Source organism: Lonchura striata, chromosome 3, assembly GCF_050655825.1.
Source record: "Lonchura striata isolate lonStrDom1 chromosome 3, ASM5065582v1, whole genome shotgun sequence".
Lineage (NCBI taxonomy): Eukaryota > Metazoa > Chordata > Aves > Passeriformes > Estrildidae > Lonchura > Lonchura striata.
The window spans coordinates 13,171,338-13,243,426 of NC_140705.1; the positions used below are offsets into that span (position 1 = coordinate 13,171,338).

The 72,089-nt window shown below is 37.4% G+C and overlaps 1 protein-coding gene and 1 long non-coding RNA gene across 4 annotated transcripts; one reads left to right on the forward strand and one right to left on the reverse strand.

Annotated features, from left to right (window-relative positions):
* Positions 1-7,474: 7,474 nt before the first annotated feature.
* On the reverse strand, positions 7,475-9,412 carry LRATD1 (LRAT domain containing 1). Of its 2 annotated transcripts, none has more exons than XM_021525381.4 (2): positions 9,288-9,412; positions 7,475-8,689 (listed from the first exon to the last, which is right to left on the reverse strand). In XM_021525381.4, exon 2 carries the CDS (start codon positions 8,650-8,652, stop codon positions 7,798-7,800), a length of 855 nt encoding a protein of 284 aa, XP_021381056.1. In that variant the 5' UTR covers positions 8,653-8,689; positions 9,288-9,412; the 3' UTR covers positions 7,475-7,797. The 2 variants fall into 2 exon arrangements, with proteins under 2 accessions (XP_021381056.1, XP_021381057.1); XM_021525382.4 differs by lacking the exon at positions 9,288-9,412 and adding an exon at positions 8,870-9,070.
* Positions 8,483-34,062, forward strand: LOC116183438 (uncharacterized). Of its 2 annotated transcripts, XR_014953581.1 has the most exons (4): positions 8,483-8,622; positions 19,714-23,114; positions 25,089-25,359; positions 25,458-34,062. It is a non-coding gene; the product is annotated as an uncharacterized LOC116183438 (long non-coding RNA). The 2 variants fall into 2 exon arrangements; XR_014953580.1 differs by having other exon boundaries at positions 19,714-25,359.
* The last annotated feature ends 38,027 nt before the right edge of the window (positions 34,063-72,089 follow it).

Consider the following 72,089-nt stretch of genomic DNA (forward strand, 5'->3'; position numbering starts at 1 on the left):
GGGTCTAGCACCTGACACTCTTTTATATTGCCATAATTAAAATGAGTCGACGGGTCAATTAAAGCGAACTTTTCACTATTAATGACCTTTGATTACCCCTAACTGAAGAATCAATGGTATGAAGTCAGAGCAGGCTGGAAATACTAATCCAGAAAGCCTGCCAGGTAGGCTGACATATCATGTAATGAGGTCTGAGTCCAAAGTTAAAGTAGGCTCTGTCATATTAACAGTTGTATCATATAGTCTCTGATAAACATAAATAGGTCCTTGCATTCATCTAAGGTACTTCTGTCAGTGATGGCATACCTTAACATGCAATTTAAATTTCTTTAAAGAAGCTGCTGCTGATGCTTTGTCCAATGTTTTAATGACCAGCAATGTTATGGTGGTCCATTATCTGTTAGACTGGAATGAGCTATCATAGTAATACATTTACTTATTTACTTCATTAAAGTGTTTTTATTAAAGGGCTTTGGCTCGATAAAGGAGTAAATTCTCTTACTTCCCACAGCCTTAGGAAATGACAGAAATCTCTGGACAAGGATTTGGTTCCAATAGTCAATGATTTCTTGTCATGAGTTTGTACATGGAAAAGGGCCTCATACCATCCACACGTGGTTTGATGAAAATAAAAAATTTTGGATAGGTAAAATCCTATCATCCTCTATCCATTAAGTAAAGTTTGTAAAACAAGTTGGTGTAAGCCTAACTGCAGTCCAAATAACTCTGGTGAAAAATTACTAATTAATTCAATGGAGAGTGTCCAATCTGTATTAAGTGCTTTTCAAAGTCACACCTTTTAGCCTTTGAAATAAACTTTATCAATTCAAAGAAAGATGAAAAAAATCAAGAAATATCAATGCCAGCCTCTTCTTTACTTTAGAACAACTACACAACAGCAGTTGAGTATGTCTGAACAACACTACTAATTTCAGTGATATGATTCCAAATTATTGAACTGAGTGGAAGCATATTCATATTATGAAAAAAACCCCTTGTGGCACTATCCATTTAAAGATGCCAAAGAGAAAGATAGATGGATTCTTCATTGGATCATTCTTTTATTTATAAATACACAAGTAAGTAGCAGCATAGTTTATTCTAAAAGGGTACTTCATTATTGCCAAGTGTAGTGATTCTTGATATTTTTCCTCCAGTAAGTAGCAATATGTCAAACCCCACATATTTAACTCACTTCTCTTGATGTCAGATCATGGCATACTCTAAAGAACAAATATTTGAACAGTGCTAAAATCCTGTCAGCAAAGTCTTGGGTACCCATCTGTTACATAGATAATATACATACTGAAATGACTGACATTTGTTACCAATACTAACAAAATAGTCAAGACTTGTCATGTGTATATATGCATAACACACAGTATGCAAATCTGTATGTATATACAAATACATCTATTAGCTATGTGTCAATATGCATATAAATTTCTGCCTAAATATTTACAGTCAATTAGTATATTTTTCAGTCTTAGTTTTTATATTGCTTTCAGCTGACTGAAAGGGCATATGGAAACAATAGGAACATATGGAAGAAAAGATCTGTTTTAAGACCAGATTGTGGTATGTTTACTTATATTGAATAACATACAACGAATATTCCTTCTGTGGCATAAAATATTCTGTTGTGAAGAAGTGTCACAATACAGAAGATGGTATTTATTCACACTGCTAGATAATTTCCCTCTTATTCACCTGCAGTAGTGAAGGTGTCACATCGGAACTAAATTTGGAGTTGGATTGTTTCATTTATTTCCAAATTCTACTGCATGATAATTTTCCTGAATCACGGTTACTCTTATTTACATAAACTGGGAACAAGCTCTTACCTGTGCTGTATAGAGATTAACAAGAAGGCTTATTGAGGTTTCCCATTTATAAACATTATGCTGTTTAGTTTATCAGCTTAAAAATGGACTTTTCAAAATGGATTGCCAATGCCACACTGTATACAAATAGCATTTAAACTGTGAGAAATTATTTGCTTCTTAAGGCTAATGAGACACTGCATATTTTACTCACCCTATTTTGACTAGGCAGTAGCATGGATCTCCAAAGTGTGAATGGTTTAATGTGTGAGGGGTGCACAGCCACTCACCCCCTAGCACCTTGGAGAAGAGAAAGAATGGAATTTCAAGGTTAGCTCTCAGTATCCTCCTTGAACAGCCTGAAGTTTAACTGCAAATTCTTCCACTCTTTCCTGCTGTAGCCACAATGGTTCCAAATTCCACCTGAGTTCCTGTCAAAATAGCTGGAGATATTGGCTCTACAGCAATAAACTCCAGGTTTTTTATTTATGCCCAACACATCTACCCACACAGACACACGAGAAAAAGTCCAAGGGATGTTTGAGAAGCATTAACCCACTTTACCTAGGAAAATGACACTTTGCATAGATGATTGCTATATGTACAAGTAAGAAAATGTAATTAAGGCCCTTATGGTAGACATCACACACATGAGCCTTCCATTAAATTCCATAGGAGGAATTGTTGCTGAGGTCTTGATCCTGGCTAAGTCCTACTCCTTGATTTTACCCCAAAGTGAATGCCACACGAAGGAGAGAGATATTTTATTTTAGAAATCCTGATCTAGCAAACAGTTTTACATACATGCATTACCTGTGGAATCAGAAATGTCCTAAGGTTCCACAATTAGAATATGGAAAAAAACCCCAAATAACCATATTCTTAAACTGAATGGACTCTGCTAATGAAAGTTGTATCATTACTCTGGACATATCAACTTAAATACATTTCTGCTTGATGCAAGATATTTAAAATTAAGAAATGAAAGTGAGTATTGCTAGCTGCTCAATTATAAATCTTTTAACAAAAAAAAAAAATTAGCTTATTTCTCAAATGCAAATATGAATAAAATAACTGTTAACTTCAATGGATTTTCAATATTAAAAAATAGAACTTCACTGGGGATTCAGATTATTGAGACTGATAATAGTATTTTGCAAAAGAGAGAATTCTACAACCACTTTAGAAAATACAGCATTGGCAGTTTATATATGTATAGATTATATAATCTGGAAAAAATCTGTGGATATGCCCAGTAACAAGATTCTTAGTTCATTCCCTTTTTTCAGTCTAACATCTACACTACTCTCTTTTTGATTTACTAGCAGTTCAGTAAAGTATCTGTTCCCAGTCAGTATGCATTAATTTTCTTGACAATAAACTTGTAAAAAACTCTGACAGCTCAAACTAATATTGAGTCAGAAGATCCATGAACATAGAGCAGCTTCACATATTAAATTTGAACTCATCGGACAGAAAAGTTAAATATTTCATAATAATAAGGCAAGCAAATAAATTCCATACTTGCCATGGAAACACTGACACTCAAACTAACAGCAGCACTTGATCACACTCTACTCATGTAATGTTATATTTTAGGCCTTAATTCTGCAGTGAAACTCCCTCAGCACGGCAGCCCAATCATACCTCCTTAGGTATTTCTGGATTACTTCTTTGGCACTGGGACTTCTATCTTTCTCCTGGGTTAAAAAGCAGGAAGCAGAGTGTTTTCACACCATAAGCAGCAGCACACAGAATGTTTTAGCCACATCCAAGTATAATTATGGGCAGGATACTGTCCATACATACTCAAGTAGAAATCTTTCACAGATAATAACTATATCTTGCAATTAGCAGTAGCTTCCACAGACCTCTGCAGCAGCAGACAGAGGGTGGGGAGCTTGGCAAGCTGAGGCACCTGATCCCACAAGATGCTCTGTACGAGGCAGCATTGCATCAACTCCAGCAAACACAGCTGGAGTTACAGATGTTCAATACATCACATAAACAGGTCTATAAACTCTGGCAGTTTTGCACATTACTTACCTGAATATGAAAGACACTTACTCGAAATGAGGCAAGAGAACTAAGAATGTACACATTCTAGCACAGACCAAGGACCACTTCTTGTCACACCCCAAAGGCTATGCCTTGTTGCACCCTGCTTTTAACATGAAATCCACTATACAGATCAATAGCATTCTGCCATAAAAAGCATGCTATGAGGGTTTTGGTTTAGGTTGGGTTTGGTTTTTTTTTTTTTTTTCCATTTTCTACAACCACACTTGAAAGGAGAAAAAGAATCCTAAGAAAATGAAAACAAAGTCCTCTGGAGACATAAGATTATGATGGAGACAAAATCTGACAGTAGCAAAACCTATTTCGCTACCCATCCTTAGAGTCCTCTCCCAGTATGCACAGCCAATAAGCAGTAAACATTCTGGTCATGACAGGAAAACATTTCACAAAGGCTCTCTATGTTTCTAGAAGACATGAATTGAATTTTTTAATAAAATACTAAGTCTCAAAGCAATTCAAAGATTGCATTTCAAAAAGAGAATCATATCTAAGCAAAAAGAAATTCTATAGAACTGTTACTCAAATAGCTAACAGAAAGCCTGAAATGTGACATGGAAGAAAGACTGCAAAATATCTTGACATTACTGTCATATTACAAGTCAGAACTTCAAGAGCAATGAATGAGATGTAAATATTTACCCTAGGTAGCTAGACCAAAGAATGCAAACAGATTCCAGTGATAAAATACAATTTTTCAATATCTTTAGTGCTGGAAATGGAAATGTTAACTCTGCCAGGCCCATTGACCCTGAATGATGAATACAATCAATTACATTTTTACCTGTCAGTAATTCACATCATTGCCTTTCTTGCAGCTGACTGCTCTCTGTCTTCCAATTCTTGTTTCAAGGCACTAAACAACTTTTTATATCCACTTTTCATTCTATCTTTTTAACAGATTCCCTACTGCCATCTCCAGCTAACACTGCTTGTTTCAGAACTTGCCTGTTTTCTTCCTGTATTTTCTGTGTTGCCTGTGCCCATGATCTCCCATCTCAGAAAGGTGGCTCTTCTGGTCTCTGAAGTGTCATCTTAAATCTCAATCTCCCTCAAGCTCCACAAATTTTAACCACGTCCTAACAATCTGATGCAAAGTTCACTGGTCAGAAAGAGCCATTAACTTCAATGGGCTATGAATCAGGACCAGATTGCTGCCAGTAGCTCTGGACTGAAATCTAGCTAAAGAAAAATAACAAAAGAAACTGTATTGGTGCCCTTGTTGCTAATTACAGATGACTGCTGAACACAGTCATGTCAACACTATAGCCTTGGTTAATACTAGCTCTATTTCCAGTATATTTTCTCCAGTCCTTATGCAAAAGACTAAGGCCTTACATTGATGTACCTTTATTTCTACAAATTAAGAGTGATGCCAAAGGTCTCTGACAGAGCTTGAATAAATTAGCATACACTAGCTCCTATAATTTCTTTTATAAACTACAAAATACCATTCGACATCTAGCTGGGTAAGACAAGGAAAGTCATAATGTTTATGAACTGGGTTATTAAATAACTGCAAAAAAAATATCCACAGTTAAATAGGGTTTAGAGTGAAAGAATATTCAGAAAGCACAGTGAAAAGTTTAAATTTAGTATGTTTTGAATTCTCACTAGTGAGGGCATAAAATTCCGTTCTTTCAAGGAACCTCTGTCTAATCTCATTAATCTACCATCAATTTGAAGAAAATGCATTGCAGAAATCAAAAATAACCCTATAACCCTACTTTATTCTTCTTGCCTTCATTCATAAACATTCTGGTACTTATTCCCTCTTCATTTAATCCTCCCTGACTCTTGCAGCCTCAGGTTTCTAATGCATATTTTTTATAAGGGAAAAATCAAATTAATTGCTTTTGCCCACCTTTCCTTTTCCTATCAGTTTTTAATGTTTTGTAAGTGCCTTGTTGTAAAGCCAATGCCTTTCTGTAATCCCACAGTGCTCCCACCAAGTGGTACAGGGAAATCAGTTCTAACAGACAATTTAGGCAACCTAATGTACAACAATAAGATACATAAACGCTAGGTAGAAGATTCCGTTCATGTTATGGGGAAAGTTATCATCAGACAGCCACTATTGCCTACATAAAACTAAAATATTACACATTTATTAAAAAGTATGATGTGGTTTGAGGCTATTTCAACAGTATTTGACAGAAATTACAATTCACATTTTTACCCTATATTGTACTAAGCAAGGTATTTTAGGAAAAGTGATGAAAGTAACACTGCCTATTACCACATAATTTTGCCACATGTTAGCAAGGATGAGGCCAATTATGTGACCTTCAATGAAGAGGTGCAGTTTTGGGTGTACAGGTTTTTGACTGCTTTTTCTTAAAGATACTTATGCTAACACTTTTATTATAATGAAGTACACTCCACCCTCACATCTTCAGCTATAGCAGGCAAATGCTTTGTAGAAATGAAATTACTGTTGCAACAAGGTTGCTTATGACATTGTTTAATACAAAAAAAAAATAGTTGGGACACAGTACACTGATAGGGGGTGGAGTGTACCATATATATACAAAAGAGAGCTATTCTATCATCTGACATTGATGTGGGAAGAGAGAACAAAATCAAATGCATTTTCTTTCCAGCACTGAAACATGCAAAGAGAAAATTACAAGTTGTATGCAGCTCAGAATAATAAAAAGAAATTCCCCAGTATACTTGTTTGGATTTTTTAAAAATATATTTAATTCTCTGATCTTTCACTTAAAAACTTAGAATTAAGCAATGAGTGAACAGGATCTGAAACACAGACAAGGCATTGCTTACATCACATTAAAAGGCATCTTTTAAATGCTGCTGTGGCTTTCTAAATTTACACTGAACAGAATTTTTAGTTGCTGGGAATTTGAAATACAAGATGAACTTGTCCACATCTATTTCTTTAAGTGGAATTGTAAATATGCAATAAATTGCTGTTCCAAAGAGGCAACATGCAGAATTCAAAATTGTTTCTTGCAAGATTCTGTTGACCTGTCTATGAAGAGATATTGCAGCAGTGGTACAAAATCCATAGCTCAAGCATGAAATCCTAGTGTCTGGATATCTGACTATACTGTTCTCCAAAATACACCACTTCTTTAGAACCATTTAATTTAGTTTTAGGAAAACAGTTGCTCACCAACTTTTTTTTTTTTTTTTTACAAACAAAAAAAAATGGCAGGGAGGGTAGGAGGAGGGAAGAGGTGGAAAGAGCTCATGCATTATGATGATATTTAGCAGAAAGCTGCAAACAGAAAGCAAAGGCAAATATTTTAAATGTGATAGATTTCAAGCAGAAATGTGAAAGTATTTTTTCCTAGTAAATAGCTTGGCAGAGTTGGTTGGGACAAAATTTGGGTTGCAGCTAGAGGCTGAAGCAGCAGCGTGGAGAAACAAAACAAACAGGCATTTACCCAACACCCCCTTTCTCTCCCAGTTAGCGAAGTATGACTGATGCTTTTGGTTGGCCACAAGGCAAATATTAGCTAGAATCTCATTTAGCTACATCAACATCCACAGTCCCAGATGCTTAAAACTTATCATGGATTAAAGCCATGAAATAAAAATTTAAAAAGAAATTTCAATTTGAAATTTTATTGGCATGTTGCTAGAATGATCAACATCGATTGACAGGAGAGACTTTGTCCACATACTCTGAGAACAGCCTTCCTGCACCTCCCCCCTCTTTTCTTCCTCTCTCGCTCTTTCGGCATTAATGCTATTAAAAGCCAAACAAAATACTGGCTATGGGTGTAAAGAATGCTGGTTTTTTTTGGAATGTTGCCATGGATCCTGCTTCCAGTCGCGTCCCACGGAAGGAGGGTGCAGCCTCCTGACTCTACGGCAGGCTGGTCTCCCCGGGCAGGGCAGAAGGAAGATAACCACGTACTCCTGCTCCTCCCTATTCTTTCCCATCCACTATAGCCAGGTCCTTGATCACCCTCAGTTTGCCACTGGCATCGATCCTGCGCTTCTCGCGTATTAGATCCTCCAGGCTGTGGAACCTCACCGTATGCACCTTGTTCTCTGCCAAGTGGATTTTGAGATAGTACTGCTGCTGGTGCTGGGTGCCAGCAGCCGCCTGCAGCTCCCCCCCGGCTTTGAACTCCCGTTTCCCGAAGCGGCACCAGGCGGCGAAGCTCTCGGAGTTAGTCCAGCAGATCTCGTCGCTTTTTAAGCCCAGGTGCCCGCAGGCGTTCTGCACCACCAGCTCCGCCACCAGCGGGCGGAATCGGTACCAGCTATTCACCACCCGGCCCACGTTGCCCGCGGCCGCCTCGTACAAGCTGTCCTGGCGGATCTGCCCCTGGTGCAGGTGGATGATCTGCCCGCCGCCCACGTACACGGCCCAGTGCGGCGGCGGGTGCTCCGACGGCCCCAGGTAGAGCAGCTCCAGCAGGTCCCCCGGCTTGCAGAGGGCTGGCAGGGCTGACACCGAGTAGACGCTGAGGTCCCCAGCCTGGGGGCCGCTGCTGACCTTGGAGAAGATGCATTCCTGGCCGCGGAAAGCGGAGAACTGAGTCTCGTTCAGCACCAGCTGGTGGTGGAGGTGGTGGGTGGGCGTCTCCTGCCCAGGGCTGCCGGAGCCCTTCACGCCGTACTTGTCTGGCTGGCCTCGCTCGTCCAGGTCCTCCTCCTCATCCGAAAAGAAGTAAGCCACCCCGACGCGCAGCTCGTCCTTCTCGATCCCCGAGGGGTCCCCGGTCGGCAGCTCGCTATAATTCAGGTGGGTGATGCGATCCAGTTGATTTCCCATCAATGACAGGGCGAGGCGAGGGCAGAAATCGCCGGATCTAAAGGAGGGTGGGGTGGGAAGACACAGAGAAGAACAAGAGATGGGAAGGAGAGTGCACGCAGAGGGAAGGAAAGAAAGAACGAAAGGAAAAAAAAACAAATCAAGGCACATACAAAAGATTTCAGATATTCCGCCCTAAGCCCCCATCCCTCCCTAACTCCTTCCCTCTCCTTCGTACCAGGGAGAAACTCCCACTGCGGACCCTTCCCCCTACCCCTGGAGTGCAGGGCAGGGCAGAGCCTCGACTCAGGAGCGCCGGCTCCGAGCGCCGGGAGAGGAGCCTCCCCGCCGTCCGCCGCCTCCGCGCTGGGGGGACGGAGTTGTACCGGGAGTCTCCGCTCTGCGAGGGGAGAGGGCTCCGGGGGCTCGGGGAGGCTCCGGCCGGCGGGTCCCGATCCCTCCCTCCAGCGGTGCGCAGCCGAGCCGCGCCGGGCAGCGCTGCGTGCGGGGAGGCGGCTGGAGGAGCGCCCGGCCCCGGAGCTGCCAGCCCGGCCCGCCCAGTGCCCGCAGCCCGGCCGGGACCCCGCAAGGCACAGGCAAAAAAACAGGCGATCGGCATCCCCTGCCCGAAGGGTCCCTTCCGTCCCCTTCCGTACCCGTGGTCGCCCAGCGCCAGAACCCCCCCAAACTCCTTTAAAGTCGTCCTGTCCCCATGGGCGCCGCAGAGGAAGCGCCACCCGAGCCCGCCGCCGCCACCCGGCTGCTCCGCCCGCGCCGCTCTGGGCTGCCCGGCCCCTCCGGCGAGGATAAGTAGCGGCGGCGCCGCTCCCGAGCCCGCCCCGGCCGCGCTCATTGGCCGCGCCCGCCGGCGGCGGGGCCGAGCCGCGGCTCTGCCCGCCCGGGCTCCGCTGCCGCCGCCGAAACGCCGGGCCCGCACCCCTCGGCTGTTCCCACCGGCCCCCGGGCTGCTCCCGCTGAGCCCGCATCCCCGAGCTGCTCCCTCTGAGCCCCGACCTCCGGGCTGCTCCCGCCGAGCCCCGACCCCCGCGCTGCTCCCGCCGAGCCCCAACCCCCGCGCTGCTCCCACCGAGCCCGCATCCCTGAGCTGCTCCCGCCGAGCCCCGACCCCCGCGCTGCTCCGGCCGGCCCCGGGGCTGCCGCAGCGGGGCGTCCCTGGGAAAGGGGCTTGGAGGTCGTTCCCACCGCGTGAAGCCGCTGCCAAGCTACCCCTGCACCCGACAGTAGTAAAAAAGAAAGAAAATAAAAAAATAAATTCTATCAAACGAACCTGCCCAGGAAGGACGCAAGAGTTGCTCTGTCCATCAAAGTGGGTGCCGCTCACCTCACTTCAGGAACCTGAAGTTGTACCTGTGCGGTCTGAACTGGTATCCTGGGCTTCCTTTTGCTGAGGAGAGACAGGCATTTGCAGAAGGCTGTTCCTTTCACCTTTTGCACCTCCTATTTTAGGACGGCATGAAGTGCCTTAAGGAGATGCCTGTCCCTTGCCGTTGCCTAGATTATAAATTGGAATGCTTGATATTTGGCAGTAGGTAAGATGACCGTCTTTCCACATCTGGACAAAGTAGCAGTTGTGAGTTGTCCTCAGACGTAACTAGAAAACATGCTATGGCTTGTCTTAAATAAAAAAAATGAGACTGGCAGTAGCAGTCGTTTTCTTCAAAAAATGTATGAAATCTAAAAATCTGTCATCTGTAGTAGCTACTAACAATACATACTTTTACACCTAATTTTGCACATTATGGAAATGGAACTTGGAAATTATTTGTTCATTTGACCACTCTTCCCCCTGTGAGGCTGTGTCAATGGTGGGATTGTAACCTGGTCCTTTTGTTTTCTTAGTCCTTTTACATAACCATATGAATTTCTGAGCAGTGTGAATTTAAATATTTAAGACACATCATGAAAAACATCTAATGACATTCTTTGGTTCAGATGTGAGTCATATTAAAGTACCATTTTTAACTGGAAGTAAATCTACTCATTTCTTTGCAGTGAAAATGGTTTTGTCATCTAGCCATAAGTGTTTTTGCTTTCAATGTTTATGGATAATATCTCTCTTTGCTGCTGTCCTTTTCCCAGTTAGTCTTCAGGTTCAGTTAGCTGAGAACAATAATGCCATCACTTTATTCTCATTATAGAGAGACGTACATCCTTAAAAATAGTGAATTTCAGCTTTTTGAGGCTCAAGCTGTATACCTATGTTCATATGGATCAAATGCTGAATCTCTTAGATAAATGTGTTTACTTTGAATAATCCTTTACTTTTTCCATTTAAATATTGATATAGCTGTCTTTCTAGAATGGCATTTTTTTGTTCTCATTATTTTTTTTAATATATGCAAAGGCATCACATCATAAATGGAGGAGAGAAAAAAAGTTGTGTATGGTGAAATTCAAAGACTGACATCAGTTATTTTTTCATTGTGGCAGTTATACTAATCTATTTATAATTACAGACTTCCCATGTCTCATAAACTCAGGGGTTACAGCCTGAGACTCACAGGAATTAAGCTGATTTGTAGCAGTTAAGGATGCAACATTCATGGTCTGTAGAATCAAAAAGATAATTTGAAAAAAAAAGTTTAAAAATAAAGATTGTTTTCTAATATATGCTTTTTAAAGTGTCAGAGGACTAAACATAACAGGTGGACGTTATTTATCTCTAGAATGATGTAAATACTTTTCTAATGATTGTCAGAAATTATATGTACTTTTACAGCATGACCTTCACCAACTGCAACATTTTAAATTAAATTATGAGAACACTCTAATAGGTTTAGAGCTAAGGCTGTAAAACAGTGTTTAAATATTTTGAGTTTTTTAGTAACTGTTAATGTGCTTCATTTTTAAAGCCAGTCCAAGTTGAAAGCCATTTTCCGTAGACCTTGATCGACAGTTTTCTGTTTTCTAAACACTTCACATTTTTTCCGTTTAAAGTCTGCATCTTTTTAGGTTGCACTCGCACAATTCACACTTCCCACGTTTGCCAATCATCAAGGCTATGTGGAGTAATTTTTAGCTAGTTCTAAACAAACAAAACATTATTTCATCCTTTCCATGCAAAACAGTGGAGAACAGACAGCTTCAGCAACCTGCAGGTGCAGAAGGATTGAGTCTGGGTATAGGAAAGGCTCTGCCCTTCAAAATAGGAGGAGTATCTTCTGACAGATTTTAACCATTTTTGTGGCAATCCCCTGTGGTTTTGCAAGTCTGCTCAATGAGAGTATTCTGTCTCTTGTTGAAGCACTTACAATCCCTTACAATTCACCTCTCTTCATGACCTCTATTCAACACACTCCCAGCACCCATTTTTTTGTTTCATTTCTGTTCTCATCTCTGTACACTGTCTCATCAGAGCTTTGTGCTCTACCACTATCCCTCAGGAAGAAATTTTCCCTCAGTTTCTCTTCAGTCAGAGTTTTATGATAGTGTCAAGAAGTTGATTTACAAAAAACTCTAATCAACCAACAAACCCCAGACTTTTATATAACTGTGATTAAAAGGATACTGCTGGAGATCCCTCTTTTGTCTGAGCTAATTTGATTAATGAATTTATTATCTGCTTTAGATGTTTAACTTCTGAGTGCTTCTTTAGTGAAGCAGTGAGCGCAGGCTTGGCTGCTCTTAGATGGTGGCACTGGCAGTACAGCACCATTCTGTTCACACTTCATTGACCAGCTTCAGCCTCATTAACTGGGGTCATAATCTCTCCTTACACCAGGATGTGGGAATTTACAATATTACTAGAAATAAACCTTATAATATCATCATCTCTGGCTCTGACCTGGCCTACTCTGAGAGTGAATTTATATTTTTCCATTGCTATTTTTTCTTTTTGTGCCTTTTCCCATACTTGGCATTTTGTAACTGTTGCATTTATATTTAATTTAATACAGTGAAAACCCTTAAAATATGTGGCAAAATAGATAATCAGTAGCTCATTTTTTAAACCTTATTTTTTAAATGTTCTTTTCATCCTGCCCTGAGCTGAGCGTTGGAGCCTTGGACCCCTGTTGCTAAATGTGGAGCTGAAACCACTGTTGATTTTAATGAGTGGAGAACATTTGTGCAGAAAAATTTAGGAACGCATGTTTCAAAAAACAACCAGAGATAAAAAAATTGATGATAAGGGTGGAAACTTTCCTATCTGTTATGAACTTTAGATTGTAGAAATCTGTCCATTTCAATCTTGTTAACATTGAATCTCAGAGGCCCAGAAGCTCTTATCTATTTCAGGAACTCTACATTTGGTAGAAACTAAATACAGTTTCTACATCTAACTAGTCTGGGAGAGTGCTGAGGTTTTGGATAGGCTGAGGGAGCTGGGCCAGTCCTGCCTCGGGATTACTGAGGGAGACCTCATCAGTGTCTGTCAGTATCTGAAGGGAGAATGTCAAGAGGATGGACCAGGCTCTTCTTGGTGGTGCCAGGCAATAGGACAAGAGGCAAGGGCAGAAACTGGTGCACAGGAAGTTCTACCTGAACATGAGGAAGAAATTATTTACTGTGCAGGTGGGCAGACACTGGAACAGAGAGGCTGTGGAGTCTCCCTTACCTGAGATATTCAAGAACTGTCTGGACACAATCCTGTGCTTTGTGCTCTGGGATGACCCTGCTTGAGCCGGGTGGTTGGACCAGATGACCTGCTGTGGTCCTTTCCAGACTTTGGCTCTTCGGCCTTGGACAGCTTTTGCCATTTTTATGCAGTGATGGTGAAATATAAAATGTGAAAACTCAAGAAGATAGTTGTGGTCACACTTTTTCTTTTGCCTCTTTTCTGCTCTTCTGCTGGCTTCTGGTAACTTCACGATTCTTGCATTCACAGGGTCACTGGTAAGTAAAATTGTACAGGACAATTTTGGCCCTGAAATTTTGGCCCTGAGGTACAGCATAACCATATATTATTAATTGTCCATTTAAATGTTCTAAACTCCAAAACCAAATAACTGCATCCAAACTACCTCTTAGGAATTATTCCTAATCCATTTTAATCTCTAAAATATATGGAAAAATAGTATCTGACATTTGCCAAAGCTTTTCAAAAGGCCGTGCTACCAATTAATTGTATGAATAATACTAATTGTATGAATTACACAGGCTGGGCCTCTGTAGTCAACTGCTTGGACTCTACCCAGCTCCTTTTAACACCTATAAGGACTCCAGATCTAATTTCTGATCACGTGATACCACTAAAAAGATATTGCAGTAGGAAAGATTTTGGGGAGGAATGGGAAGAAATACCTTAAAGTGTTCATCTTTGGAAAGTTGTTATGTAGACAATCCCAAATGGGGTAGTCACTTTTAAGTTCTCAGAGAGCAGCAGGTCAGGGTGCTGGGCAGGAGCAGGGTTTGGAGAGCTGGAGTTGCACCCAGGTGCAGCCTCCCAGTGCCCTGGCAAGAGCAGAAGAGCAGGAGTGCTGGACTGGGGCCAAGCTGAGGGAGGTCAGGGAGGGCATGCAAGGCCATCCCAACTCAGCAGCCTGGTCCAAGCATGGGCCAGAGCTCTGATGCAGCTCCTAAGTCAGGGCTTGAGGCCCCATCCTAGCTCCTCAAAACTCTTTCTCATTAAGTTTACTTTTCTTCTGGACATCTTATCCAAGGTTCATCTTGTCAGACCTGATCTTAAACAGAAAATAGCAAACCCCGAGGAAGTGATGGAAGAGTTTGTAGATCTTGCACTCTGATCCCTGACAGTAGCATCATATTCATTCTTTAGAGTATGAAAGAAAAATAGCTGACGGACTAGATTTTCATTTAGATGTCTGTGTCTGTACACTAAATGGAAAATGAACTGAATTCATAGGGTTTTTTTTTTCAAGGGGGAGGATGTTATAGCTTAAATTACTACTATAAGCAAAGAAGCCTTCTTCATGATTATAGCAATATCCTTTATGAACTTTTGAAGAATTGGATATTGATGATCATGAAGTTAGATCAATTAACAGTGAATTTAATTTCTTGATCCTTCTATTTCCTGGATTATGTCTTCTTCAAGGTTATTTTGAGTGTTTCAGAATGTCACCATTTTCATATATAGACAGAAGAAAATAAACAAAAAACCACCAAAAACATCAAAACCCCTTAAGCAGACATGACCACAGTCAAATAAGGAGAATTCACTTACTCATAGTGAATAGCTCACTTATTCACTTAATCACCCCTTGACTGAATATTACACTTAGGCAAAGCTTTTTTTTTAAATTTTATTTTGTTTTTGTTTTTTTTTGTTTGTTTGTTTTTTGTTTGAAAATGTAGTCTTAAAGTTCATACTATTTCCATATTTTTTTTTGTGTGTTATGAAATAATATAAAATATAGTCTAGCCTTGTGATTGTAGACACAGAAGCAGTGGCTATGTGGTTGAAAGGTCTTGGTAAAGCAAGCTTGATCTTAAATTTGCTAGTTTAATCATATATAGCTCCAGGTAGATTCCATATAAGAGAATTTTTATTCTCTTGTTTTTATTTCATTTTTATTTAGCCCATTTTGTCTTGGGGTTTATTGGCTGGTTGTTTTGGGATTTTTTTTTCAGTAAAGACAGTTTCATATTATGTTTAATGATGAGTAATAGGATTCCAATTGATTGCAAACTTTCACCCCAGCTACTTACTTCCTCAACCTCTTTCATAGCTTATTCTGTGAGCTTGAACCCACAGCATTGCTATAACACATCTGCCAGAGGAAAACATCTTTTTTAAAGGTGTTGGCACTCCAGAGATGGTGCTCCGAAACTTAAACAGTCATGAATATTGTTCCCTTCTGAATAGAGGATTTTGACATGGCTTTAATAAAGGTGGTTACATTGTTCATTCTGTAAAATGAGAATAATAATAATGGCAGTCTACTAGGAAAATTTCCAGTTTCCTCTTGGTCGTGCTACAAATAAAACTAAAATAAAAATGGCATTGTAATGTTTGTACAGGGAAAAAATATATCCAGAAAGTAGTAAAACCTCAAAAAATAAGCTGCTAGAAAAAAAAATTCAAAAGGACTTGTAATTGTCTTCTAATGCAATCTTGTTAGGTGGGCTACTATCACATGGCAGATCAATGTTTTGATTTCTTTCTTCAATTAGTATTTTGCAACTGAAAACAGGGTTTCCTAAATCAGTTTTAAAGACTGGAAACCTTTTCAGAAATATCAGACCATAAGGAATAAAGTAGTGATTCTTCACAAAAATTACATTTTAAGTGTATGAATCTCCACTGATGTGTTAACTTTGTCCCTAAATGGCTTAAGAAGAAAGAGATAATAAATATTTCCAAGTGCATACTGGTTAGTTAATTATGATTATCTTATTATTAGCTTTTTCCAAAACTACTAAAAGAAAAAAGGCAAAATGTTTTCTTAAGTATGACATGACATTTTCTTGCATTTCCCCTTTAAAACTAGAGAGATTGTCCACTATACTTTAATTTCTTTTTTTTTTTTTTAATTGTAAAGCTGTACGCAAGCTAATATCTGCCTGCTTCTATTATAACAGGGTTACTTGCTTGACTTTTTCCATTTTCATATGTGCTTTGGGATCCTTTATTTAGTCATTGCTCTGTAACTGCATTCTATTATAATTTCACTCATTTTTAATAATACGTATGATATTTCTGCTGCCCTGAAGGACTCCCAGGAAAATTAAATGTTGAAATAAAATGAGCATCAAATGCTTATTTCTATTAGGCTAGTTAATATTTTATAAAATGCATTTTATCTGTGGGTCTTTCAATACCTGAAGTCAAAAATGACTTTCTAAATATTATAAACAGTAACAAATACCCTTTGACTGAATAGCAAAGCAGAAATTCAATCTGTGTGACACTTGCTATTCATAAACATTTTGAGCTTCACTCTCATGGTTTATGCTGCTAGCTGAACCCTTTTGACTGAGTTACAGAACTAGATTCAGTAAGGGAATCATACTTTGCTATATATGAAAACCTTTTGAAGGGAGCTTCTATTTTTCTTTTTCAAATACAGAGCCCAGTCCTGGAGACCTAAATCATTCAAGTTGCATATCAATTTCGGGGCCAGACCAGCATCATCCTGCCTCCAACAAGAAAAGGCTGTCAGAGATACAAGCACACAGTTTTCTTTGAATCCAGTGAGATTTCTGTCTGCATTCAAAGAAAGAATATAGCTGTAGATGCTTAGGAATGACAAATACATACAGTTAGAATTCAATTTACTAATGTATATAAGTACTGAATAAAGTCACTGAGATTGCATGGTGATGCCATTAAAAATAAGTTTCTGCTCAACAAAAATTGAGTAGCCCAAATTTGTAATTTTAATACTATTTCCAGTAGTAATTTCCAAGCAACATTTTCCCAGTCTCCAAAAATCTTGGTCCATTGGCTCGTGTCTATTCATGTATATAATTCTTTCACCTAAAAGTCTGTCTCAGCTAATTGGCTCACAGGTTAACCCTGTTATCTTCATACTGTTTTTGCTGATTGTGTGCATCCAAAACTATTGTTTACAGAAGCATTTTTTAGAGTTGTAGCATATTAAACTGTAACCAACTACTTTATGTATAATACATAAATGAGTGTAGACTACAGCTCATTTTACTTAGCTGTGTTGTTCCTTCAATAATAATGGAAGAAAAAAAGACATGAAAAATTTATGTTTATCCCTAAGTTTAGAAGATGCAGCATGATTTGAACATGATCTGGACAAATTGCACAAGATATGACAGTCTTAACTTAACTTCTTCCTTCCCCCTTTAAAAAAAGCAAAAATTAATTTGATTTCAGTAGAGAAAAAATATGGCTGAAAGAAAAGAATATCTGACTTGAGACAAGATTGGTTTTGTAGCAGTCTGTTTTACTCTTAGCTGTGGTAAAAAGTCTTTTAGTGACCCTGGTCACATCACTGAGTTTTAGGCTGGTGCCATCAATTATTATTTCAAGTACTAGAAGCACTTTTCTGTTTAAAACATGGGCATATTATTCATCTTAGGTGTCAGAATTCTGGGTTTAGTTCCTTATGTAGCCACAGTGGTTTAAAATGCTGTCATTCAGTTTATGTAGCCACAGTGGTTTAAAACTCTGTCATTCAGTTTAAGTGTGTACATATTAGTTAAGACACACTGCAGGCTATCTAGCTATTCTCCCGTTACCATGTTGTAACTGCCCTTGTTGAGAAAATATTCAAAGAAACATGAACAAAACATTTAACTTAGACTATACATGAAGGCAAAGGAACCTGGATTCCTATTTCTATTCCCATAGTTCAAAGACTATTTAATGGAAATAGCCTTAAGATAAGAATGTTCATTCAAAAATAGGTGCTTCGATCTTTCCTACAAAACAGAAAAAATAACTGTATCCTGTCATCACAGGCCTCCAGCCAGGTAGTAATTAGCATTGACTCCATGATTCACAGAAGGCTGATCAATCACTTTATTATCCTATACTTATTAAGGAACCCATTGTGTTTATAGACAGTTATGATACAGGTGAACCTAACTGGACCTCCAGTCCAAACACCATCACCATTGGCCAATTAAGAAACCATCCTTTGGTAAACAAATCTCCATAACACATTCCACATGTTCACAACAGGAGGTGCAGCAAGTGAATATAAGAATTGTTTATAATTCTTTTCTCTGATCTTCTCACAGCTTTTCCCAGGAGAATACCTGAGAAAGTTACGTGTTGCTCTCTGCGACCAGAGAGCTGCTGCCACAGTATCCTGCTTTTCTGGTGTCATGGTTTCAGATTTTAGTGCTCATTATGGATTGGGTGGCCAAATGCATCACAATTTGTGGCAGGCATGTTTTAAAACTTCGTAGTTTCACACTGTGCTCAGGCCCGAGGTGGATGGTTGGTGTTGCAGAGCACAGCACAGAGGAGGATCCCTGGGGATTTAGCAGGAGTTCACAGCAGGCTCCTGTTGATAGGTGCTGTGTTGCTTACATTCAGAAAACTTCAGGCATGGCTCTAATGAGAAGCACTAACCTCTTGTAAACTCAAATCTACAGTCTCTCCTGGGTTTAAGTACCTCCAAGTTTAGGCGGCAGCTGTTGCTTTGCTTTTCAGATTACAGTTTCTGCCTAAACATCTCCATTTTTTCCAAATCCTTATTTAGATGTTTAAATCCGTTATTGGCTCTATCCCTTAATCTCTGTTCTGCTTACCTTCTCCTATGTAAATGGAATATCCATGCTTCTTTTGCCTCACAGAAGGTATTCTGTGTTGCCTGATAGCAATAGGGGAGGTATAAGTGAAATACAACAAACATGGGATATGGGGGTACTGTCAGATGCGAGAAAACTTCTGTAATATAACCGCATACTCATTTAATTTCACTTTCCTGATTCTTAGACCATCATTGATGTTTTATATACAGTGCTATAAGAATGATATTATTTTGGATATCATCAAGTTTGTTGGGTAATAATCCACAATAGAAATGAAATTCTGTGTGTGAAAGTGTGGCCCATGCAGCCTCTGTGCTGTGTTGGCAGAGTATGAGGGGATTGCTAATGATAAAAGGCCTTTGAAGACTTTGATCCCTGGGATAAGCTTGTAGGGATTGTTGTTCTGTGGCCATTTCACGGGGAGATAATCACCTGAGGCTGAGATGGTAACACATGTCCAGAATACGGTGAAATTCACAATTATACAGCCCTGATATGGCCAGTGAGTCTTTTAGCTCAGTTAAAAAAAAAAAAAATACAAGACAATTCATAAGCTCTGAAGTTTTCCAAACTTTACCAGACATTAAACCTCTCCCCCACCCCCAAAAAAAAAAAAATAACCTATGAAACTGTAATTTTCTATTAAGTCAATGTTTTTGACCCGAAGAATGGGATTTTTTTAAACATGCATTTTTATTGGAAAAATGAGATAATTATATATGAAGCATAAGTAGAAAGTAAAATTTTCTTTTAAAATATGTTTTTTTTTCCTAATTAATTATAATGACTAAATGCTAATGTCAAAACAATATATTTAGAATCTGCAAAATTCTGAATATTTTTGAACTGAAAACTTTTGCTGAATTTAACTTGGACTTGAAAAAATGTTTTGTACGACTGAGTAATATATTTCTTTGTTCACAGATTATTTGCCAGAAGAAAAAAAAAGTATCTGTTTTAAAGAAAACATCCTGACAGCAGCATGTGAGCTGGGTTTACAACTGGAGTCATACTGGAGTCCACTATTGGACACAAGAATACTTTTCCAGACCAGAAGCAGAGATTTCTTTGCAACCCCACAGATACCTGTGCAGGGAAACTGGGCTTTGATACCTACCCACAGCAAATATGATTAAGACTTATTATGTGTCTAGTTGAGGATTAGAGATAAATGAAGTTAATAAAGAGGAAAGAGTCTGAAAAGATCCAACTGTAATAAGTTGAACTGAAAATGGTGTAAATCACAGATGTTCATCTCAGCTTTAACTGGGCCCCTGATTCTTAGTGCATAATTTATTAGACACATTATTTCTTTCTTGTCTTTTTCCCCCCTTCTGTTCACAAATAGCTTATGAGAAAATATCTACTTTATGAAATATATAATTGAGCAAAATTGTTTTGTTGAATAATTTTCATTAACAGATGTTGTGTCTTGTTTTCATATTCACTTTCTGGATTATTACTTGTGCTCATGAGCAAAGGCTTGAAAAAGTACTTATAGTATGGAAATGTTTCTGGCACATAATTCAAACTCCTAAGTCCTCTTTATAAGTGAAATAGTGAGAATTTTCATGGTACCAGGGTAACATCCCATCAGAACAAGATAGCTGGAAGAAACCAAATCGCATCCAAAGGAGAGATAAACCCCTACATTTTTTAAACAAAAATTTTTAACCCTTCATAAAAAAAAATATATAGAGAGAGCAATGCAATCCAGTGCTTAATGTACTTTATGGAACAGGCTAATTAATTTATTTCCATATAGTCCACTTTAGTATATTCATTATGTAATCTGCACCATTTGTGAGCAATATCTCTGTGAGTATTAGTCAATCACAGTCTTTCAAAGGTCTTTAGAATTACAGAGTCCATAATCTCCCAGAAAATCTATTTCAGCACTTCACTATTCTTACCATTATATTACTGCTTTCTAATATTCTAGTCCTAATTTTGAACATCATTGCAGTCTAAACACAACATTTCTTGTTCTATCTCTTAGGTCATGGAAAATAATTTATTTCTTCTCTCCTACTTGCAACCTTTTATATATTTGAAAAATTTCTGCTTTTCAGTTTTTTGTTTTTTTCCTAGGTTAAAGAATCATAATTCATTAATGTTTTTCTTTCTTTCCAGTTATATTTTCTAGAATCCCAGTTGTTCATCCTATTCCACTGAGCTCTCTTCAATTTTAAATCTTTCACAAACTGTGGTGTTCAAAATTGGAAAAAGAAACCCAGCTGAGGCTTGAACAGAGCAGAGTAGAACAGAAGAATTGTTTATAGGCTGTCTGGCTATTTCTAACTTTTATTATGGTCTATGCCTTTTTGCATCAGAGTGGCACTGTTAATTCACATTTAGATTGTCACCCAACTAAACCTTTTCCTATGAAACTGTTGCATTATCTGGTAATTCCCCACATTTCTGTTTCTGACCTTAAAATTTTGAAAATTATGAATCTTGTGAATTGCTGCAACTTATTCTCCTGGTGATTATGTTCAGAAATTCTTTCATCTTAGCAGAACTCTGTATCAGTAAGTCTCTTCTTGACAGAAACGTCCTTCTATAAAAACTGAAAGACCCTGAAGAGATCTTAAACTCTACAGAGGGAGATTAAATAAGATTTAAGTAATAGATGGTCCACTACAAAGGAAAAATTTACTTGCCATAGCTGATGTCGAGTAGTTAGAAGTCATTGAATCTTTCTCCAGGTAAAATCTATTTTTGGAAATGGAATGAAAAATGAGTTTTGAACATAAGAGTGGACTATGGAAATTATTAGTAATGTCTGTTCAGCTGTGTTTTTATTCCTAGACAATTCTGATTTCCTGAATTACACCATCTGGGGGGACTAAGATCTAGCTGAAGTTGTTTGGGTTTTTGGTGGTTTTTTTATTTGTTTGTCTTTGTGGTTTTTTTTTTGTTTGTTTGTTTTCTGTTCTAGACTCACAGAAGTGGTAGCTGGAAGGGGTATGTGGTGGTCCATATAAGGCACCTCCTGTTCTAAGTGAGGCTAATGCCTGGACTGGTGTCAGATGTGGCTTTTTCTAACCTTGTCTTAGAAAGGATGATGATTTCACCACTTTATAGACTGCTTCAGTGCTCTGCTATCTCTACAGCCACTTGCTATAGCTGCTTCTTATTAAATTGTCTATCATTCAAAATATTTGGTCAGATCATGTTTCCAGTGGCACTTCTTCAGGAGGTAGGCTGCTTTTGGGCTGTGGCTTAGCATCTTTTTTTTTCCAGACTAACACTTACATGTTTCTCCATTTAGTATGCCATATACTTAGGCTCCTGAATAGTTTTTTTTGCTTTCAGACAGACTCTCTAGTTTCCTGACACTCCTTTTGAGCTGTGGAGCCAAAAACTGGACATGTCACTCCAGGCACAGCCTTGTCAATGCCGTGTTGAGTGACACGTTAAGTACTGGCCTCACTTGTAGTGTAGCCCAATATGTGCTTTGCCTTATTCATGTTGGTGATGCAATTCTACTCATATTCAGCTTGATAATTACTGTAGCCCCCGTGTTCTTTTGGTCAGGTGCCACTCAGCCAGCTCTGCTTCATGAGGTCATTCTACCCCACATGCAGAATATAAACCTTCTCCCTCCTGAGTTTCACAAACCTTCTGTCGACCCAGTCTTCACTTTTCTCAAGTCCCTAGAGCTGAATCACATCATGTGTCAGTTTTTCAGCAAATTTTCTGAGGGAACATTCTGCTTCATCATCCAGGAGGAAATATTGGACTGCTTTCCAGTCCTACAGTATTTGTTTCATTACCAACTGTTACACCTCAAGGCATTGAATATTGCCTTGGAATACAGTGCTGCAGCCACTTTTCAGCCCAGTTAAAAGACTGTTTATCCCACCACAGTTTCTTAGCCACAAGAATGTGGGGAAAGCATTGTCAAAAGCCTTAGTGGAGTAAAAGTTACAGGAACTGTTACCATTTACCTTCCCAGTCCATCATTTTGTCATAGAAGGCAACCATGTTGGCCAGGTAGGATTTGCCCTTGTAAATTTGTGCTGGTCTTGGTTGCCTCTTGTCTTTTGCACACTCATAAAAGAATGATATGCATCCTCCATCCAACCAAGGATTGCACTTGGTGTGTCCAGCTGATGGTTCCCAATATTGTCCTTCTTACCTTTTTTAAAGGCATGATCTGTTATTGCTGTGGTTTTTTAATAGTTAGGAAACGGCTTTATAATTACAATGGCTGTTCTTCCACTGTTTAGGGCTGTTTTCAGTCTCTGCAGATTGAATAATCTCGTTCTACTAAATAATCCTTCTGTCTGGGAGCAGAGGACTGGGAGCAGGCTTTTCTGGTAAGACTGAGAAAAACCCAGAGTATTTCAGTTTTACTTGTCATTCATTACAAGGTTATCATCCCTGTCCATCCCCATCCATTTATTTGCTTGCCGAATTAATTTTTCTCCATTACTTTTATGAAAATTGATACCATAGGTTCATCAAGAGATTGAATGCTGCACTACTTCTTACATTAGTAATCATACAGCTTCTCCTTACCCATAGTGGTCATGTTATCACCAAGAACTGACCCTGTTGTTGTGTTGCTCTGTGGGAGAGAACTATTGTCAGAGAGCTTTATGATACTCAGTACCTCAGAAATAAAGAAATGAGTTGGTATTTCATATTGGTTTACTATGTTTAGTGGATACTTTTTACAGGGATGTCTTTGAGCTTCTTTTTGCCAGTAGAATATTCATTGACCACAGAGGAGGTTCTGATTCTTTGCCTTCTTTGGTGCTGGTTAACATCACCTTAGTGCAGCCTTTTCCTCTGAACCATGAGCAAACCACAGCAAATGTGCCAAGTTGTGATGTGCAGGAACCACAAGGGTTAAATTGTGTTCATTCATTCATTTGGGATGACTCCTATTAAAGGAGTCTCTCTGAGGCCCAGAACGTGTAGTTCTATGCACAGCACTGAGAATGGTGTTCAGACAAACAAATTCTAGCAACCTTTTGTCCAGAGTATGCAGAAATGGGGTTATAGTTTCCTATTCATGTTTAGAACTTGTCAAATATCATTTTAATTTTTAAAAGATGGTAAAAAATCACCCTGAGTGCAATTGTGATGTCTGGGCTTCAAAGCATGGTTTGTCTTTATAAAATCAGGTATTTAACACTTTTTAATGTCAATTTTCCCCTAATTCAATTCTCCCAAATGGTTGAGTTGTTTGATTGAATATTGCCCACCAAAGAAACAGCCTCAGGCTGGCATCTGTCATAGAAAATTTGATCCCAATTCATTAATATTTTGCAAAATTATAAGCTATGAAAACAGGAATTTGTAATTTGAAGTGTCAGGGAGCCTCAATAGTACATTATGTTACTACCTTCCTGCACAAGTTACTGGTATGTGATTGGGCATTTATTAAAGATCTTGAACTATTATTTTTCATAAATGTATGTAATAATTTGGCTCAAAGATGCTCTGAATTTGTGTTGTTCTTTGTTACACACCTGGGAACAAAAGATTTGTAATAAAAGTGAAATGGCAGTCAGAATTCAGAATGCCCATGCTTTTGTGTTTTGATGTCTCAGCTTTCACGCTATTTTTATGTTGTTTCTTTCATCTTTAATTTTATCAAGAGATTCATATTAGATGCATTATTAATCCCTGTAACACTGCCTTCCCTTCTTCTGCACAGTGTGAGATATTTCTGGCTCCAACAGAAATAATAATGTGTGAGATTATTTTCTACATTTAATATGCGAAAAAAATAAACAATGTAGATTTTCTAAAATCTCCATGCACTGTAATTTTCTTCCAAAGATTTCACTGATGCATTAGGACTGAGAAGCATAAGCAATCACCTAAAGCTTTTAAGCAATGATTTTGGTTGTGTACTTTATAACCTGAGAATTCTCAGCATGCAGCACATTATAACACATACTGCACTGGAAAATAAACAGAAAAGTGAAGTATGGTAACTGGACTTTCTGTAAGGGTTTGACATAGATTAAATGAAACACAATTCCAATATGCTGACCAACTGCAATAGAAGCAATTAAATCTCTCACTGATGATGTTAATGGGACCAATTATAGAATGTGTTTTAAAACATGACTGGTACAGTTATGATGGCTGCAACAGAAAGGGAGAGGCAGGGGAAGGAGAGTAAGGGATTATGAATATCTAATGGAAAAACTGATAATTTTGGAACTGGGTTTTTTTGGCTATGGGGTAAAGGGAAGGCTGATTGCAAATACTCTTCCACTTTGTTATTAAAAGGTGCATCATATTCTTTTGATTGTTTTATTTATTCTGTAAAGGATATCACAGCTGCACAAACTGGTCAAAGAAAAAGAAGCAGCATGCGTGGTGAAAGTCATAGTATATCTATGTAACTACAGCAAAAAGGAAACTCATAGACCTTCTACAGTGTTGATCAACAGCAAAATCAACTGATGGTCATCGAAATCCCATTCCAGCCAGGAAGCAAGAAGAGTAATCCCCTTAAACAGAAAATTATTACTGAAGGAGTACTGTGGACCCAACCCAAAATGTAATACACTAGCAAAGGAGAATACATTTCAGTGTGAGGTAATGTAGCACCTTTTTCTTCTATTTGAAACAACAAGAATTGCATGAGTTAATATTTTCTGAAATTTAAGTGATTTGAAATCTCTCATTTATAACAGTGCTGCAGGTCTTCTTCCACCAGCCTTTCCCAGACAGAGATGTGGTATTGCTCCTGTGATGTTGCTCCCAGATGCAGAGATAAAGGCAATTCAGCAGCTGCTCCTCCGTGAGTCAGCTGAAGGTACTGGGAGGTATGGTGGAGTCCCAGTGAACATCCCCCTTTCACACAACCCAGTTTGGATCTGGAAAAGAATTGGCACATCCTCAAAGACTCTGGCTACACCAAAAATAACAGCCCCTCTACAGTTCTGTATCAATTTTTCTGGTTCTCAACTTTCAGTTCAGGTCTCTCTGCTCTTGGTGCTCATAGCTAGAAATGAGAAGGGCCCATGTTAGCAATATAGTCCTGCTCTTAGAGTACTGCATGCCCTAAGGTCTGCCCTCCAAAGAAGACTGGTGCTTCAAAGCACAGCACAGAACTCTAAAGTGTGCTCCATGTTCCAAAAATATAATTAAAACCAACTTAAGTTGTACTTTTAGTGAACATGTACTAAGCCAGAAAAATTGCTTTTTTCTTTAACAATGCTAAGGTATACAGAAATTAAAGCGTCCACTATATTTCATTTGTTGTATACATGTAATATATTGCCAGAGATATGTGACTTTGTATTTCTAGAAAAAGTGCCAACATGATTTAAAAGTGGTAATTCTTCCACAGTTTGGTTAGAAACAGGCTAATAGGGGTTTAAACTGGGGAGAATGAGTGTTAATTCTTTTCAAATAACATTGTTTAAGCAGCACAGTTAGTTTCAAATAACGCATAGGTAATCATTGAAGTATGTAAACAATTTTTTTTTTCAGTTACCAGTTATCAGAACTTCAGTTTAAATTAAAAAAAAAACCAAAAAACAGAGGAATTATGACAATTTATAATAAGGCAGTTGTACTGAGACTGGCTAAGACTGAGTTAATTTTCTTCATAGATGCTTATATGGCACTGTTTTAGATTTGTTACCAAAACAAAACTGACAATGCACTAATTTCCCAGCAGTGTTTTCACAGCATCAGGGCTCTCTTTGTTTCTCAATGTGCCCTTCTTCAGAGAATAGACTAGGGGATGCACAACAGGATAGAAGGGGAGATAACCTCAACCATCCAAAGAGATACTTCTTGCTGTATAACATCATGCTCAGCAATAAAAGGGAAGAGAGGGGGTTTTAGGGAGGTTAGCAATCTTTTGATTGGGAAATGGCTGAGCATTGTTCAACCTGTGGGAGGTGGAGAATGATTGCCTTTGCAACAGTTGGGATTTTTTGAGTTTTTGTCTCTTCTTCCACATATCCTTCAGTTATTAACCTTATTTTTATTATTTTTATCTTTGTAGCTTACCCAATTTCGATTGTCTTTATTCTTTCTTTTCCTTATTCCTCATCCAACTGAGAGCTGGGGAAGTGGGCAATCAGCTGTGTGATGCATAGCAAACCACCAGGATTAACCCAGAACAGGAAGCACAGAAAGCCTGTGGCAGACCTTTCTTGTTATTAACTTGTTTCATAGACCAGTACTAAATGAGTATAAAATGCCCATGTTCTGCTTTATTTATTCATTACAAGGCAACAGAGATCAGTGCTATTGGTTTCAGTAAAGCTGCTTCTGATTCAAGCTGTTCTACTGAGATGAGATTATTGTGTATTAAGGCTTCAGTTAGGTTTACTTTCATCATACTCCTCTGTGAAAAATATTTCACAACAGAAAACAAATGTAATTGGGTATAATTCATGATTCATGGAACAACACCTGCTGTTCCAAGTTGGGACTGAAAAACACTGGGAGATGTGTTAGCACAATGTGAGACAAATGCTGAAAAGGTGTAAGTGGCTGTAGCACTACTGTTTTCCATGTGGTACATGCATTTCAGCCTTGTTTATTGGGATTTAGACTGGGATTTAGCAGAGTTATTATAAATTTTTTAATAAGAAATATAAATGTGGGGCAGCTGGAGTGCATTCTGCTCTTCTTGTTTTTGTTGTTGTGGCTGATATTTCTCATACAATAAACAAGCTGCATTAGAAATATCCTCTTCTAAAAATTTTAATAGTATTTAATCCATAAATACCTTTCTAAATACCTCTCTTTTACTAGTCATAATGAAATACATTCACTGAAAGAGTCATAAAACAGATGAGGCAGTGAAAATGTTTAGTGAACGTTAGAACTAATAATCATAATGACACTAAAGCAGTTAGAGCGCAGCACACAAAGACACAGCAAGATGCTACTGTAAGCTCCATGCTTTACACAGAAGCAGTGGTAATAGAAGGTTGTATAAGTGGAATTACAGGCTGCAGTGGAATTGGTGTCTACCTCTGAGATTGGTTTGTATTAGTAGAGCCAAAAACGACGTAAATGTTCATTTGATGTTCAGAATACTTCCTCTTTTTCTGCATTCATTTTCTTTCCTGACCCTTTACAATGCTTAGACTGAAGATTTTTGATTTATCATAATTTTCCTCTTTGGTCTTTAGCTTCATTTTGAGAAACAAAGAAGGTTCATAATTTCTATCACATTTGGAGGTGCAATACTCAGTAGACCAGCAGTGTTATGCCATATCAGGTCTTAGTACCTCACCCAGAGCTGCAGAGTTGTGATGCTGACTCACCTGCCTGTGAGGTGTTTGGTGCTTGTACAGAGAGGCACAGGAAATAAAAATAAACTTAAGTTTTTGAGTCTGTGGGAACTGAAAATTCAAAAAAGTCTAAATGGAATAAACTCTTGGCATGAAATAAACAAAACTATCATTTAAAGCTGTATACATTTAATTCATAGTTAATTCATTTTGGATGACTGTGTGTTTGGATGACTGTGTGTATATCACAAACATTTTTGTGCACGTGTCTTAGGAGCCCAGTGGAATTGACACCAATTTGGGACACATTTTAGCCTGGAATAACTCCAGAAGAAGAACTTACTAGCTAAGCCTTGCTGGAATTTATGGATAAGAGCAACATGAAGAAAATTAGAAGCAAGACCAGAGTTATTCTGCAAGAGGGAAGATGGTAAAAAAATTCAAGACCATATCAGAAACCAAATAACTTCATTAAAACATAGAACTACAAAGGAAGTCTCCACTGTGTATTAGATATTCATCATACCTACCCTGTTCCCCAAGTATCTGTATTTACTTTAAGCTCAGATGTCTGTGCATCCACTGTGAAGTCTTTCTATGCAATGTAGAAATTTATTCTAGATTTGATCATGCATAATTAAGTAATGGTGACCTATACTTCAGAAGATTATCAATGCTGATATTGTCATAAATAACTGATAACCTGACAAATAATACAGTATAAACTTAATTAGTGCACAGCACTATATGCCTCAGGAAGAGTGTTTCAAAGACCCTGTTTTCCTAACCCTGATTGATGATTCCTTTTGAGCTTAATAAATGCTCAAAGCTGGGATCAAAAATTGTGTCTTTGCTAATGTCTTGAATTTATTGAATTATTTTGCAGAGTATTGTAACTACTCTAAAGGAATTATTGGCTATGGGATTGCTGCTTTTTGAGTGGGTTTTTGGGTGTTTCTTTCATCTCAATGACATTTTTCATCTAGGGCACATGACAAAACTTTTTTTGAGAAATGAACTAATCAATTAAAGTACTTCATATAACAGCAATTCAAACAAATTGAGGGATTTTGGCAATGGAGACAATATACATGCTCAGGAGGGACCTGTAAATAAAGGGAAAGTAAAGGTGAGGCATGCAAGGAAATTAAAATCTAAGTAATAAGACAAAATAAAGCAAAGTATCAAAACACTCAGACATAAAACCTATCTAGAGAATACCTTGTTTTCCAGATTGCAGTGGTGATATTTTGTATTTTCTTGTCTTCCAGTCTCAGAAGTGACTATATTTAATGCAAGTTTTTGTTCTATTAATTTAAAATATGTAAAACTATGAGGTTTCATTTTGAGTTAAATGGATCTATCAATTTTTTTTCTGCCTAGGGCCCTCTTCTGCACCTATTGCAATTACAAATAAAATTTCTAAATACCAAATCTTGGTATGGGATTGGGACTTGGGAAAAGAGTACTAAATAAGGTGGCTTGAATACAATTTGAGAGTTAGTATTTTTAGCAAGTCATCTATAATGGGAAAAGGGAGAAAAGCTTCAGTGTAAGAAGAGGCACAAAATTAAGCAGGACAAAACCAATTTATCTTGTGTTTGTTTGTTGCCTTGGAAGTTTCCCCCTTCCTTCTTAAAAACACTCCAAAGAGTGGATCTTATGATCTTTACTGTGAATGATTCCAAAAGTGCATTTGGTTTTGTGGAGTAAAAAGTACTGAACTTCTCATGGCATTATTAGGTCTGCAACATGTAACTATTATTTGTATAATAGCCTTCAATTATGATTTGACTAATATGTAACTAGTATTTGAATAATATGGATATTGACTATTTTTATAAGTAATTAAAAAGCGTTTTCTGGTAGATCAAGAGAAATTTTATTTAAAACATTTTGCTCATGTGAGCAGAACAGATTTGTAAGAATGATGTTATCCCCTACACCAACCCTCCCCAACTGCTTGAAAAACAGTTTCTGTTCTAGAGAAAGTATAATACATTATTTTGGCCATTAAGTGAAAAGGTTATTTTTTTTTTTCTTTTCCTCAGACTTGTGATAAAACAGGCTGAAGATTCTGAAAAGTCCATGGGGAAAAGAATATTTTTTCTCACCTTGTAATCCACTCTACATTGTAAAAGGCTTCTGGGTCCACTTCTATTAATTTACTTACAGTAAATTTTTCCTGTTCTCAGTCTTTGATACCTCATGTATAAGCAGAACATATGTATGTAAAAGTTAAGTAGTGGTTTGTTAGTTCTTTTATGCAGGCAGAATGTTCATCTTAATGAATGATAATCCAGCACTCAAATATGAACAAATAAAATGTTAATATGTCTGTCAAAAGTTCAGCTCAAGATATAAATGAAAAAAAAAGTAATTTGCAAGAACTTTTAAAAAATAGTACAAAATTTTTAGTTTCAGTGCCAGACAGTATATGTCAGCTTTCCTTTTTAAACCTTTCTGTTATGGTTATTACTTGGTTGTGAAGATTGACTGAAGCTGAGTTAGTTTTGAAGAGTTTAATTGGGAAAAGATAATGCTTCTTCCTGGATGAATTTTCAGGAGAGAAACCCAAAGGAACAAACAACCCACATGGCTGAGATCAACATTTATTTTTACAGCCACAAAGTTTTGAAAATATTAAATATTTGAGTTTTGTATTACTCTCTTAGATACAATGAGAAGTGAAGAATTTTTTTTTCATTTTCTTTCAGTAATAATGCACCTATTAATGCATTTTAGAGGTCATAATTTTTCACTTTTTCATACTTGTGTAAATCAAACAGGAAGGCTGCACAGCTCAAAACTGAGCATAATAGCCATGCCTTGCTCTTGGAACACCAAGTAGTCATGAAAGTGTAATCTCTCCCTGAAGTGATGCAAGATGGCTAAAATGAGTGTAATGGCTCTTCTGTTTCACTGTTTTTCTGGACTAGCATGGGATTCTGAAGCATTTTATATTTTAACAGGCCATCCAACAAACTGAATAACATCTAAGCAATGCACAAGGACTATATAAAAAGGAAAATGGACAGCAAGGGCAGCAAGTTAAGCCTCATTCACTGGAGATGGATATCATTATCACCAAATGTTGGTTGTTTAGAGAAGCACCTACATTTTGGGAAGCAGCCTTGCCTCCTGGAGTAGCTTGTGGGGAGAAAAAGACCCTAGAAATGCAGTTTCTCATGCCTGTTTTATATACCCACATCAGGAAATAATGAATGGCACTAAGACATACCTATTTCTCTTTAGTGCCAGGGGAATCTGGGCCACTAGTTCAGATGTCAGCTCCTACTCTGTTAATGTCTGAAGTTACCTCTCATATTTTTAGCTTAGATTCACTTCTATGTGGGATTTCCTTTTTCCTGGATAGGTTTCTGCAATTGTCTTAATTCACAAGGATACAATCTAAGCAATATTAAAGTAACTTCCAAGCTTTATGGAAGCTCATTTAAAGTTGGAAGAAAAGTTAGATGAGGAACTATAGCTGGTCTTTGTGTATTATATTAGCTATACTTCCTAAATCAAGATGTTTGGTGGGAGGTATGAAAATGATGCATTTTCTGTTGTCCCAGTGAGATATTTGCCTTTTTTGAAAAACTCCCTAACCTGAGCCTACTGCCCACGGCCTTACAGGCAGAAGTTGAGCTGAGCGCTGAAAACACAGCTCCATAGGAGCTCTTTCTGAGCTTTCAGTGTGTAGGAAATGCCTGGGTTGTTCCTAACCCTGCAGTTTCTGCTTGCAGAGGGCCTGAGGCAATAGGTAGGAAGGAGTCAGAGCCACACCTCAGCTGATCTGTACAAATGTGACACCAGTTCAGTCCTTCCACCTTGGGAAGTTCAAGGTGCCTGCTCAGTTCCCCTTCTCTGAAACATGTCATGTTCCTTCTGGATCAGTCACATTTTCACACATTGTTCTACAGCATTTCTGTGCTCCCCAGTGTTATGTATCCCACTAGATGAAGAATTCTACACAGGCAGGCTTCTAAATAATTTTTTTTCCACATAATATCTTTCCTCTATCTCCACCTCCCCACAAAAGGTACAGAATTTCAGAGTTTTCCTTACATGAGTTCAACTTATCGTGCTTTCTAAATTCATTCATGTTCCATGATTAGCAGGAGCTAATTTGCTCACTGGGTTTTCATTTCTTGCCTGGGTGTGCCTGTGTTTTCCCAGGCGCAGTTATGCAAGTGGCAGAGCAGATTAATGATGGACAAGGGCATGGTTACTCTATGTTAAGCAACAGCTAGCTGTATGTTATTTGTCAAGATTCCTGTTAAGACATGTAGCTCAGCTTTCATTTTTAAAAGATATGGATGCATTTGGTAGTGATAGCATAGGTTACTGTCAATCAACAACTTTAAATCAAAAAATGTATTATTCAAACCCCCACTTCAATCAATATTGATTTTTTTTTACTCTTTTCACTGAAATTGAACAGAGTCCAAATTCCATACAAACTTGATTTTACTGTATTTCTAGTAATTTTAAGTAACAAAACTGCTAATAAAGCATCTCCACATTTTTGATACATCTAAGTAATCTGAGATATTCCTCATATTGCAAAAATTATTTCCTTCCAATTTTAAATCTTATTTTAAAAACAGTGGATTTAGAAAAAGTACACCATTCCCAAGGTTTTATTCTACCAAATGAACCTCTACATAAATTCACTTAAATCACAGCTTCCTCCTGAAGCTAATGAGAACTGAGGGTATTTTGAGTCTTAGATGAGCAATGGCATTAATAAGAAAAGCAGTAGCTGCTAAGATAGATATCTGCTATGGGTGAAGACCAAGAAATTTGTATAGAAAATTTACTTGACTCTGGCACTTTAACCAGAGACTCTAAATCAACTTTTCACATTTATGGGAGTTTTTTTTGGCATTTGTTTTGGGAGTGTGTTATAGAATGGAGCCTTCTAAGATTTTGCCTAGTTCCTGCAATATGAAAACTTAACTTGGCTGATGATGAAGATAATAGGTCAAAATGATATGACTGCAACAACTGCAGATGCTCCAGCAAGAGTAAACACATTAGGACAGACAATGTTTCTGCAGTGCAAGCCCCAACAGGAATGTGTGTCTGACTCAGAGGAAAGGCAACATGTTCACTGCAAATTTCGGAGGACTATGGAGTGCATCTTGGCAGATAAAAGTTATTCATGGGCAAAGAGTTATTAATCCCTGTCAGCTTCACTGGTGGTGGAAGCCCCAGAAAGGATCTTTCAGGTTCAGCCAAACTCTCCAAGCCGGGTGTCAGGTAAGAATAAATTGTGATCTCATACCACATGTAATTAATGAATCTAAAGCATAAAAAAGCTCTGAATGATAAAGATCAATTATACACAGACTTTCCAGCTGGGCAAGCTCCACTCCCTATGTTTGGTGGGGAAAGAGGCATTTTTCTCCCCTGTGAGACTGGATTGACTATTCATGCCTACAAAATTAGCATGATGTCCAAAGAAGACGGGCCTTCAGAAAGGTGAAAGTGAGAAAAAATCAACTTTTGCTCATGAACTCTACTTTTGCTATGGTTCATAAAGACAAAAAAACTTTGTCTACTAAGGGCTCACTGATATGTAGCTGGCAGGAGCCCATCACAGGGTTGCTGGTTAGGGGGAGACAACTACAAGGGGTTGTTTTTGTAGTTTGTTGGATCTTGGGTATTTCCTATTACTCCTCCTGTGGAAATATACTTTAAGGGAAACTTTACACTGTCAAAGATTGTTTGGAAGAGAAGAGAGGACAGACGCCCTATCTCATATATATACTTCTTCTTGAGTAGCTCTAACTAGATGGCAGTTCCCAGAGGCCTTTGTTTCCCCATTTCTTTTTTTTTTCCCAGTGCTTTGCAATACAGATTCTATCTGATCTTCTTATACTGACATTAGTGACAGCTTCATATTACATTGGAATGGGTTTTTACTGTCTGTTCAGGAATGGAAGGGCAATCTGACATGATGTGTTTGTGCACGTGGTCAATTTGTGTCATAATTTTCATGGAGAAATTAAATATTATTGCTATAGTATCATTGTAATAAAGTTGTGGTCTTTAATTAATACTGAAAGTTCCAATATACCTTGTAGAAAAATATCAGAAATATAGTTTTGTCCTGAAATGAAGAGAAGACCTTACTAAGGTTATATAGCTTTTTATCCATGTGTGCATCTCATCTGTGTCTGCGTACTCCTTAATTCCCACAGGTCAATAACTTGGACTGGAAGCTGAGCTGTAGCATTCAGGAATAACCCATACAAACAGGAAACTTTGGGCTTAAGGAACAACGCACACAAAATGGTCACTCCCTGCTTCCTGAGCACACCTGACACTCTCAAATCCCCCTGCAGACTACTCTGCATATCATGTAAGAGCTCAGAAAATATATCCAGTCCTTTCACTTCACTCTCTATCAAGAGCTTTCAGCATGAACACAGTGGTTTTTTCTGCTACATAGATAAGATTTTGGATTATAAATCTTACTGATTAAAAAACCCCTCCACCCTACCAGTACAAACCAAAAAACAAAAAGATTCCAGGATTTTAAAGTATTCTAGTATTATAAAGTATTTGCCCCAACTGTTCTAAATAGTGACAGGATCAGACTGCAGGTGAATAGAAATGACACTGGTTTTTGCTGTAAGTGTATATGTTAGAAAGTATAAAGGTAGATAAATAATCATTTTTAGAGCTTCCATAGTTTATATTCATATATGAAAAAAAGAAAATCTTTCAATATGTAAATGGGTAAATCACTCAGAGCAAAAACATAGTAAATATTAATCTTAATACAACAGAATGCAAAATTCATAATTCTCTAAGGATTAAGATTTCTCAGAGATCTTTCCATTTGCCCTTGACTTTGAGCAGGTATTTCAGTCACAGCTGTAGATTTGGCCAATTACTCCATCAAATTCATACTGCTGTCAAAGGAATTGCTTAGTGGAAATCCTGACAGAAGCACAATTCACACCATCCTCCAAGTCTACACTGGCATCAGGATAGCCAACACAAATCACTGGAATTCATAGAGTGATTCATAGGGATATGAGTTTGAAAAAGTTATGAAGAAAAGGAGAAATCTATAACACTGAGACTATGAAAAATGTAGCATATGATAAATATATTGTTTTTAAATATAAGCCCATATCTGCTGAGAAAACTAATGCATTTCCATGTTTGACACCCCATGAAAATGTTTTATTATACGTTTAATTAAGATCAGGAAATTGTACATTTAGATGTTCCAAAAAGGCACTGAGAACCTTTGGACTGTTAACAGCAGGAAATATGGGGAGTAGGAAACTCAGCTAGTCATTTCATTGTGCTAGCTAATTCATGATACATCATTAACAATTTTAAATCCATGCTTTTCATCAAATACTTTTCTTTGTATTAATTATCTAATTACAACAGACTCAATTCATAGTCCTTGTAAAATGTGGTTCCAGGCAGTTGGAAAGGTCCATCTGGTTAAAACATATTTCCTTAATTATGGGAATTGTTGTGAGAAGGTTTACTTATATTAATTGCTAGTAGAGTTTCTAAAAAGGGTGTATATAGACTTCTTGTGGAGGGTGACAAGAATACCATGAAGAAAACGAGACCTTTCACTTTTTTTGCATGCATCATGTCTCTGAGGCTCCAGGTACACTGTTTATCACAGAATAAATGTTTGAAATGAATTTACATTCTCTGTCAGAAGTATGACATTCTAAAAACTAAAAAACTAAAAACATATGTCATATGTTCCTACATGGGTTTTTCTCAATAGTTCTGGTAGTCTGATGGTGTGCAAAATAACCACAGCACTGGAAACACAGAATTAATTAAATTTAATGGAAAGACTTGATAATACTATTGTATGATGGGTTGTGAGAAATTCTAAATAACTCTGGATCAAAAGACCAACCTAGAAAGTAATTGAGTTAAACAACTGTCTCCAAAAGTAAACTAACAAATAATCATGTTTAATAACATTGGTATTCCTGAGCATGAGACTGATTTTTGCACTTTGTCATCCATTTTATAAGATATGACATTTATAAGCATATGTGTCCATAGCTATCAAGATAGCTATATATTGGTTATGCATGTATAAACATTTATATATTTATTCAGATAAAAATAAAATCCATAGTCTAGAAATAGAAAATGCTAGATCTCTATCATGCATTAGGATATGGACAATCAGATATTCACAGATATGATTCATGTAGCACCATCATTACCTCTTTCTTATGAGACAGTGATGGTGCCTCGAGACTTCAAGCAATGTTAAGACTCTAAGCCTCCTGACTTTTGAGAAATTTAATTTAGAATCCAAGTTCGAATCTTTAAACCAAAGTAAAATGGAATCAGGTGACGTACGTTAAGGTTTCCAAAACATGGTTAACCATTGAATGAGATAAACAAATGAAAAAGATATCTATAAATATCACTTCAGTCCAGATGTTAAGGAATGCCACTAACCCAGTGTATTGTGATGAGCATCCCCTTTCCCCCTTCCTAAAGTCTTGTTTTCTAATGTAAGGGAGAGAAACTTACTTTATCAAGTAAAAGCAGATTTGATTCCAGTGGCTGTGGCTTGATTTAAGACACTCTACATTGTGAGATTCTCAGTAGAATCACTGCAGCTAGCAATACTGTAAAGAGAATGCAAAATTATATCAGAAGTAAAGGTTTATTAAATTAACAGTGCAACTTCAATGCTTATTATCAAAAAACACTTTATTTTCCATCCATACACAAAATGCAATTAACAGAAATTGGTAAAATATCCCTCCAATTTAGAAAACAAATAATTATCCTAAATCCTTAACACTTTGTTAGAATTTAAAATTAATTTTTAAATATCTGATTCTTTTATAAAGTGAGAATATGGTGATTTGAGATAACATTTCTTTCCAAGATATTAGAAAAGTCTATTCTGATCAGCACAATGAGGACATTGATATGATTTCTGACACTACTGAGACATTCTTGATGCTGAACACAGATTAATGGAAAAAATTCCCTGTACAGTAGTGCTGAATATCAATTGTTCATTTCATTTATTTCTTCCTATTGGGTATATGTGGAATGGCATCCTAACTGAGTGTTAATAAGGAATTAATTAGAATTAAGTGCTTCAGTAGCAGTTGGTGATTATTAGCTTTTTTAGGATTGGACAATTTAATGTTGAAAGAGTTCTCTCCCATTTCCAAAATGGGTATAAAACAAATAGAAAGGCTGTTCTCCCCTCTCCCCTCAAGCCTTGAATTTGCACTCCTTCATACAGTGACATTTTTACGGTGATTTTTGATGGCAGCATTAGAAACTTGCCCCTCCTGCCTCTCCAAAGACAAAAGACTGTCCAGGTTTCCAGAAAGTGTTTTATACATAGTTTGCATCACTATGTTTCACCTCCGCTGTGAAGAAGCCATTTCTAGCAGAGCAGAGGTGTTGAGTGCCTGTGCTCACTCAATTCTCAGCTTGTCTGCTTAGCTGTCAAGCTTTGCATCAGGGACATGGAAATATATAGGAGATCCAGCATTTTATAGGAGGTGAAGTTTGAAAATAAACTGATTTCCCATAGGTCAGAAGACATCTGCCAGGTGATAATGACTTAAGGTCACGGTGGAACTAAGCTAGATGTGACCCAGACACCACAGCTGGGACTTTTGGTATTCCTTCAGCCTGAAAAATATTAGACTTTCTGTGAGAAGCATCTCTATGCATTTTCAGACGTCAGTGAGACTGGTGATTTTAATTTAGTCCTTATCAGTCTGATACGAGAAAATAAGCAGCAACACCTTCTTAAAGAAGCAATTTCAATATGTTCTGGCAAATACAATAAAAATTAACAATACATAACTCAAAAGCAGCAGCAGAAATTACAAAGAGGGAAATATCTGCCATATTCTTTTTTTCTTTTTATCTTTTTCTTTTTTTTAATGGCTAACATTTCTTTTGGGAAGCTTGCAGTTGGTTGCAAGGTCTTATATTTTTCTTCCTTCAAGGTATTTTGTGGATATTATTGTTAAGGAATGGGAAAGATGATGACCCTCTGACATGAAAACAATATTAGGTAAAAGCAAGTTGCAGTGCTTTATCACCTTTCCAGTTACTCAGTTTCCCTCGTGAGGATGCTGTCTGAGGTTTCCATGGCAAGCCAGAGCTGCAGAAGTGTGTCACAGGATTTAGAGCTTGCACACTGCTCTGGGTGCTACCATGGGGCAAACAGGACCCTCTTTAGAAATGCTGTTAAATCTGCATAAGCAAAGGGAAAGTTAATAAAATCAGCATTTTTAAGTTAGCCAAGTTGGAAACTTAATCCTAAAAAATAATTTGAATTTAACAAATTTCATATAACTAAGAAGTAAAAAATGTCTAGAACAATATTTAAAATAATAAAATATAAATGTACTCCCAGACAACATAAAATGAACATGTACTGGAGTGAAACAAAGTGATAGGAAGAGTGGCCAATATGGGCTTATGAAGGATGAGATGACAAACATGATTAATAGAAGCAACAGGGTTTAAATAACTTAAAATTTTGTAGTTATTCATCTTGGTAGGTACTGTGATCTAATTAACATGGCCTTCATAACATTAAAATCTGGCTAATTAACAAGCCCAGCTTTGAGCTGAACTTGATCATCTCCAGAGCTCCTTTCCAAGCTCAGCTATTTGTGACTCTGTCATGAAAGGGACAATGTAATCTTTATCTTGGACACAAATGTGACTAGCTAGGGTGGAACCGAGTCTAATACTGAAGTATTGAAGACAGATAAAAATCCAGCAAGATTCTTCTAAAAGTATTTCCTTCTTTTATTTGACTTAGGCATTGCTGCCTGTACTGCTGCAACATGCTATCCAAGCATGTTATATCCACACAGAGTTCAAGATTACTGCTAACAATATAATTTCTACTTTTTTTAATTAGCATGTATGAGCAGGAGTAAAGACCAGTGTCTCCTACTAATATCTCCAATTCTACATGGTAATTGCCACTCATCTTGCTAGCTTTTAAGAATATGCAAGTTACTTAAAATTTAAAACATCTCTTTATGAAATAAGAAATGTTTGCAGCACTGACTGAAGACAGCATGCTTTTGTTGACTCAGGCTTAGGAAGAAAAGAGCAAAGTATATTGCATACTAATAAGTATGCAGTCTCTAACACAGAGCTTGAATTTAGTTAGAGGATGAAATCCTGTGTATGCAATTTTTTAAAGTTCTACCACAAATTTGTTCATCTTAGTGAACCGGAATGCTTATGAATCATTGGAAAAATTACTGTTGAAAAGTCTATAGCATCATAACAGTTTCATGCACACATATATAGTGTACATTTATTTATGCATTTATATATATAAGGTCTTTACTGTTAGATAACAACTAGAAAATATTTAGTTCTAGCTAATCACCTTCCTAAAACAGAAAAGATCTCTGTATGTGTAGAAAGATCCTCCAGCTCAGAATGGCTCAGCTGAAGGAGTGGCTTGATTACCTTCATTAATCAAATTATCAGTGAATTTATTATAAATTAAGGAAATTATTAAAAAATTCTTAACCCAAGCATGAATTTAACTTAGTGAATTCCATAGCCATTTTAATTAACAGAAGAATTAAAAAAAAATTAAAAAATAAAAAGAGAATGGAAAAGTAGAAAGCAGTCTGGAAAGATGGTGGTCAATTATGATAAATTGTGTCAGAAATAAACTGTTTTAAATAATAAACAATGTCAATTTGAGGCCAACAAGCAATTTTATTAGCAGCCAAAATCAAAAATTATGACCCTTGTATGGACAAACTGTCAAAGCAAAATTCATCTGATGCTGGAAAATGAAGGAGCTCTTGCTGAAATGAAAGCCTGTTTTGTTGAAAGAATAATGGTATGTCATGAACCTGTGGGAATATGTTCCCGTGCCAAGGACATCAGTGGGGAAGAAAGGACAAATTCCACAGGTGCCTGAAATAGCTTTTAACTGTTCCTGGTACATGGCTGAATCAATGTCATGTAGAATTAAAGCCACGAAGGAAGGGAGATCACCCCTTTTTTAAGACCTACATAAGCAAGGGTTTGGTTTTCAAGATTTAAAGTATAATGCACTACTATGAAATATTTGTCCAATCCTGAGATAGCCCTTGAAGAGCATATGCACTGAGTAATACATATTTTTTACTATAGGACAGGATCTTACTTTGAGGTATTAAAAATAAAAATGATTTACTTGTAAAAGCAAGCACAGCACATGGGGTCAGATTCAGAATCTACCAATATCCTGTCTTTGACAGCAGCCAAAACCTGATGCTTAGTAAAAAATTGTAAGAATAGAGCGAGTACTGTAATGCTTTCCTGTAATACCCTCTCACCTCCCAGAATTCTAGACTGAATTACAGCCACCTAAACTGCAACTCTATGGTTATAGCAAAGTGAAATATTAAGAAACACACATAACACTGATATGTACAGATATATATTCATATGCATCTATAGATAAGTACATGAGAAATTGTGTATACATGTAGATAAATATGCATGCATATACAGGCACCTTTACATTATTATCTGTACAAATAAATGTATGGTATAGATCCACTTAACATTTCTTGTCTTTACCATGAATTTGATGTTACTTTATTAAATATCAGGAATGCTCTGTTGTGCAAAAGACATATCATATAGTGGATCATCAGTCCAATTTGATCCAGTAGAATAGCTTGTTCTTGCCTTACTGCCTTATGTTTTCATGAGAACATCTTTGACTTAAGAAAGTTATTATGAAATTTGCAATAAGCATTTTGCTGAGGGGATTTTACAGCTGGTTAAAGCCCAGTAAGTGAGCTGTAAATATGACCAAGACTTAGCTCTTCTTGTCTTCAGTGGCTGTGTTTGTAAATCTGGGGGGTTTGCATTAATTTATTTTTTTTTAAATGGGACAGAAAAAAAAGACAAATTTTGAAGTTTTTGATTTTATTTCCCTGGAGAATAAAACCAAGTATGTTAAATTTGTGAATTAGGTGTTTATCAAAATTAAATTTCTAGCTTATAAAAAAATGAATCATGCAGTCATAAAATATCTCCATGCCAAATATTCATAGCTACAAGGGTCAGTGTTAGCTGTGTATGTGGGTATATGTGTAGGAGTGCATACAAAAGCAGTGCTTTACAAAGCTACAAAACTGGAGAATGCATAAAATCATTCACAATACCAGTAGGTATACAATCAGGAAAAAAGGATTTTCGCTGAAGTCCATTCTTTAATCTTATAACCCCCATGCTGACAATACTTAGCATTTAACATTTAAGAAAACACAGTCTGACATATTAAAATCAGTACATAATGTGCTTGACAAATTGCTATTCAAAATCAACTATATGTGCCTTTTTTTCAAATGGTTTTGATTGTTTTATCAATAGCTTTTCCATGTCTCAATATCTGATACACAACAATCAATGAAGATGGGTCTCCTACAGCAAGATTTTTTAGCAACACTTGGAGAACAATGGGTGGAAAACAAAGTAGTTACTAAATGTTTTTCATTTATAATAAAAGGTATTTTTCCTAATCCAACTGGTGCTGAAAGGATGGCAAATGATGGCATCAATACCAGAGCAGATGCCAGGCTTTCTTAGCACACCTCAGCAGAAGAAAATTCAGTATTTTTATGAGCTCCATATATCCATGAGACTTCATTGGCAATGATTTGCTGCTGGGATGGACTTAATAATATTTTAAAATAAACAAAGGAAGAATATAAACAAAAATTGGTGCCTACTTACCTAACCTCATAAGAGGGTTTCTGAACTCATTTTTTAGTAAAGCCAGGAAGTGGGTAATTCTTTCCTTTCTTCCGTTTCAGAGTGGGATGGTTTTCTGACACTAGAATAGTAATTGGCCAAACACACCCCAAGAATTTGACTCCTGTTGCATTTCCCTTCAAGGGTCCTAGTGCTAAACTCAGCACAGGGGACCAATAGTCTGTACGAAAAGTAGAGTAAGGAGGCGATGGGTGAGAAAAAAGGGAATATTTTTGAGATTTAAAAATTTTGGGAAACTTCAGTCCATGCCATGCATGATTTTTGTAGAAAAGCTGCGCATCTCAATAAACAGCTGTCTACTCAAGATATCACTTGTAAGAGCATACTGCTTTTTTTAACTGCAGCACAGATTGTGTGGGGGAAAACTCCTACAGATTAAAGAAATAAAGGAAAGGTGGAGCATAACTTCATACCCTGACATTGTTGACACCTGTAATGTCCATCCTGCTGTAATTCCAGTACAGGACTTTTAACTAATTTCAGAGCAGATATTGATTTATTCTTATATATTTCCATTTTGTGTTTTAACTTACAATGTGGCTTTGTTTTTGTCAACTGAAGATGATTAAGGCCTTTTTCCCTAAGCATGTGAACAAACAAAGGAATTGAAATGTCCCAAGGAATTCAAAGTGAATTAAAGCTGGTTTGTATTATAGAAAGTATATGGCTGGTATCTACAAAACACACACACACAAAATCCTTTGTGATTAGGAAAAATCTCAGTTCTAATTATTGTTTAGCTTTGTTTTTTTTGGTTGTTTACTTCAGTCCAATAAAAATTCTATTTGTTTGAATATAAACATGTGCACAGACACACTGCTGTAGAATTTCCAAAAGTACATGAATAGCTTGGGAGTACATAACTTTCAATTTTGCTCAGAAAAGTGGTGCTAAATATGGTGTGTTTTAAAATCTTAATTTATATTTTCTTCCCTCTTACATTATTGGTCCAGCCTTGTACCACTTCTCTAAATATCTATGTTTAGTCACATTTCTTCTGATTAATACTGCTTACAGTGCACCTCATATATTCCTTATCTCAGTATATTTAATATCTATGAATGAATTTGTTTCAGCACTGCTGTATGCCAAGGATGAGCTCACAGACATACCAGTTTCAAAGGAGTGCTTCCTCAGCATTTTCCCAGTGTCATAAACAGTGGGTGGAAGGCAGGTTTCCAGAAGATTCGCCACATCTGAGAGTAATTTTCTACAGCACTGAGCCAGGAAGGTTTAATTCATAAAGAAACTCTGCTCTGTAGAGTAATCACTCCAGGGACTGAATTTGCAGTTAGTACATTAAAGCTGTGTTGGTTGGGTTTTGGGGGTTTTTGTTGTTGTTGTTTGTTTGTTGGGTTTTTTGGTTTTTTTTTTTGGGGAATACTAATAACAGTGCACACTCATGAGTGTAAAGAGATGAAGAGTTCACATTCTTCTCTCTGACATGTACCCTGCTCCTCCGGGTTTACCAGCCTTTCTAAAACTCAGATTATAACTTCTCTTTTAATATGTTTTAATGCCTTCTTTCTAACTTTCTTTACAGAACATCTCCAGTTTCTCAGTGTCCTTTTCAGATAATAAAACTTCCCTATGGTTTTTCTTTCTTTCCTCTCCTGATCCAGGCAGCCACTCAAGGCCCATCCACAACCTCAGCTGAGTTTCTGTCTGTTTGCTCCCTTAGTTATCAGGTCCAAAATACAAGAATTTGAATACTGCCTATTTTACACTACATCCCCATGAGCTGGGACAGTCAAACAGCATTGCCAGGAAGGCTACAGGAAGAACAAAGGAGTTATAAATATCAAAAGACATCTTTATTTACATTCTTTGGACCTTTCTGTGGCATCAGATATTTGTTATTTTTGACTACATTTCATAATCCTGCTCATTATTTATCAAACACCATTTTGTTTATTAAGAAGTGTTTCTAATTGCAAACAAATATGGTGTCTCCAGAACGCTGAACACTGTGTTACAGTTATCAAAACCCAGAAAATAATGCCACCTACCTACTGCAAGCCGTGCTGAGCCTTGTAGACACATTCCTTAAATGAGAGGTTTTTTGAGTAAAACTCGGCCTGTGCTGGGGGTCATTCCTTGAGTAATTAATTAACCTGCCAGCCACACCACTGCCCAGACAAGAGAGTGAGCCCAGATCTGGGCTGCACACTCAATGGGCCATTTGGATTGGGATCCAGTTTCAAGGAAAGCCTGGCACAGACACTGGCATCTGTTGAGAATATGATGGGAGCCTGGAACAATAAACCCAACTCATCTTCAAGACAGGCATGTAGGAGTTTTGTAAGACTACCTGCCAGTCAGGCGTCTGAATTACCTGGGCTGAGTTCTAATCTGCTTTTGAGTAGATTTTAATATAAATAGGTTTCCATTACCTATGTACCTGTAGTATTTCCTTTCACTTCTTTCCTCCTTGAAAATGTGTTGATCTGCTGCTGTTTCCATTTGCAGTGACAATTAACAATATTTGAAGTATTTCTCCTTAATGGTCCCATAGGCTGAAGCTAACAGTGCTATTAAGTGCTGATTTTTTTGTGTTTTATTAATGTTCTCTAGATTTAGATAATCCCTATGATCCTTCTGTCTAAAACTGCTCTGGAACAGACACCTGATGAATTTCAAACAATAAAAAGGACAGCACTTTAGCTAAATTCCTGATCTATCTCATGTTTAAAATTCATGAGTTTGCTTTGCACATTTTCCAGCTTCCTGATTTAAGATTGTGAGAAAAAAAGAAACAAGATTGAAAACTCGATGTTAATATGTCATGAGACTCTAAGATAAAGGCAAATGAAAAATAAAGCACTGACAATTGTATTTTCTACTGATTTCTGTTTTTGTAATCCAAATTCTAGGTGAAAAACAAAAAACAAATTTTTTTTTCATTCTGAATTGTGCACTGTTCATAATACTTTCATCTAAATATACTTAAGAAGGTCCCATATTTAATTACACTTTATTCTTTAGGCCACTATTAGCCTTACATATGTTTAACTGGATGCAAAGGAACTATTGTTCATATCCTTAGTCTGTAATGTGATTTTTCCATCTCAATAAGCATCAGTCCATATCAAAGGGCTATATCAAATATGTCAAATTACTGAATGCAGTTCTAAAGCTTTAAAACTAAATTAAATAACTAATTAATTTTATTAATTAAAAATAATTAGTATTAAATAGAGATTAAATTTCAAGTCTGCTAACTGTTGGACTCCATTTCAGTTGCTTATAATTTTGCCTAGCTTGAATTGCTTGGGCTAAAATTACTCAGAGGTCTTCATGCAGCCAGTTTTGTTTTGTCTATTTTTTTTTCACTAGGAAAAGGGGAAGTTTTTATTTTAAAACCAGAGTATTTTCCTCAGGATTGCTGCCCATGAAGCAGTCAAAGAAATGGCAGTTCTATCTTATTATGTCTTCCTAGTGACTAGACTTTTTTGATAGAGTTACGTAATAACATACTGTTAATTTTCCACTGAGCATTGCGTCAGGGTAGAGTAAGGAGGCCCCACAGGAAGAAGCCCAGGACTGTACAATTACAAAAATCCCTCCTTGTCATTGCCACACACCCAGAAGTCATCAGATGAACAGTGAGTGAGGCAGGAGCCCATGAGCTGGAGTAAGAAGGTCTTGGGAGGAAAGCAGAAAAATGATGCAGCAGGCTTGAAATATCCTACTTCTCAGAGCTAAATAGTTAACTTAGAATGTTGTATAAGCACAACTGTGATGCTTGTGGTATCCAATTCTTCATTCCTGCCCTAGATACCTCTCAAATATCTGTAACATACCATGTAGACACACATAATTGTGTGATCCTTATTTTCTAACTTCCTCTATGGAGGCTCTAGGGTCTGATTTGCAGAAATTGTGTACACTCACAGCTGCCATGACTGTCTGTGGGATGCTGCTTTGAACATTTGAACTGCTGTGTAATTCTTAGTACTTCAAAAAATCAGGTTCTGTGTGTCTGTGATTGAATGAGAAAATTAGTGGGCACTTTGGACGTTTGTATCTGTGTGCCTCAGTTCTCAATCTGTGAAATGGGGATGATAATTTCATCAGATGGTTGTGGAAGTAGTCATTAGTCTAAGAAGAGCACTCAGATCCTACATTGAGAAGTACCAGAAAAAAAGCCACAGGAAATGAATAACTCTGTATTCAGTGCAGGGTTTAAATAACATGCAGTAGGTAATTTGTTGAACCTCTCATTGGGCATAAACGAGAAAACAGCAATTGAATAGTTGCTCATTACATGGACAGTTGCCATTCTCTGCCCTGACAGCTACAGTAAAGAAAAAAGCTCTGTGTGAACTTGTAATTAAAGTCTTCATCAAAACTGAATGCAAAAATGACATCTCACTTTATTTCCTTTGGAATCTATAAAACTTTCCCAGCTCTTCCTCTTTTTGTTTCTTTTTCTGTTAAAAATTTGCGCTACAAAAGCTACTATGACTTTTTGGCTGAAATTTATATCTCCCCAAGAAGCAGGAAAATAACATTTGAAATTGCTTATGTAATGTTTACCTGGTCTCTTGACTGCTTTATTTAACTTGGAAGAGTCATATGAGTAAAACGTGGACAAAATATGTTTCTGATTCATTGAGTCCTATGCCTATTTTTTCATAATCCATTTAACATGAGAGATGTATTTAATTTCCTGTGATCCTAATTTTGCTTGTGCAATCCAGTGTAGGCTCCCTGTCCATCTTTTTCCTGAGAGTAAAACAGAATTTGAGGGAAATAGCTCTGTAAAAAATTGAGCTATTTGTGAAAATAGCTCAATATACAGTATGGATATCTCAGTTAATATACCTATGGATACCAAATAAAATTGTGGTTTTCACTCTCAAATTTATTTAACTGCTGTTGATATAACATTTGGGAATATAGTCACCAAATTGCTATAGAAACATTTTGTTGGTATAGTTACAACAGTTATAAACTGCAGAACTGTTTTCACTGAAATGGGAGACCATAAATGACTCTTTTGACAGTGATGTGCCACTGCAAATGTGTTATACCCTGGTCAATGGGAATAGAAGGGATTGACTTACAAATCATTGGCAGGGACCTCTTAAAGTGCAGTAATGCTTTTTTCTGAGCTTTTTTCCTCATTTTATTTAATTCCATCACATGTGATAGAATAAAATTATAACTTTCACATTGATTTATTCCCAACAGACAGCTAATCTAAATTCAGCATGTTTAAATACATCAAACAATGCAAATAAGCAAAGCTTCCCCACAAGCTTCCCAGAATTAGCAAAAAAATGTTCATGATATCATACAATTTCTTTCCAGCTCTGAATGAACTGAAATATGGGTGATATCACATATCCAGAATAACATTCCACTGCAGTTTAGAAATATGCTGTGTATACTTTGACTTTTTGACACTCAACTTCATCTCCTTTCATACTCAAAGAAAATATTTTAGAACTTGATCTATTTAGCACATTAGTAAGTATTTTTCCAGATAAGATGCACAGCACACAGAAATTATTTCTTGGTTTACTATGAGAAGCTCAGGGAATCTGTACAGAAAAATGAGCTTTTGCTGATAACGTTCCAAATTGCTGTTAAACCTATAGCTATTGTATTAGTAAATTCAACTAGTGATCTGCATGAGCAGTGAAATGCCCACATCTAGACAAGTAAATTATTTGAACAGTCATTTCCATGGGTAGGACTGGGGCCAGTTGGCATTACCCAGTTTGTCCTTTGGTAAAAGTGGGAGTCAGCATGAGGCCTGATGGAAGGGCAAGACAACAAATCCAATATTGTTTAATTTACAAGTGTGGATGAGATTTATATCTACACTGCATCCCAGTATATATATGCCAGTGAGTAAAAGGCATCCATTCTGCTTTCCAAAGGGATTTTATTAGCTGGAGACAATTGCAAACGTGGCAATAACAAGTGCACAGTACTAAGTCTCTGGAGTTACAAATAAATTGTAGTATTTCTCTTCTAACAGTCATGCTATCTTCCTCTTCTTAGATAGGATTTGAGTCTTTAAATGTATTTAATGAGCCCTGCTCTTGCAAGTAAATATTTATTGTTAGGCATACTAAGTGAAATATCTTTGAGGCCATATGTCACCTATTGTATTGATAAGACTATTCTATGGCTTCCTGTGGCAGATATTACTCAGATAGGTAGAAGTCCCAATGTTGCTTTCTTTTATTTCTCTTTGTGTGATAATCTGAGATTAGCAGTAAACGCACCAGGAAAGTAAATCTCCTTCTAATGCAATTACTTTTCAAGTAAGTGGAGATATAACTGGGGAGTGTATTTGATACTTTTCATCTATCAAAACAAAAAGGGAATAAGGTAAAGAAAAGGAGAGAGGTGCATGCTAGAATTTTTAAGATTTCAGCTATTTTAACAGTAACTTCCTAAATCTCATCTTGTATATACTGTGAATATCATTAGCGATCCAGACAATACTGATAGTGGTGCTTCAGATATTTCAGACTCTGAAATGTGCATACTAAATTTAGAACAGACAGGTAGGTAAAACTCAGTAACTATATTTACTTCCCTCTATATGGCCATATATGCTGATTTGAGGAAAGATGAAAAGGTAGAGAGTCATATTAAGTGAGACAAAGCCAAATCAGCCAGTCAGGGGTCAAGTTTTTTGCATGAAAAGGTAAGAACCAAGCAGAAAGCAGATTAAAAGAGTGATGACAGTAGAGACAGGGAAATGTGTTGTAATTCTGAGTTTTGCAGCTACTAAGATTTTAATGCAAAGGTGATAACAGTAAGCAGTTTCCATTCAATTCTTCATATTCTTCCTTTCTAGCTGGATCACTGTTATTTATCATCTATTGCAGTTTCATATTCCTTACCCTTTCTGCCTGTCATATCCCCAATCCTTCCATTTTTAACCTCTTCAACTTGCATCTTCACATTATATCATATGTTTCTCTTCCTTCTGGATAATTATTTTTTAATTTCTAGTAAACTTCCCTCTCAGTTCTCCTGTTGGTGCTTGTCAGTGTGGTCTACATTATGGATATGACCCTAATTCTGAGGGGAATTATGCTAAAAATAGGAAGAAGAATTCATCACGAAATTCTGGCTATTAATTTCCAAAGAAACTTTTGGAACTACTCTTCCTGTGTCATTAACTTAGACATTAACTCTGCTGACGTGGGTTTCTCTGGAGGAATAAGAATGGAATTGTTTCTGGAAGCCTGAAGTGTGATGAGGACTGATCCAATACATTGCTTGTGGCCTTGTTATAAAAATCTCCAAGGGTGGATGTTCTTTTATTCTGGGCAGACTATAACAGTATTTGATGACTTTAACCTGGCGAGCCTGAGAACAGATTTTGACAATTAAGAGCAAGTCATTAATTTTAGTGTGTTTTAAGTAGAGATGCAAAGAATTTTGCCAGAAGACTGACAATACTTAGAAAAAATTAGTTCTTTTACAAAGAAAATCTTGCAAAAATAGGGCGACATGGAGACATATATGTTAATAAGTATTGTTCCATTAGAAGCAGCATTTGCTTGCACTAATGACTTACGATTGTGAGTTAATTGACCCATAAGTTTTCTTGTAATACAAAAGTTAAGTCTCTACAAGAAATTTTATAGTTTGGTCCTCAATCTTAGATTAAAAACCCCCACAAAATAAAACCGAAAAAACCTCCAGCAAATTAAATTAGACAGAAAGAAACAGAAAAAAAATGGTCAAAATGCCAATTGATTACTATGAAGAGTAAATCAGTCAAATTAAATTCTACCTATTATGTACCTTCTGTTACTTATAATAAGCACTCAAAAGTTGTCTATGAAAGCAAAGGTCATTTCTATAATTTTAACGGCAAAAAGCTTTCAGTTAACGCTTGTCTTGGAAATACTGACTACATAAATATTTTAAAGTTAGAACATTTGTGAAATATATTAAATCAATACAATTTATTCAGGAAAAAAACTTAAATGTACAATCTTACAAAGGTGAAACATGTTCATGTCACCATTATTCTGTGATAACTCAGTTCTTAATGCATTCAACTGTGAACTGCCTACTGAATGGAAACAATGGCTCATAATGGCAAAATCCATTTTTCAGAACAAGTCAAGAAAAGACAATTTACATGTCACCTCTACTCCACTGCTTGGCATTGTCATTACAGAAACACTCTCAATCAATATTGCTCATTTGCAAATTAAGTACATCAATATATAGAAGGCATTAAGGTTTGTCAGACTCGAGCCCTTTCAATACATTCAGGGATCTCACATTGTTCTCAAGTATTCAAAACTCTCGTGAAAACTTTCTGATTAAAAGCCTTTCTCTGTTTTCTCAGACTTACAGTTCCAAGACATAGTAGTAGAAAGGTCTTGGATACTACAGAAAACCTTGCTTCATTGATTGAGGGTAGTAAAAAATTAATTGGAGGTCTAACATATTTGTGGTGTGACTCATACCCGAAATTTTCGGCAGCTAGATTGTGCTCTGCAGGTATGGGAAGGCTGATCTTGGTGCAATTTAGGTGAAGCCCAGGAGTCTTAGGGTCTATTGGACTCCTGGACACAGTACCCAAAACCTACAGGGAGAATTTATTTAAAATATGTGCTACTTGAAAGGCAGATAATTCAGCAGCTTGAAATATCATAAAAATGATGTATGAGGGACTGCTGTAAGTCCAGGGCTTTCATGGTAATGAAACAATCAGTCCTAATTATGGAAGTAAAAAGAGTGCAATTGTGATTTTATGCTGTTCTCCCTCTGTGAATTCTTTCCAGCAAGCATTAATGTGAGGGAAGGTCTGCACTATTGCTCATGTATTTAACTACACTTATCCATTATCATGATTTAGACAAGGAAGAGAAGCACTGTACCCCAGCCATAACCACCTTGGAAAGGAGGTTTTTTGTTTACTTGTTTGTTTGTTTTGGGGTGTTGTTTTAGTTTGCTTTCATTTTCTTCCCCCATCCAACTGACTACACAGAGGACTAAATTTTTAGGTATTAATTTTCTGACTACAAGACTAATACTTATTGAATAAATGCTACTAAACTCTCCTAAGATCAAAAATATAGGATAGTTGCATTCAATCTGTGAATGTTTACTAGTAATTAAATAAACTGAAATATGTCCCTCACCCCAGCTAAATTTTGAATTACTCTAAGTACTTGTTTGGAAGAGTGGTTTAGGCAAAAAATCTTGTCAAGAAACATGAAAACATTTTATAACAGTAGATAACTAAATTGCAGTAAGTGATCTGGAATTCACTAACAAACTTGAGGCTGAAGAGTGGGAAAGGATGCAAAGGTACAACCATTCCCAACACAACTCTTTGACTTCAGTGAGTTAAATACATAGGTTAAAAGATGAAGCACCCTAGCAATATTTTTAGTAATGAAGAATAATCTTAGACCCACTTTCTCAGTCAGCAAATCCTAACAAAGTTCAAGTATGTCTAATATGTGGAATCACAACTTAGAAAAATCAAGTCTGTATGTGACAATAGGAATATTTTATAATGCTGAGGTGTACTGAGAAAGTTTGAATTTTGTTGGCTTTTTTTTTGTTTGAAGAAACTGCATCCTTCAGGCAGTAGATAAATTTTTCCCTCTGTTTCAAACAAGTGTATAATAATCCCAGCGATTCCTTCTTCTATGGCAAATAAAAATTTTCCTGAAGAAATGTGCTAAAATAAGGAATAATATATAATTTATTTCTAGCTTTATTTAAGTTACTTTTAAATTATCCTAGAATTTATAAAAAAAAAATCCCAAAGACTTCTGCTTGAGCATCTGCAAAACCCACTGTTTTGTTCTAATAGTTCTAAAACTACTGGGGTAGTATTACAAAAAAAAAAAAAACAAAACAACAGAATAATCCAAGGTATTTTATTCCCAAGAGAGGACTATATTCCTCTGCAACACTTCAGTATTTCATAAGAAGTGACCAATTACCCTTAGAAATTGTGTTTCAGAAACAGTGAGTCATGACACGAGATAACTTCTGCCAGAAAGGAAGCCCAGCTATGGTTCTCCTGTATCTATTTGCCATAAACACTTCGCTCATGGACTCTGTGTGTAAATGGAATGTTTTGTGCTGTTTGCAGAATGTCTCTTTCATCATGTGTCTTTTGGAGAGCCTGGATGTCTGACTGTATCCATTGATCCACCCTAGAGGCTAATTTTAGATATCATGAAATCTTAATTGGAATCACCTAGAGAGCCTGTTTGGGTCTTGTTTCTATTCCCTGAAATAAATATTCAAATCTTCCCAACATCTCAATAAAAATAATTAAAACACAGCTTAATTCCAATATATAAATACTATCATAATTCTAACTCAGACATTATTTTCTCTCTTCTACAAGCCTCTATAGTCTGACTTTGAATCATTACTTTAATAGGGCTGGTTTTCAAAGCAGTTTATCATATTTCTTCTGTAAGAAAATGCAAGCCAATACTGATTGCAAAAAGTTCTAGTTTCCTTGTCATGTCATCTTCACTAATGACTGCAATGGACTATAATTTCCTACATTTTTCATTTGCAGCTCAGTTGTGATTGTGTGAATCTCTCACTTTTTGCCTCCTCAGTCCCACAGACTGTGGTGTCTTCCTGGTAATCCCACAAAACCTTGACTCCTTTGCTGCTGGAAGATGTAATTGGCCAGCACTATTTGTCATCTTTGCTGGTGACATAGACAAAGGGATCAAGGGCACCCTCAGCAAGTTTGCTGATGACACCAAGCTGTGCAGTCAATGGACTCGAGGGAAGAGATGTCATCCAGCAGGACCTGGACAGGCTTGGGAAGGGGGCCTGTGAGTGGTTTAGGAAGTTCAACAAAGCCAAATGCAAAATCCTGAAACTGCCAGGGGCAATCCCAATCATAAATGCACTCTCAGTGGGCTGAGAGTGGATTGAGAGCAGTCCTGAGGAAAAGGCCTTGAGTCTGTTGGTGGATGAGGAGTTCATAACCAAGCAATCTGTACTTGCAGACCAGAAAGCCACCTTACCCTGGGCTTCATCCAAAACCATGTGGTCAGCAGGGCAAGGAGGTGATTCTCACCTTCTTTTCTGCTCTTGTGAGACTCCACCCAGAGTGCTGCATCCAGCTCTGGGGCATCCAAAATAGGAAGGACCTGTTAGAACAGGTGAAGGAGAAGCTTAGAGCACCTCTCCTGTGAAGACAGGCTGAGAGAGTTGGGACTGTTCAGTTTGAAGAAGAGATTTCAGGATGACTTTAGAGAAGACTTCAGTAAAAAAGAATGCTACAGGAGAACTGGAGAGGGACTTTTTTACAAGGGATTGTAGTGTCAGGAAAAGAGGGAATGGCTTTAAACTAAAAAGAGGTAGGCTTGATTAGATACTAAGAAGACATTATTGACTGTGAGCGTGATGAGTCACTCGAATATATTGCCTGGAGAGGGGGTAAATGTCCCATCCCTGGAAGGGTTCAAGGCCAGGCTGGATGGGGCTTTGAGCAACCTGGTGTCTTAGTCTTAGAAGGTGTTCCTGCCATGGCAGGGTGATTGCACCTAAATTATCTGTAAGGTCTCTTCCAACCCAAGTCATTCTATGATTATGTTTTTATGTTACATGCTCAAGTCCCCTGACAATCTTAAAGGACTCCTATATTTTTTATTTAATGTATTGGGGTATATCTGGACATAGTATCCAAATGTCATCCCATAAGTGTGAATAGAAGGGAAGAATGACCCTCAGCCTGCTGGCTTCATCTCTGCTAACACAGTCCTGTGTGCAGTTTATCTTTGCTCAAAGGGAACACTTGATTCTAGTTCATCCTCTTTGGCAATACACCCAGTTCCTTTACTGCAAAATTTAACTACCTTTCTGACCAGTCCTCTTCCATGGATTTACTTCATCACAGGTACAGTATTCTGCATTTGCCTCTGCTGAGATAATGAGGTTACTGACAGTCAGTTTTTGCCATATGCAGCCAATCTGTCTGAACAGCATTTTGCCTGCCAGTGTATTGATCACTTTGCACATCATCAGTTTTGTGTCCTCTGCAAACTGGGTCATGTGTGAAGTAATTAAATAGTATTATCCCTAGACACTGCCCTTTGGGAGTCCTCTTAGTCATCAGTTGCAAGTTAGACTTCTTCATGATGACACTTTGAACCCTGTGTTCAACCCAAATCATAGGTTATCCATCCAGTCCAACTCCCTTTAGTTTGTGTACAAGGACACTCTGGCCAAAAGCATGCTCATGGATGCTGTGACTGTGTCCAAAGCATTGTTGCAGTCAAAGTTAACAATGAAGGCAGAAGTCTGCTTTGCACCATATGTTGTATCTCTTGGTATGTGAGAAACAATTATTAGCCTTTTGTATTTTATCTATTCCAAAATGTCTGAAATCCTCTGAGAGCCTTATATATATATGCTTTGAAACTAGTATATAACCAACTAGTTGGTTCACTCCATAAGAGACTCCAAGACAATTAAGCGAATGGGTTTCTGAGACAGAGCCAGGGGACTAAGTTCTTTGATTGTGCAAATACACTTTTAGCTTAAAACCAGAACTACTTATTGTTTAGTGTCTCTGCCAGGATTTCTAGCAGAGGAGGGCAGAGTGGAAAGCGCAAGGATGCCTAGTGCGGCTCTCTATGTGTTTCAGCATAAAAAGAGCTTCTAGGACATGTATTTTAAGGAATGCTGCATGTCCACTGGTACAGAGTGTTGTCAGAACCAAAGTTCTTTACAGCTGAACAAGAAAGATTTCAAACTTTTTTACAACATGGAAATAGCTGGAAGCCACTGATACAAAGAAAGGCAAACTCAGAAACATTAGAATCTGACATCAGGATTATAACATTTACATGAAGGAAGTTTATAAATACTATGATTCTTAATGGTTTGATAAAAAATAATTCTTAAATAATGACATCAGGATTATAACATTTACATGAAGGAAGTTTATAAAGACTGATTCTTAATGGTTTGATAAAAAATAATTCTTAATGGTTTGATAAAAAATAATGTATAAAAACTGCAGAGTAGAGCAGGTGGAAAATCAAGTGTGAAATTGTCAAATTTTTGAGTTACATGGGAAGTCTAGGGCTTTATTGTTAGACACTGTGTGACTAGAACTGAATTGTTGAAGTTATGCTATCTAAACAATGGCAATTTATTATGTTGAAGTAACAGTATCTTTAACCCAGATTTTAAAAATGTGCAAAATTATGATTTAATTGACCTGAGGTAGACAAGGCCATGACCAGCAAATGACTTAGACCTGTGTAATAGGAATTTTACTAGGAGTGAAGATTAAATGGAATGTCTCATTTCCTAAGCAAACTATGGATTTCTTTCCTGCCCTGTCTGCATATATCAAAGCGGACAGAGCTACAGAATATTGCAATGACAGTTAGGAAGATGAGTTTATTCCTTTTACTTATGTTTACTCTGTTATGTTGTGACAGTATTAACTTATAAGCAGCAAGACTAAATAATATCATATGTGAATGGAAAGTTTTGAATTAAAAAGTGGTTGTTATTAACATATATCATCCCTGAACGAGGAGATCTCTATAATTTGTGGAAAATTTATTATAGTTACATTGTATTTTGTGCAGACACATTTCCAGCTGAGGCGACTCATACCTGAATTATTGGAAAACCACAAAAAAAAATGGAATTAAAAAATTCTCCTTAGTTAATCATAGAGTCATAGAATGGTTTGGGTTGAAAGGGACCTTAATGATCATCTCATTCCAATCTTCCTGATATAGGCAGGCACAAATTCCACTAGACCAGGATAACCAGGCTCCATCCAGCCTGGCTTTGAACACTGCCAGGGATGGAGCACCCACAACTTCTCTGGGCAGCCTGTTCCAGTGCCTCACCACTCCCGCAAATTACTGTTAAATAATTTTATCTGACTTTTTAGATTTTTTGCCTGCTGTTGCTGTTGCTATGTTGTACAACAGGAAGACCCTATTCAGAGCAATCACGACTTTGGTTTTCACCTTTCAGAGGCAAACACTGAGCAATCTTAACTCTTCTATAGTTTTTCTTATAAATCCAGAAAGTAGCATATCAAAAGAACTTGCATGACACCTTTGTAATGTTATGAACCTGATTAGGTTTAAAAGCACAAAATTAGTGGTAAGAATCAACTACAGATCCTTGAGTCTACATTTTTGACTCCAGCCGTGTCACAGTTGTAATTAATTTACCATAGAGTATTAATTTATCATAGATTATTAACTTACTATAGAGTTGGTAAATTAATAATCAAATAAAGAATACTAATAGCTGAAACATAAAAAATAGTGTTTTGTGTGACACTGCAATTTATTCATAATCATTCTTTGCTTGAATGTCAAAAATGCTTATTCATCTGGGGCAGGTGTTGTAGGTTTGCCCCTTTTTACAGAAAGAAAGAACAGATAACAACTAAACAAGGACATCACATAACAATAGCACCCAAAAATATAGTTGTACACTTTTTCAGCAGAAGGATCAATACAGGCTTTTGAAAACATATCATGCCATTGTGCCACACCCATCATTCTCTCCCTTTAGATTACAAGGTTACTAATGAAACTGTCAGTCACAGCATCACAGTTAATCTTCAGGAGCCAAAGCTGCATTCCAAAGCTGTCCAAAAATCCAAGAAACTGCCAGCGAAAAAATGAAAATGACTGTTAGTCTAAATGCCATCAGGCTAAAGTGGCAGACCTTGATCCATGCTCGTAGGTGTACCTGGCAGACTTCCTACCTTCACCAGAGAAAGCAGATTTTGCTAAAATTTCAATCAATAAAAATTGTGGATAACATTGTTAAAGTTAGGAATTTTTAGAACATTAAATGCATAGATAATTATCTCCTCAGTTATCTCTGTGATGAAAACAATTACAAATTTCATTTGAAAAGGAAAATGTAAGATTACACATCTCATGCAATAGGGCCTTTAAAAGTGATTTCTACCTGTACTGCACTTTTCAGTTTGTATTCAAGCATCAGGCTTCATTTCAGAGGCTGGTTATTCATAGAAAAGCCCTCATAATTCATTGCTGATATATGATTAGTTTCTGCAGTCTAGTTCTGTATCTATACCAAAAGAACTGAAAAGGCCTGGTAAGGACTTAGATATTACTTGAAGGCTGGGAATTTAGCTATAGAGCTAACTAAAATGTAAATGATAGTAAACTGTGAGTAAAAGGTGTTATAGCCATGCTTGAAAAAGCTAATTTTTCCTTTCTCTTTAGCTGTGACTGTTTTGGTGCTCACAATCTGCGACTGTTGACAACACAGGAATACATTCTGCATCTAGTTTGACTGTGGAGCTTTATTTTTTCAGTGGAAATCAATGGCTTTTGCCTTATAACACAGAAAGAAATCTCAAGAGCATTTATGGTAGCTTAAGCACGTAATTTCTGCTACTGTTAAGGGGAACTTCACATCTAATCTACCCTGCACACCTCTAAAAACTTTCTTCAGTACATCCTCTCTTTTTTCTAGAGGTGCCATTTGTTATATTGCTTGTTACAGGGACTTGGTACGCAATTTTACTTTTTTTGTTACAAGCAACAGCCATTGACATTTCTCTACCTAATTCATGTCACCATTATAAATAGTTACATTTGGAGCTATTACGTGAACATACTATTTATACAAGAGAAGATGGGGAATCAAAGCCAATATTTTCCTGTGAAGGATGCAAAACCAGAAGAACATTTTTCTCCTAAACAGATGGGATCAATCAGTATAGGTTAATGTGTATTTTCAGTAATGCCTGTCCTTATTTTACCCTGTGGAACCCACTTTTAGCTGGTTTTAACAACATAAGCTGCATTTTGAGGACACCTGAAAAGTGGACAGACAGCCTTATAGAAGCCAGATACTCTTTGTTTCTAGGTTATAAGGTTATTAGGCATGCACAGATTTACAACTTTTCCTCACACAGTTCTTAATTTTCAAAGCCTTTAATTAAAAATGTCTGCTCTTCCATTTGCATAATGACTTTTCTCTGCAACTTTACTAGTAGATCACCAATTTAAAAATATCTTTGGCCATTCCTAACAGATTGTTCTTTCAATCTGATGGAGCAATAAAATGATTTTCCAGCTTGACTTCAGTTTTGAGGAAATGAGCTGAAGTTCCCAAAGAGTATGCTCAGTAAAAATCACCTCAATTGACACCATGGTATGTTGGCAGCCTTCCTTAGAGAGGCCAAGCACCTGAGTCAGATTCTCACTCTGAAGAGAATGTCTCTAGAAAATAGCATTATGTCCTATGGGATACTTCTAAAGCTCTCCTTTTTTCCTATAAATTCATTCACCCCCATTAAAAATTCATTACAGTACATACTAAGGGATTATTCCTTCAGAAAGAAAAAGCACTGGCTTTTCAGATGCAAGTTTAGCTATTATAAGGGCAAGAAACTGTTTTATATTCAAAAGGTATTTGCAGTTGCATACTGAGTTTAATCTAACTTAGGTAGCTAAGCATTAGTTCTTACAGTTCAAACTAATTACCTTAGGCTCCTAAATATGTGTCTTGAATCATCCTTGGGAATTACTACTGACCAAAACAAATTTTAGGTGCCTGAATTAGATTTAAAAAATCCTTTGTAGTTTGTTTAGACTGCTAAGGGCTGATAGTCATAGGTCAGTTCCCCAGTGTCCCAAAGCACTGGGGCATAGGACAAACCTAGCAATGATACCATTTAGATAAATTTGCATGCCTGACATGACATGACTGGGCAGAGTGTTAATGCATTCTGTCTCTCAGGTGGCTTGCTAGCCTGTAGGCATATTCCTGCACTCCTAACACATTTACTTTGGGACCAGAACTGGATTGCACTATCCTGGTTTGGGTGGTAGGTAGAGTTAGTTCTATTGAAAAAACTGTATAATTTCATCCCATCTGGGCAGTAAACTAGGTGTAAAGGCAGCTTTGTTTGAGCATACAGACAGTGATAAACATATCCAGCTTTTATGTGAACACACATGAGGGCTTGTGGGAGCCCATCTAAGACTGCATTGAATGTTGTCATTACAATTTTCCTTTAAAGCTTGGATCCAGATCTTTCTTTCAACTATTTCAGTGAAAGCTTTCTATATTGATGAAAGCATATTCTTGCCAATGTCAGGAGAGAATTTGTCAGGAGATTAGGGATTGAGTTCTTGTATATCCAGCTTGAAAATAACATTTGCAGCCAAGCATTTCAAATTGATTTGGCTGTTTCACTATTTCCATGTTTTTATATACTAACATTTGCAAGCAATGAAAATAATCTTTTTTTTTTCTTTTTTTACCATGCTTCTTTTTCTTCAGGACATGAAATATAATGTGTTAGTTCTGTTTTGTTTTACAAATCTGTCCCCCATCCCCCCAAGCCAGCAAAGAACCAGAGTATCAGAGTAATGAAAACACAGTTTTGCCCTTGTCCTCAAAATATCATCCAGGCTCCTGGCTGAAAGTTATATCATCTGTGTTGAATGCATGGAGATTATCAGACTGGTCAGTCTGTGTAAAATATTAGTGATAGGAAAGATTATGGAGATACTCTTATTTTCTCCATACACCTGGGTCCTCATAGGAAGAAATTCCAAACTGTGAGAGAGATCTTTTATATAATGAATTATTTTAAGGACCTTTAGGCACATTTAGCATCTTTCCTTACTCCCCTGAACTTTTTGTTTTCCTTCTTTTTTCCTGAACAAGACTTCTGACTGTGTTTCCATGCCCCTTTAGCCCTCCAAAGCTCAAATAACTACTGCTCAAATCTAAAGTTTAGCTCCTCAGTCCTAAAGTCTGTCCCATCTTCATTGCTTCCTAACACTTCAGGATCTTCCTCATTGAATCACCTCCTGTTTTTCTTCTGTTCCCACAGATGCTCCTCAGTTTCAGGTCCCCCAAAGAACCACTGGCCTCTCACTACAAACTTTTAACCTTGACTTCAGCTATTAGTGAAAATTTTTCACGTGGATACTGAGCTTTTCTGTTCTTCCCTGACAGCCAGTTGGGAGAATAGAAGCAACTAATGACAGCAATGGTTCAGTAGAATCAACATTTTCCCTTCCATAAGAGGCAGATCTCATCCTTTCTCCCAGCTTCACCATCACCACATCATAGTTTGGTTTCCTCTCTTTGCTTTGCTGCACAGATGATTGGAGCATCATTAGCCATATCAGCTACAATAGCATCATCTGCAGATCTTAGCCAGGGTAGAACTGCAGTAATATTCATGTAATGCAGACACTAGCACTCAGTTGCTTATGCTCCTTATTTGACTGTTGCAATAATTCTTACCCTGCTTTTCACTTTGGCAGACTAACACTCTTGAAATTATTACCCAGATGTAATACAGGGACTTATTGCAGGATAAGTACACAGCTGAAATGCATCCAGACTGATGGGGAGGGGGCTAAGAGGCCTTTACAGAATGGACATAACCAGGTTGTGATAGCTGGGGACAAAAGAGGAGGACCTAGTGTTATTTTCTTTAGTAGTACAGAAATAGTAAAAAATTTTACCTTCCCTGTTCCAGTTCTCTTATAAAATCACTGCAGTGATATATTTGCACTTATATGTACAGCATCAAACTGTTCTGTGGATGTACACCAGTGTGTTTCTGCTGATGTACAGGGGATCTCTACCAGTGCCAAAGCTGTAAGTTACAGGACTGTGTAGAGTTGTTCACCATTCAGTGTTTTTCTGAAGCCTGGGTCAATGTGACTGTGTCAGAATCTCAGTTTTCATTAATAAATTAATAGGTTGCCATAAAAAACTTGAAAATGTGGCCCTTGAGCTCTTAGAAAACAGTGTCTAGACTATACAAATAAGAAAAAAAGAACATTTCCAATAATAGCAAAAAAGTGTTTCATAGGTAATTTTGATTTTTTTCATGAATTAAAATATTAGTAAAGATTTGTAACATCAAAATTGACTGTATTTCTGCCATGTGTTTTAACTTGCCATTCAAGTACAACTCTAAAGTACTGCTGACTCAAGCAACATATTGGCATGTTTGTTCTTCTGGAGTTAAGATTAGATTGTTTTCTGTACTTCAGCTGCCCAATATAGTAATTGGACCACCCTGCTCAATTGTGTTTACACTAAAACAATTTGTTCTGCTAAGAAATCCCATATTACCCACTCTTTCAGGCAACAGAGCTTTGGAAAAGAACAATTTTTTCTCTTGGGTGTGGTTTAATATATACTCTGTTGCACTTTTTCTCTTCTGTCACTTTCAGAATCTAAGCTAACATTTTGGCTTCAATTTTATTTTTTCCTCTCAAGCATTCAAGTGTTTGTTTGTTTGTTTGTTTGTTTTTTGTTTGTTTGTTTTTTGTGACAATGACTGGCATTTCTGAGCTGAGGTCTTTGACTGTTTAGAATTATTTCAGGCATAGGAAGTCTATACATTGTCATCTTAGTACTTCCTCTTTCCCTTTATTTTCATCAATAATCAGCAGGTTCTCAGGGGTGCATCTGGGTACAAAAACCAGGTTTTCCCAACAACAAGCCCATGTGAAGTCAAAGGAAGCTTGATTGAGACAGGATCCAGTCTGCTAGCATAGATGGCTTACAGCATTGTCACTCATTCTGTTAGGCTAGTATCCCAGTGTTATACTATCAGATCTTGTGTGTTTATAGAAAAAAATGTTTGCATTGCTTAAATTAATTTTAATATCACATGTTAATATGGACCTTTTAACAAGTAGCTATAGAAATAAAACAAAAATGCTATAAGGGACTTTATATTTGGGTGAAAATTGTTTCTCTTTAAGGAAGATATATAAGACTCTTAGGTTTTGCTCACCTATAAATATAAATGTAGATTACATCAGATAAACCAGATAATTTTCAGATAAATATGTAGGACAATACTGAATCTTTGCATGCCTTTGAGGGAAGTGCATGAGGGATAGAGAGGCCTATGCACTTTGTGTTTCTAACAGGTGGGAATTGTTATGCTTTGGCTCTTTTTCCACCTATGAGAAACAGAATCTAGTTATCTCTGAAAATAGTGTTTAAGACAATTTTTAAAACAGAGAGGAGGAGAGCTAAAATGTTAAGATGAGTAGGGGGAAGTGAACTCTGGACCTGCCTCAATCTAACAAGGTTTCAGTAATCATCTAAATTCTTGCTATGAAAAGATTAGAAACAGAGTTTACATGACTATTTAGATTTCATTTTTATGTGTCTTGTTTGGTGTCTCAATATATTCATCCTACCTCTCTCAGTTTCTTTTGCAGAATATCCTGAGATTATATACATGTGTGCTGTATCTGTCCGGGACTGACTCAAGCATCTACACAATTATCTTCAAAGCAATCTTATACTCCTTTTCCACAGATAGCAATGTAAAGAAATTGTGACCAGATTAAGAAAATAGTGTTGATTCCTCTTAGTTTGCACTTATTTCCCTTATGCAATATACTCCAGTTTTCTGGGATATTGCATCTTCTAAATGAGTCTCATGTTACTGACTGAGATCTCTCAGCCAAGCAAGACAGAAGGATGATTTTCCATGCTTTCCTGGGTGTTTCTAGAAAATATGCATTCTACTCTTTGTTTAGCAGAACCAAATTGTATTCATGGTGATAACAGCCACAGTGAAATATGGGTCAGGACATCCGAAGTGAAGCACCATTCATTGTCTCTCATTTGTTTGTAAAGGAAAAATTCCCCTCAGATATGATCAAGTTGGATAGAGGTCAAAATAATGTGGATGGTAACACAGGCAATAATGATAATTGTACAATTATTTATGATAACTGTATGATTTGTGGGTGCCTAAGAGAAGAATTTAAACCATCATTATCAGATTCTTTCACCAGATGGTTTAGAACACCTACTTTCCCTGAAATGGAAAGAGTTAGGCCCAGAGAAATATATCAGAATAAACTTAGAATAGTTACTGCTGGCATCTAGCACAGCTGGAAATAACTTATGCTTCCCAGGCAGCAGTGCAGAGCTAAGCTGAAACGAGCCAACTTTGCTCTTTGCAGCACAGTAGCTCATTTTCCACATTAAGAGGTGCTCCATGTTGCCAAGGCCAGGCAGCTTCTAGTATGTGACCTGGTTCCTTTGAAGTAAGCTCTCTGTTCTCATGAGGGGCATTCCTGGAAGAACCCATCTGTGTCCAAGCTAGAGAATCCAGTGACATATTTGTTAACTACAAACATATGGATCAGAAGTAATGCTTTCTGTTGCTAAACAGTGCCTCAGTCAGAAGTGCTCAGATCTATTGGGAAAATATAAAACCCTTTGGCTGTGCAGCAGCTTAGCTTGTGCTCTCAGACTTTGGAAAATGTGATTCGTGCTTCCCTGTGTCCATACATAAAAGACTGTTCAGGCCTGTGTCTGGTACTTGATATCTGGTCTTCAGGGAAAACTCGGGTAATACTCAGATTAGACTTCTGGCATTCCACCGAGCATGGAATTTAGCATGGAATCTAAACCTGAATAGGAGCATTTCCAAATCCTGCTCTGTTCACATTAAAGGCAGTCATATAATCAATATCTTTGTTTTTGTAAAGACAGCATGTCAAACTGCTTGAAAATAACCTCCTTGTCACCCATCCTTCCCTCCCGAAATCCTGAAATAACAGTGAATGAATGTTCTTGAATGCAGTACAATTTCACACCAACTGAATCCCTATTTTCTGAATGTCTTGTATGATAATTTTTGAATAGCTTGTTACTTTAAAATACTTGGTATGCATTTGTGTGAGTTTGATGCCCTCTAATTCTACAAGGTTGTCAAGGAGACCTGACAGTGACCTAATGTAGGGTTAGAACGGGGAAAAGGAATTGTTAGCAGTACAATATCCTTTGCTGTCTGTCTGGGCTGAACACTCTGTAAGAGATAAAATTGAAGAAGAGCCCTACAAGGAGCTCAGGGTGTGATTTTACTCTTTGAGGGTAGGACAATCAGCAACTGCCACTTCCTTGTAATCCTGAAACACAGAGAGAAACTACTAAAACTGTACATTTCTTGGAAAAGGACTAAAATTCAGCTTTTAAAATTACCAGGGGGAATTAGTCCCATATAGATTATTTGCAATACTTTTAACTTCAAGCTGTAACCATGAAGCAATTAACAGAGTTTTCCTTGCTAATGGCTTTCTAGAAAAGAAAAGCAATTATAAAAGCAGAGAAAAGAAAGGGGGAAAGAAGGTTTCTGTTTCTTCTAGGGAAGAGCATAAGAGATAGAATTGTTTCCTGACCTCCTTTACAGTCCCTACTAGCTTGACTTTACCTCTGACAGGTATAGCAGAAGTCTGTTCAATGATCTTGCTGAGATGATCTTGCAACTTTTTAGAAAACAAAAGATATTTTGAATTTTTTGTGATTATGCTATCATATCAGGTAGGCAAAATAGTTCTGAATAATTGCTACACAGTCTTTTAATATTAAATTTTTGTTTATTTATGTGTTCATACATTTACTACAATTCTTGCTAAGGTTTTTTTTGTTTGTTTGCTTATAAGAAAATTATTTTACTTAGACTCAGGCCTTTGTTAGCAACACAGCATTCTTGTCTTCTTGCAATTTTGTGTCAATAAGTTCAGAAGAGAGCAATGAAAGGAATGATTGCTTGGCTGATTGTTGCGCTGCAGCTCACGTACATTGAAGCGTGAATAATTTAAACTGTGCTGGCTTGTCAGTATTGGATTTGTATGTGGTGTGAGGAGAGCACAGAGGGAGGTGTCAGATAAATCACACAGTAGAAAAGAAGCAAAAAAAAAAAAAAAATTCCCAAAAGATTGGATCAAAGGTGAAGAGAAAAAATGTACTATTGTGCATACAGTGCAAAGAAAGACAGGAGGGTAAATCCCTTCCTTCTTGTCAAGAAACTGTTTTGGATACTCAGTTACTTTAAAACAAATTGAATCAGCCTACAGCACTGTTCAGATCTTCTGGGACAAAACCACTTTCTGAATTCAGTGGGAGTGAAACTATTTTGAAGGGTGCCTTTCAAAGTCATTACTTTCTTTTCTTCTGAAATCATTGCTTTATATAGTAACTGTTTAATAGAACATGGGAACAGGGAGAAAAAAAACAAACAGCTGAGCATTAGGAAAATAACACACTCAGGGCTGAAGGTCAGTAATCGTCCGTTGTTATGATTAAAGATTGAGAAGAAAAAATATCTGTTACGTGCACATTTCGCACCTTGCAAAATAAGCTGCAAATCTTCCACTTCCGGAAGAATCAGGTGCAGTAAAAGGATTTTATGGATATTTTTATTTGAAGCCCAGGGAATCCATAAATAATGTTGTTCTGTGAAGCCATCCTCTGCCACCTGTGATGGGCAGCTTGCCTGTGTGAAAGCACAGTGACTGAAACCAATGTGGACATTTTACTACCAGGACAAGGGATCAGCAGTGTCCCACAGAGTCCTTCTGAGGGTTTCTCTGTGTACTGCAGGTAGCACAGAGATAATAATAATAATCCCCCCCACCCCAAACAGCAGCTTTAAGTAGCCCAAGATGTTGATTTGCTCATCAAGAGTTTTGGCTGTTACACTTTACCTTGCTTACCCGTCTGTTTAGCTCTGTTTTGACAAAGCCTGACATGGCCTTTGCTCCACGCCTCAGACTCAAAATAGAGACCACAACCCTGTCTTTGCCACGTTTCATCACAGGGTTTCAATGATTTCCAGTCCTCTTTATCTCAGAGCATCTGATTAACCTCAATGAGGGGTCAGACCAGATTTGTGGGTTTCGCTATGCATTGGACATGACATCTTACCAAAATAAAATACGGTGAGGTACAAAAGGAAGGTCTGTCTATCAATCACTGTAAGTGCTGTTTTTTTCCCAGTGGAAGAAACATTGTTATACTGCTGTACAACTGATAAAAAAATTATTTGGAGATTAGGAAAAAAACTCCAACAAATAAAAACCCAAACATGTTCCCTCATGGCTGATACTGAGTTCTGTCTACTTAAAATAAAATAAACATGAATGAGGAGGATGGGTTCAGAATTTCAGGAATCTCAAGGTGTTATGAAAGCAGGAAAAGACACCATTACATTTTCAATGCAGAATCACAAAATAATGGTACCAAGGCCCCCTGTTAAAAAGGTACAAAAAGCATGTGATGAGGTAATATTTAAATGAAAATATTTTCAGATAAATTTTCCCTCTTATCATCTGTGCGAGACTGGAAGAAATGATTACTGGCTCAAAGCACCCAAAGAATGTGTGTGTTGGAGTGGGCAGGGCAAGATCCATGCCAAGGGGATGTGCACTGCTCCACATCCCACAGGAGGCCAGAGCAGATAAAAATCACGGCATAGACACTCATGTGGTCACATCCTTATTGTCCTTGAGTTTTGTGGCAGCAGGCACCCTGGATCCAAGGTTGTAGGTATATCTTGCTTTTCTCTCTCTTTTCCTCTCTTTCTCTCTTTTTGTTCTTGTAATCTCCTCTTGAAATCTGGGTAGTTTAAGGTTGGATAGGCTAGAGTTTGCTAGTCAATGCTTTGCAAAATTCTTTATCTCAGTTAAGGATTTGCTTTAAATTTTGCTAAGCTGCTGATGTTCTAAAGCTTGTCAGTAAAGTCTGAGCTCTTTTAACCTCATGAGAACTTTTGTTGAGTTTTCCTTTGCACTGCCTCAAGGAAAGGTAGTAGCTTAAGCCCCTTTTAAATAAATTTGCCAAGCAAGGCCCTGGGCTTTACACTATCTTATACCAGGTATATTTGGGAAGAAGGGTAATTTTTCACTCCCTACAATTCATACCAATGCAATTCTCAGCATTTTCAGAAATTGCTAAAACTTGCCCTTAGAATCAAGGTGCCACTGTACCAAGAATACACTTTAACTATACTCTTTCCTTTTTCAGTTTTGAAAAGTACAGGAAAAAGGAGTTATTAATATTTATTCATAGATATATTTATATGAATCAGAGCAGTGCCAGAGTATTTCTCCAGTTTTGAGTCCAGCTGGCAGAATTTGACTACATCCACTCTATGAAATTATCTTAGTCTGTAACTAGCATATTTCTGCTAACCTCTGAACCATGCTTAGAATATTTTTTTAGGAAGTAACTGGCCCAGGCCAAAAATGATACTAATGAATTCTCTGAAATTTTATCATTACGGGCATTTAAATTTCGTTCCACTAACCTTTTTCCAGTCTGACATTGATGAACATACTGATAACTGGCAAGTCCAGTGCATAAAATTGTGTATAAGATTTATATTTCAGGTACTGGAGAGAGATAGAAATCCCCCTTCTTCAGGTTGCAGCATTCACTAAAACTAGACCACAGGACCTGTGCTACCTGTCACATAGATCTAATTGATTATAGGTTTTTGATTTGAAAACAAAAGGAAACTTGTTAAAATTGTACAGTTTTAATTATGTTACTGTTAGGCTGTTAGGATAACACAGAGCTGTAGAACTAAGTACTGGTTAAATATTTGTGGCCCAAATTTGATTTTTAAATATACATATCAAAGAACAAAATTATGATATGAAATTGAATTTAATTTTTTTAATGTTCCATTTCTCTAAACCTTTATGGAAGAAAAGCCCATAGTGACCATTTTAGTGACCATCTCGGAAAAGATAATATCCTCTCAATTTTAGTAGGAATTTTAATAGGACTAAATAGTTCCCATTTCTTCATGATGTTGATGGTCACTATCTTTCCTGAAAGCTGCTAAAGTGGACTAATTTTGGTAAAGGGGATATGAGAAGCATTTGAAAGAAGCAATTATTTCTGAATTTCTGTGAAACCAGGGGAAAAATATATTATGTAGAATGCTAAACATTTACTTCCTAACCTTTTCATTTACAAGAAATCTAACAAACTGAATCTAAACAGAAAAGGCAAGCAAGTATACAAATGCGTCTACATGGTTACACTGAAATAAGTCTTCTGGAGACACATGTATTCTGTCAAGGTAATGGTAAGGGGAACCCAGAATATTTACCCACTTACACATTCCCCTCCAATGAAAAAAGAAATTTTAAACACATCTGGTTAGCTGAAAAGCTCTATCTTTTCATGGCATCCCAAAAATTATCACATAGGCAGAACATAAAATTAGTATCTTGCAGCATTTTTATTACTTTTACATGTTTAAATCTTATAGCTAATATGTTAATATACTAAACTGTACAAATGCAGTTAAACCCACAGTTTTGGGATTAAACTATGAAGGCTAAGATATGGTTTAAATCCTTTATGGTTTAAAAAGGATTCTATAGTCTTCATGGTTTATATTCAAGACCTTCTTCTGTAACACCACATTACTTTGGTGTTATGGTAGAATTCCTTTTCAGCCTTAACTTTTGCCTGCAAGTATACCTGTATGATAGTATTTACATGGGATAATTTTCTTCACAGCAGATGAAGGCAAAGCTTGCACAAAGTAAATACAGAAGAAATTGGTTTCCTTGTTGTCCTTAGATTCAGTGCTTAGTTACAGGGTTTAGTTATATGATCAGTCTGTATCTGAATTTAGCATCCCCTTAATGGTCTGGCTTTTTTCTCCTTCAATTCATATGCTAGTAAAATCTAGCTGTATTTATCATTAAGAAGAATGTGCAACACATTAGCATAAAGTAAAGAAAGAAAAAAAAAATTCTTTTGTGCCTAGGCAAATCAGGCTACAAGACAGATTGGAGAAGGGGACACCAGAGAAAAACATATGCCTTAAGACTGAAAAATGGTCATTAAAAACTAATTTTTCTCTACTGTCTTTGATGTAGTGTTTCATAAATTTGGTACATGCTTTTAGCAAAATCATGTATTCAATACATATACTCAGACCCTTAGAGTCTTTTTACTGATCTCACTGAGATTTTGGTTTCTACACACTGAGTGCAGCAAGGGATTGAACTAATTATATGTTAGATAACCCCCATTATTCCTCTGAAATAAATGGAATACCATGTACTTACATCAGTTTATAAAATATTCAAATTATTTTTTATGTATGGTCTTTGCATCATCAGTGTCAGTATAATCATTATTTCCATGAAGCTGATAATGGTAGAAAAGAGGAGAAGAAATAAGAGAAAACTGTTCAATGAACTTTTTTTTGTCTAAAAAAGAGAAAAATGAGTATTTTTGCACTAAGAATAACTAATAAATCAAAGCCACTTTTACTGCACCCATTTTACTGTATTGACCATCCCCCAAGGAGATTTGAATGTCTTTAGTCCTGTAATAATGCTTATTTTTTCAATTTTTAACCCTTCTAGTACTCTAACAGCAGTAATTTCTCTGACTAGCAAAACTTTTAAAAGGGAAAAGAGTCACATTCTACTTTAGCAGGCATTTTCACTGTAGTTTCACCCCAAATTGCCTCTATGCAAGTTAAAACATTGAGGCACTGGGGCCAAAGCAATACCCAGTGTCCCATGAAAACAGTTGAGGCACAAAGGGATTATGGTTGGAAGAGAACAAGAGGAGCTTAAAAACATCTGATATGAGGTGAGATTTATTTTTAGGAATGTAAATATATATAAGATAGTAAGTTCTGTCTTTCACAGAAGACAGCAGCAAAATTTAGGAAGTAAAAGCTTTTCCAGTACATTATAAAATAATTTAAAAAAGGATTCACTGCATTTTATTATTCCATTAGACATGTGAGTTGGTATTGATTGGGGATTTGTGGGTGCAGCTGTAGTCATAAAGCTGGACCATAAGTGCATAAGCTTAAACTTAAATCTTCAGACAAACTGAAAATTCATACTGAATTTTCTTGTCGTGGTTTTTTTTTTTTTTTTTTTTTTTTTTTTAGTCTTTTCCTTGTAGTTTAAAATAAAACAGTTTTTCTTTTCTGTGCTTTCTGGCTCAAGGGATTTTAAAACCACTCTGTACCTGAAATTCATTTTAACACTAAACAAGTGTGGAGGCAGGAGAAAAAAGTGACAGTTTTCATCCTGTCTTGTGTGCCATTTGGGATGTCAATAAAAATTTAATATCACAGTTAGGATGGAAGCTGTGTGGGCTTTCTACCAGCAGTACTTAGGACTCATCAGTGAAATGATCTTAGCATCTGTAATTCCAGAAACAGATAAATAAGCTTACCTTGAACTTGTCATACAAAAAAAGAGGGTTTCACCAGACCCCCAGTTTACTTGTATTATGTTTAGTTGTCTGCCACAACATATATCTTCTTCTTAAGTAGCCAGTTATCCACCCTGCAATTAAGATATTAAAATACATACTTTTAATAAATTGTCTAAAAGTTAATGTGATTTTACAATACATAACTTCTGTTTCCATATTAAAAAAATATTTTATTCAGTTACTACTATGCTCATTTAGCAATTTCCATTTAAATTGTAATATACTTAATTTTTTGACATGCATGACCATAGCTTGTCGGCAATTGAGCATTTTCAATTGTAACTGATCCATATATTTTGCTTGCAAGTTTCATATAATTTTAGCCAAATTAGCAGCAGTTAAAATTTTGCTCAAACAATAACAATGAAAGTTTCTGATCACAGACATTAGTACTGTATCTGTAAAACATTTTTAGGGGATTGTATAAAACTGTCAATTTGAGGGGACAAAATAATGGGTTGGTTAGCCTTAGTGTTTTAAAATATCTGAATTACTCAATACAAAGTGTAATATAAGTACTCGGTATAAAGTGTGCCTCATTAATAATCTTTGCTGCCTTTCTCTCCTTTGAAAGCCTGCAGAATTAACTTGTGTTGGTTTTGCACTGCTTAGTTTTCGGTGAGGAGGGAAGAAGCCAGCCACAAAAGTGATTTTCTGTGAGAAGCTACTAGAAGCTTCCTCTGTGCCTAGTAAGCCAAACCCTGAGTGGCTCTGACAACAGACATGCAGCTAAGCCAATTAGAGAAGTTGGTAACACCTCTGTGATGGCGTATTTAAAAAAGAAATCAAAACCGCGGCAACTTTTCCGAGGAGCGGGGAGGTGCCACGGCCAAGGCACCGCGAGCAGCCACACGGCCGCCACTGCCACACGGCCATCACTGCCACACGGCCCCAACTGCCACACGGCCATCACTGCCACACAGCCACCACTGCCACACGGCCATCACTGCCACACGGCCGTCACTGCCACACGGCCATCACTGCCACACGGCCATCACTGCCACACGGCCGCCACTGCCACACGGCCGCCACTGCCACATGGCCGCCACTGCCACACGGCCGCCACTGCCACACGGCCGCCACTGCCACATGGCTGACACTGCCACACGGCCGTCACTGCCACACGGCCGCCACTGCCACACGGCCGCCACTGCCACATGGCTGACACTGCCACATGGCCGCCCCATCTCGGCACAGCAGTGGCGGGCTGGGCCTGCCCAGCACTCCTGGTCGGTCACACTGAGGACACAAAGGCAGCGGCCGTGGCTTCCCTTTCCCAGCCCCACAGCGTGGCCATGAGGCTGCTGTGGCCACAGCCATCTCAGCACGGTCTGCGTGAGCTGTCCCTGCTCGGCCGCTTTCAGCCAGCTGTGCTGCAGGCAGGAGGGCAGCAGTGGTGGCAGCGGTTCCTCCTTTTCAGTGCCACGGCAGCCAGCACCACCTGTGTGGTGGTGGTGAGGGCCATGACGAGCTATTCCCTGACACGGCACCTGGACAAAATCAGCTTCTCAGCACTGCAAAGTCCTGCAGAAGTCTTTGAACTGGTGGAGTTTGTTTACAGTGGTACTTACGAGCAGCAGTATTTTTCCTCTTAGTTGGAGAAAGACGAGAAAGGGAGGACATGTGGAGAAATACAACATGGCAACACAAAGGCCAGTGAAAAGGAGGTGAGGTGGTGCTGCAAACATCAGAGCTGAGATTCTTCTACAAGCTGTCCTGAGGACTATAATGGTACAAAATGTCTCTCTGTAATTTATGAAGTGTATGGGGAGATGCAGAAATCCACTCACAGCCTGTGGGAAAAGGTTCTTATGCTGAAATGGGTGGATGCTGGAAAGCTGTAATCTAGTGAGAGACTTGAACAGAGACAGAAGACCCTTGCTTCTAGAAATAGAGAAAGAGGACCCTTGCTTCCAAACTAGAACAGCCTATCCTTAAAAGACTATACCCCATGAACTAATGACACATGCAAAACAGTTTTGGGAAGACTGTTTTGCCCATGGGTGGGATTCCCATTACAGCAGGCTGGGCATGACTGCTACTCCTCAAAATTATATTTCTCCACCCTATTTCTCCAACCTATTTCCAGAGAACTGTGGGGAAGGACCTTATGGCATAGCAGGAGAAATTTCTATTCCTAAGCAAACTGAAGAAAGATTTTGAGTCAAA

What these genes read in the sequence shown, in the direction of transcription:
- LRATD1 (XM_021525381.4), bottom strand. Translation starts at nt 8,652, where the DNA reads ATGGGAAATCAACTGGATCGCATCACCCACCTGAATTATAGCGAGCTG.